Below are 68,512 nucleotides of genomic sequence, written 5' to 3' on the forward strand. Positions count from 1 at the left end.
GGAGAAAATGCAGTGGAGGGGTCCGGGGTAGGGGGGGACGACGTGGATTGCTCAACATTTTGCCACATCAGTCCTGTTCACTCACTGTTTGACTCCTTTCACCACAATATCACATTTTCTGCTTGAACACTTCATGGGATTTGGTTTTATTTATTTAATTTAGTTACAGCAACCCTCCCTGGCATGACCAGTGGATGCCCGGTTATTTCCCACACCGCCCGCTGCGCTGCTGCCCCGCTGTTCAGCCCCGAGCTGGACACCCAACTTTGGTGCTCCTGCCTTAGGGCACCAGGCTGGGAGGCGGTGGTACCCCCAGCTATACACCCAGCTGCTCGGGGAAGTCCACGGGTGATGTCCTCCCACGGCTGCCCGAGAAGGTAGGCAAAATCCTGCCACACGCCTTGATAGCCCAGTCAGGTGCTGGAGGCCTGAACTAGGAGCAGTAAAGCAAGAGATCTGAAAAAAAACACGTGTTTTCCTCTGAGTGTTTGTGTGTGTGTGTGTGTAATTTCCATAATAATTGTGTCTGTTGTCTGCAGACATGAATTCATTACAGCAGGAGGTAAGAGAACAGCCAGTGTCAATATACATTTCAAATTCCTTGCTACAACCTTGATTTATAAGGCACAACCTGAAACACTGACTAGCTGGTTGCCTTTCAGTGAACTGAATTTAGCATGACAGCTGAGAGGACTGAAAAACAAATGAACAGGTTTTTGGGTTTTTTTTTAAAGCACTCTGTCTCTGTATTTTTCATTTTTAAGAGTTGTTAGCTGTATTCTGGGTATCCCCCTGCTCCCCCTACTCCATCCCCCTCCTTCCTCCTGTGCATGCTCCATCGGCACTTGCACTAATCCAGGCCTGAAAGTACTAAATTGATTCACAGTAATGCAGGCACCCAGGGGCAGAATATTCAAGGAACAAATGAATTAATCATCTCGGAGCCTCCATGCCAACCAGCATAAAAGCCCATGGCTGAGGGCGGTGGCGATGACGGGCGCAGTCTGGCCCCTCGGCTGACCATAGGCACTGGGTCCCACAGCAAGCGCCCCAGCTGCCCTGGGTGTCGCGGGACACGTGCGTGGAGGCTGCCGGGTGCACACCCACGTGAGACAGCACGTGCACTCGCACGGGTGCCTTTGAAGAACTCCAGCATATAGAAATAGGTGTAATAGAAAGAGGGAGCCCTGCAGAAAGAAAGAAGTCTGCAGTCATTATAAATGGACCTTCACGACAACAACAACAAGGAGAAAAAAGCTTTCAGGGAGAAACAGAAAATAATGTTTTGCAATTACAGTCCACAGCTGCCACAGCTCCAGCGCGCGTGCTATACACAGGTGCAGCTATTATAGCAATGAATAGCGCACACTAAAGGTGCCATCCATATGCGTAATAATACAAGGGCTGAAAAGGTATTTTCATTTGCATCCTGATGCTGGGAAGGAAAAAAAAAAAAAAAAGTAAGCTATCTCTCAGCCACCCCGGTCTCAGCCTTATCTGAGGCTGTGGAGTACGAGGCGGGCAGGTGGGCACTGGCAGAGGAGCTCCTTTCACCATCTGACTGGGGAAAGCCTCCTGATGCACCAGGTAATGGCCGAGTCGAGACCATGAGGCTTTAGCTGGTAGGAAATCTGGCAGCTTTTTCTCTTTCATTGTTGTGAATAGAAAGTTTTTAGAAATTTCTTCCCTTTGTGTCATCTAAAACACCTGAACTGTGAAAGGTGCCTGGGAGTAGCGGAAAGGCAGGAGTCTTTCCTCTGGCCTCTTCCGCTCCAACACCCATGCTCTGGCAGCACCACTTTGCCGACCTGAGCAGCAGGGTCCCTCACTGGTGTGAACGAGGGAGAACCAGGTGCAGAAAGACGGCTATGGGACCCCTTCATCGATATTTTGCTCTTTCCTCCCACCTCCCTGTGTCAGCCCCACGCAGTGGCAGAGGGGGCCAGACCATCCGACCTCCAGAGATCCCCCCAACCTCAGTTATGTTGCTTCTGTGACTGCAAAGTGGCTGAGTGCTGTTTGGCTCCTTTGCGGCTTATGGCAGCTCACGGCCAGTCTCCACTGACATAGACCTGTGACCCCAGAGGCAAAGGACGGTTATTTCTTGCAGCCTGGTTTGTCTCCTCAAATCCTGTGGGACAGCTCTTGGAAAGTGAGATGGTGTCCCTTGGAACACAGACTTAGCAACCCGTGGCTACCCAGACAAATGCTCTCCAAACTGTTTTACCACACACATCCTTTCTTTCGTCAGAAAGGTTAAAGATACTTAGCAGAGAGCTAAGCCAAAAGCAGAAAAGGGGTTACCCAGTGCAATCTGGCATCTTGCCCCATGGTGAGCTTTTTTTTTCCGATCTGTAGGCCACTAAACATTTTTCCACTGGCAGTGAAGATGCCTAAATCACAAGTGTAAGTCTCTTGACATCAGGTTTGACTTTTCCTCACAGAGCTCTTAGCAGTCGTCCACAGACCCACGAGCATTCACAGGTGATAGACCCCCGGCTTTGCATGCAACGCGGAGAGCTTTCACGGGTACGAGGATGTCCTCATCCCCCCTCACCTCTGCCAGCTCTGAGCCCATGCCGAGGTCCATGTTGCCGCAGAGCCAGCTAGTTTAAAGCTAACGTAATTAAGTCTGTGTGAGCTGCTGTCACCATTTTGACTTGCAAGCCAGACACAGACCAAACCCTTCATTCAATTTTTTTTTTGACCTTGCGTAGGAAAAAACACAAACGCTGTGTTACTTGTCACTTCAGCCTCAGCGCTCCCCCTCGGCTTCGCCTGGGTTTTCGTGGAACAACCCCGGCTCCGACAAGCTGGCCGAGCATGGGGACATGGGCGTGAGGCTCAGGGCTGTCCTACTGGGATTGCCTGACCCAGCACAGCGTGGGGCAGGGGTGTGACATCTGAAGTGTAGCCTCATCCTCTGCCCCCCGGGGTGCTGGGGAAGGGTCCGGATATTTTCAGGCCGACAGTGCCAGGAACCCGCTGAATGCAGGCGGAGCAAACGGTTACCCCCGGCACCAAGGCAAGAGCATCCTCCAGATTCCTGAACAGGTCCCAGTTCACCAAGGTAGGCAGAACCAAGTTCTTTTTATAGGCCTTAAAATTGAGGAAGGCATTAAAATTAATTTGAAAACTTCACAGGAAGCTGGCATAATGAAAACAAAAGTGGACTGATGCACTGGCTGGCATCCCCTCGCCCTGGAAAAGAGCTCAGGCAGCCGCTTCCAGAAAAGCTGGAGCCTGCTGGAAGAGAGCACAAAACAGAAAACACTGCTCAAAGGAAGCTCGCGGACAAAGTGGCAATGTGGAAGAAATTATAATGATTAATACAGTGCCTGAAGTGTGCAGGGGACTACAGACGATTGAAAAAAGGTCCTGGATTTGATTTTCCGCTGCCCTTCATCATCAGCAGTCACTTTATACCAGCGCAAAGTGGGAGTGCAATCTTCATGGCCCCAGAACAAGTGCACTTTATGTTGCCCTTCTTTCTATTTTCCTGCTGCAAAGATCCCAGGGAAAGGGGCAATCAAGACCATTTGTCCCTGACCACTGGGGCTTGGAGCCTAAGTCAGGACATAGACCATAAACAACAGACAAAGGGAGAGGGAAGCCGCTGAGAAGGGCTGCTGGCTAGGATGGAAGCATCTCTGGCTAGGATGGAAGAGGGAATAAGAATAAACTGGGGGCAACATCCAGTGACCAGCTGCAGAAAAAAACAGAGTTACAGAAAAGAAAAACTTGTTTCTTCTCTCAATTTGATTGGACTCGAGAGTTTTGCCACAATCAATCTCTTCTAATATCAAAAGCAAACTCAATTAGAGCCTTAGATAATAAAATTTTAAGCCTGTAGTTCAGATTCAGCCACCTCCTTATATCCTTCGTAGCAAGTCACCAGCAATAGATTGATAGACAGACAGACAAAACAGGTACGAAATGCTACCAAGGCCCAAACAGCAGCTTTTTGCAGTGGCACCAGCTTTCAGCAGACCAAGAGTGCACCCTCAGGGCGTTCCGGGTTTGTCCTGTGAGGTGCCACTACGTTTCAGGTACTGTGGTTTCTCTAGAGTGAAGAGGGTTAAGATTTCAATTCTTGCTTTCTGCTCCCTGAAAAGCTGTGGTTTGAATTAAGAGGCTTCTCACTCAGATTTATTGTGAATGGGAATACATTTCTGCTGGGTCTGACTTCAGATCCTCAGCGCAGATGAGCACCAAACCAAACTGCTGATGAGATTTTCATTGCTAGTAAATTAAGCAACTTTAAAGAGGTCTAGATGACTTTTGGGGTTACAATAATGGGAAAAAGGGCACATAAGGCATATATTTCCCTCGGTGAATTAAAAATACATACTTTCACCTATGATTTATTTGCTGCATCAAGTCCAGAGCAGCTGAGGTTTGCATGTTGCACTTCACTGTACCACACGGTCGCAGCCTGCAGTTTTATCAGATACAATAAATAAATTGGAACCGGTCAATGCAGGGGTGAAAAAAATTCCAGACGTGCTTAAGGAAAGGAGTGACAGAGCCTGACCTCTTCCCAACATGCACAGGTATTCCTCAGTTCTGGTTTGCAGCCTGTACAGCAGCATTACTATGCAGCTTCGTGTCTCCCATGGGTTGTACCTCTGTGACAGGGGAAGTATGTTCTGTCTCTCTAAAGTCTGGCTTTATATAGCTTTATATAAATTGGGATGTATAGTAGTTGTATCTTAATGTGTATTTATGTTCTGTAATAATGTTTGGAATAAGCTTCTAGTAGAGAAAAAAAAAAGGGGGGCAGTGTTCAAAAGAATAGGCTACTTCCACCTAAAACAAAAAGCAAATAAACAACACCGGAAAAAACTTTATGGCCAGATCTTTTAATTTATTGTTTTTAAAATAGAATACCAGAAAAAACTTTATGGCCAAATCTTTTAATTTATTGTTTTTAAAATAGAAGAGAAACATCTTGTATCTGAATATCCAGAATATTCTTCCAGCTCAGAAAGATTTATCTCCTGACTTACACGCTCTTGTAGGGGCCTCTGAATTCCTTTGAGTCATTAAAGGATTTTGTCCTCAAGTCATTGCCATTAGGGGAATATTCAATTTAGAAACTTGCCTCCTGCTCAAAGTTCGCATGTGAAATTCATGGTTAAGATCCCTCCTCGCTGACTTTTAGGTCAGTGTCCTATCCACTGCAGAGACAGAGATATTTAACAATTAAATAGTCCTCTAGGCTACGTCTGTACGAGGCAGTCCAGGAGTGCTCCCCAGGCTGGGGATCTACATGCCCTGACTGTTTTCACTCAGGGAAGGTATGGTCTCACCCCGCCTCTCCCCACGCTCCCCTTCCCACGGGAAGGGAAATTCCCTGCAAGGGTCAGTCAGGAGGGACACGCGGTGCCCTCCTGGTCCCCAGGACAGGCAGCTGGGGTCTCTGGCCACAGAGCCAGCCCAGCAGCCTAGGGCAGCTGAACGCTGCTGAAGAGCTGGGAACGAGCCCCAGAATTACCTCACGGTGCCTAAGTACCTTGTGTAAATCTGTCCTCTACTTCAGACTAACATTAGCACCCAAGAAGTAGGAGCAACCTCAAAGGTGGGAAGAGGTAAGGGCATTTCTTTGCCTATTCAAAGATGACACAGTTCTGCTTGTAGGAAGCAAGCTATTTTTCCATTCTCAAGCTTTTGATATTAAGAATTAGCTATCCACTTTCCAGAAAACAGGGAATTAGTCTTTCCAGACTACATGTTTAACAGAGAAGAAATGAATCTTCATGAGCTCAAGACATATTCCCTCTTCTTCTCTTAGCCCCTCACCCCCTGCCTCATATCTCTTCTATGCAGTTTTTCAAATAGTTTAATAATATTCACAGGGACATTAGATTAATTGGATTTTAATTCCAAATGACTGTGAAAGCAGAGAAGTGAGTCACCAGTCCATGCTAATGAGAAGATCTATTAAGGACCCTTCTCTGATAGACACGTAGAGTAGGGTTATAAATATTTCATATTCAATTAATTGAATTTTGCCCCCTGTTATATGGTGCTGCCCTGGAATGTTAATCAACTGGGACCAGAGAGAGAGAGAGAGGAAGGAAGAGGGGAGAAAAAAAAAATTAAAAGAGAGGCTTTAAACAACATCAGAGCCCTTTCCATCCCCAAATCCTCCCAGTTCACACAGTGTCTGCACATCAGAGCGGAGGCTTTCATACAGACTGCATCTGGTTCCATACAGTGGATAAATTAATGTTAATTAATCAGACAGTCATTTTATGAAGAACTGCGCGCAAAAGGTTATTTGAGCCCTGCTGCAAATAGATTTATAGGCATAATTGCCATGTTGAATGACCCTCTGTACATAGGCTCATTAAACTGGCCATCAGTCAAGAAGTCTAATTGAGGCAGGCCAATAGCAGGCCGCTGGGACCGCGCGGCTGGCTGCAAACGAAACCGCTCCGCAGAAACCAGCTCTCTGAAAGCCGCTGATAACGCTGCTTCCCACCCTCCGGGCAGTTTCTGCCACCGTCCCTCCTGCCAGCCGAAACTCTGGGCAGGAAGGAGCCGGGAGAAAGGAGAGCTCCCGTGCCCATCGTGGCTCCCGTGCCCATCGCGTCTTTACACCATTTGCAAAACACGTCCCGGGGGGGACTGGGCGCAGCGTGGAAACCATCTTGCTGACACCCGCGGTTTCCAAAAGCCTTTCTGGCCTTCGCAGCTGGGAACAGCTTGAACGTGCAGGCTTTGAAGGCGCCGAGATCAGAAGGCAAATATAAAGACACTAAAGATTCTTGATGACATTTCGTATGTTAAGAGCATCTCTTGATTTCCTTGGGGTGGGGGGAAGCACGGGAAGGTCCAGTCCAGGATTGGAAATGCCCGGGACTGGCAATCAGGCACATGCACGTACCCAGACGGCGGGGCTGCTAACGAGGCTGCCGTCCCCTCCGGCAGTGCCACGCAGGTCCTGCGGTTACGCCGTGACAGACGGTCGTTCCCACAGCAGCTGCGTTTGGCCCCGCGGGTGCTGGGTCCAGCGCGGACTCCTCCAAAAGCAGCAGGCAAACCTTGCCGCCGTCTCCGGCAGCAGACATGTGAAGCCATAGGCTGGCACTTTGGAAACCCGCCTTTTGCTCCTGCTTGTGGCACAAGCTCCCTGCTTGCGGTCCCTTGTCTCAATCTCTCTGTACCTCCGGTCCCCACCTACGCAATTATCTCTGCCTTCTGCTGCCCAAAACGATCTGTCTTTCTGCTCACGATTTGTGCGAGGATCGTCTCTTATTTCACATACCCGAGGGGCCCTGCACCCAGGTTTGCAGATTGAGGGCTGAAGTTCCAAGCAGTCTCTCGCGCACATGCACGCCACAGATCGCACGCGCGTTCACAGGGCAGGAGAAGGAGGAAGCCCATGGCACCCCAAACTACCCCGAAGCGTCCTGGGCAGCCCCTCACCCAGCTGCTCTGGGGGAGCTGTGGGCTGGGCCAGCCCTGGGGGCTCGCAGGTGTCAGAAATGGGCTTTTTTCTCTGAGCTGCTTCCCAAGACATCTCCAGGGGAAACCTGCACCATCTGCTGTACACGGGAAGGTGTCATTTAAGAGTGCTGGGGCAAAAAAAACCCACATCAGAGTCTCAGAGAGGTAAATCAATTCATAGACTTAGAACGTGTTCACGTTACCTATTCCTATGCTCGCATTATTCACATCTTTTGAGGTTGCCTTTAGTTGTGTATCTCCCTGATCAGATATAAAATAGCCACATAACACCATCTTTCTCAAATACAATTAAAACAATTAAAGCAGAAACACTAATGTTCCCTAATACAGAAGCCACCAAGGCAAGAATAAATAGGCATCTCTATGAACAAAGAGAAACCCATGTGTCTCAGCGCAGTGACAATGTCACCATCTGAAGATGTTTCTGATGAAGAGGGGTACCGGTTTCCATCACTGGACAGGGCAAGGGTTGCTTAGCATGCCGGGGCCCTGGCAGTGTTTCCCTTCACCCTCTCCCACTGTGACTGGTTCGGCCTCGGTATGCTCCAAACTCTTTTCCCAGTGCTGCTGGGCACAGTATTTACCTGTACAGCATCTGACAGAGAGATTGGGAAAACCGACCGTGAGTGTGGCACGCTCCCGGATCTGCTGCCTGCCATTCACGCCAGGGCTTCTCGGGCAAGCTGCGCGGTCCCTCACCCAGGTGTGCAGGGAACCACCCTGCAGTAGAAAAGCCTCCAGGCAAGCCTGGGGTCACACTTTCAGAGGTGCTCTATGGACGGACAATAAATCAGGTCCTGAGGGCAGTCTCGGGGCACTTCTCAGAACTGATTTTCCCCCATCCTGTGCTTCCCTTCCACTGACCATATTTGAGCCAGGTGAACAAGAGCGTACCCCAAGTTCTTAAGGCATATAAACACTATCTTTTCTGCCAGCAAGGCAGCATTTCCTCCTGTAATAATACTTTTTTCCAATCTACCTAGGTCTTCAATTTCTCTCACTCTCCTGCCCTGAAGTAAAACGCATTTGTTACCGCACATGCGAAACCCACCAGCTGTCCTGCAGCTAGCACAGTTGCACTGCTGCAAAACCCCTCACCTTTGAAGCGTCCCCCACTCAGCACACTTGCATCTTCACTCAAGTGTGTGCCGAGGTCCAGCCGCCCACAGAGGGCACTACTTGTAAATGTAACCGAGCAAACGCGTTGTCACTTTATGTCACATCAGCCCTCGGAAGGCTGCAGTTTCCACCCAGAGCAAATCCAAATGCTTCATGCATATTATTACTGCTATCTCTAAGAAGAACGGGAGCAGCAGGCTGATGCCGCACAAAAGAATACCATGCATTCATACTTATGCTGAGTTGTCAGGTTTCGCATTTTGTATCGCAGTGGAACGCCTCTAGCCCCCTGAGAGCTGAACTACATCAGTTTAGTGACATAAGGAACGAGAATGGTACCTCAAAGTGTATTTGATAGTTCAGTATGCAACCATGCATGTCACTTTGTCTTGGGCAAGGATGAGGACAGACATGCTCTTCCTCTGTCCACAACATGCGAACTATAGACAATCCATGTTACACACTCTTAAATGTTTAAGCCAAGTTTCCGGTTACTCCCTTTACTACTCCAGCCAGTGGAATATTTTTCTAAAGTCCCCAGTTCCGGGATAGGGAGATAAAGGCTTTAAATATCAGAGACACACTGACCTCACTGATAGGAATTTTATTGCTAGACTTCCTTGGGTGTCGCGATTTCAACCTGTAATTTCTAACAAAGGACCCAGATCTAGTCTGCTGAGCCTGCTTTTATATGTACAGAGAGATAAGTGCAGGTTTAAGCAAACACCTACTAATAGGGGAAAAAATCTATGGCCTTCTCACCTGCTTACCTCATTTTAAGTGATGTAAAAATCCCAGCTATGTGCAATGTATGCATGCAGAACAGAGCAGCCAAAAAGGGAGGAAAAATATCTGCCTACCTTGTATCCCACTTCTGTGCCACCTCCATTGCTTGGCATGCTCCAAGGGGACATGCAGGAATGTGCTCAAGGAGAGGGACAGCTTACAGGACAGTAAAAGAAAGTACTTTGTGCTTCCAGTCCACTGAGGAAATTGCTGAGCTGTTGCTTCTTTAAATACCAGACCCACAGTTAAGCTGAAATGAAGTTTTAGTCTTCATTCAGTCCTCTCTCCTAAGTGCGCCTCAACTTCTAGTTTAGTTTTAATGCAGCCAAATGTGCTGAAAAATAGCAGCCAAAATTTGCGTTCAATCCAAGGGGATGATGGTGGTGGTGTCTTGTTGGTATTCCTATATTTAAAATACAACCTTTGTCAATCCAGTACAATCTACCTTTTTCATTTCTGTCTGATAGTCCCGTATTTCTCTCTTACAAACCATCAAGATTGTTTTTGTCTTCAGAATCTCTCTAGAAGCTTCAGCTCCTCAGCTTTTTGCAGCACAAGGAACCCAGAGAGGGATTAGAAACCCTGTAAAAAAACCCATGTAAAAACATGTTGGTAATCACAATCATGTATTTTAATCACTGAAGCACACTCTCAAATTACAATATTCGAAGTAGAGACCAAGTAATGCAAGGCCAGTACTCGAGTTCCCGACATCACACTTTTATAACCTGAATTTCTACTTTGGTTCTTAGAGTTACATACTCCTGTATAGATGCATGTTACTAGCACGAGTCTCCTCTAAACAGCAGTGGCTGTTTGCACTGTTTCTATAAAACCAAATTTTCACCTGCTGAGAAGAAAACGAGAGGAAGACTCCACACAATGGATTGAGAAAGGTAGTATGAAAGCTAACAGCCTTTTTTCAAAGGAATATTTTACATTTAAATCCACTCCGTGTTAGTTTTGCAGGACTGCCTTGTTTGTCTAGGTAAGCTGCCTAGTCCATAGTAACACAGTAGAGCAAAGATTTTAGATAATTTCCTTTTCCCCCCCCAAGTTTGAAGACTAATTCAACCAGCAAGTTTCCCTGCAAATGCAACGTTTCAAAAAGACCATTTCAATTTTAATTCATGTAACGTATCATATTAAATCCACACGAACAGTGCTCATTGAAGCCCAGGGGTCCTGTTTTCAGGGAGAGGTTCAGGCTGAGAGGACAATGTGACAATTCATCACATTATAGAAGCTGAAAGTACAACAGAAGTTGATGCCATTAGAGTTAGGCGACTTCCACTTATGTGAAACTAGAAAAGAAACCTCACTGATAATATCTGTCCGCTCTTGAACGTACAAGTTCGGGAAGGGCTGCAGACCAGGGCATGGGCTGTACAGGCAGATCTCAGGGCGCGAGAGCAGCAGATAAACCCGCAACCCCCTTCGAGTGCATTTATTTTCCAGAGCAGGTGCTAAAGCCAACCTGCTGGAAACATTTGCCTTCTGCAGGCTTGCCGAAGCCCAGAGTTGATGCATGTTCCACGCTGGCACTGCCAGCACTCATAGCGATTCATTCCAGTTTCTGGAAGATAAATGCAGGCTGGCTTCAGCCCACGGGACCCCACGGCCAGCAGCGCCCAAACCCCCGTCCTCCCCGGGGAGCGACAGGGCTGTCGTTTCCTCAAGGGAAACGTTAGATGCCCAAGATGCAACTGAGGCTGATGCCACAAGAACACACACACGAGGACAAATAAGGACCGGCCATGTTAGGGATAAAGCTGCCACAAAAATGAACAGGGTCATCTTGTCTCCAGCAGGATGTAAAGCCCAGCTAGTCTGTAAAATCCAGCAGACCTGAACATCTCCCCTCACAAGTGGGATCTCACACCCACTCACCCCTTTTCAGATTAGACATCTGTGATTAATGATGCCAGGCAGTGACACAAAGCAATTTGTTTATTCAGATCAACCTTTTAATCCCATCTTGCCTTCAGAATAAATTATCAAATAAACTCTTCCATGAACTATACTCTAAATCATGAGGTGGTCACAGGACAAAAACTTCCCACCAAAGAAGAAAAAAAAAAAAAAAAAATCAAATTTTTTTTGGAACTTGTTTTGTTTTCACTGATTTGTTTCTTCCCAAAACATCAGGATTCTGCAAAATTTTAATCTGACACAAAAATCAGAATGCAGTAAACAGCAGATTCTTTGCTCAATCACTTGTCAGTTATATGATCATAAAGCAATACTAATACTTTAACAAGGGAATTGCTTCTACAAAATCCTGATAAAAACATTCCTGGAAAACAGTCATTTAAAAAAATGTTTCAGTTGGTTTTGATATGTCATAGCAGCCTGTTTTATTGGGGTAAGTTGATTAAAAAAAAAAAGAAAAAAACCTGACACAGCATTTTGCAGCAGGTTATCTCAATGCACAACAAGCTCTTAGAAATTAAGCCTCAAAACATCCCTGTAAGCCAAGTGCTTTACAAGCAGGAAAACTTGCATCAACAGGCTGTCACATGTCAAGATCATACAAGGACTCGGTCTTGACTCTTGTGATGATCATATCACATCACAATATTTTGTAGAGAATGATTTATTATGACTATGATAATTACTGCTCAGGTTTCATATTAGTGTTATCCTGCTGGAAAGTAACCCCTCCATAAGATGGGATGTTTCTGAGTAGAACACACTGACCCATTACAAACCTTTTCCAGATTTAACCCATAACTGTGAGCTTTAAAACACTAAACCTGCACGGCTCCTCAGTTATTTTAATACAAAAATAGAAGTGCTGCATCATGCTAAAACTGCAGAGTAAGGCTGATGTAGCAGTGAGCACCAGCTGCGTCATTAGAGAAGCACAACCCTACAGATCACAGGCTGTATGCCCCTTCTTTTACTCTAAAGGGTTTTTTTTTTCTTGTTTTGCTTTGACTTGGCTTTAGATTTTGGCCTAGCCAGTTGCCAGTGCTCCCAGACACCTATTCCCAAGAGACTTGTCTTGCCCTCATTACCAGGAGGTGTCACATTGAAGGATGTGAAACACCCTTGCTGCCGACCTCGGGCTGCAGTCCCTGCTCTGGGATTGCCGGGGAAAGCCACGCGCCCCCTTCTCCCTGCTGGGGCAGGAGTCAGCGCTAGCACCTTGGGCAACCCCTTGTCCATAGTTTTCTACTTGCACCATCTCTCTCCATAGCCAAGAGATGAAAAGCTTCCCCTGCCAGCTGCCCGCAGCACCAGGCTATCAGGCAGCTGGTCTAACTCTTTACTAACTGCTTCTTGTCCCTCTAATCACAAGATTATTGATTAATAATTGTATATTTCTGTAAAAGAGCAAAAATGCCTCTCTGCGTGAAAAAGTTTAAATATATAAAAACACTTCATAAAAATATTTATTAAAAAAATCAAAATGCCCCATGAGCCTGTAAACGTTGCCTGTAAAATCCCTGTTAACTGGAATAATTTGAAATACAGTCAAATTCAGGCTCTTTTCTGCCCTGTCCAGTAAGGTAACCAATAGAAATGCCATTTCTGTTGTACTTTGACCCTCATCCCACCCACTTTTCTTGTTTATTTCCAATACGATAGTTCGATTTCCCGTCGGCAATTTTCTTTGGAGGTATCATTTGTCTTTGCTTTTAGCAGAGTTCTGCACAGCCTGATTCCGAGGCTTTCTTACGGAGTGGGCTTGAGGTCTGATCGGTAACATGAGCAACACCAGGATGCTTAGAATGTGCATGTGGAAATACATAGACCTGGGAAAAAAAGCAGAAAGAAAATATTGTATTTTTGTTGGTAATAACATGAATTGTGCAACCTCAGTAAGTCCATGCAGAATTTAGGGCTAAGCGATGAATGCAGAAAGTATGAACCTGACATAGAAAGCACAAAATACACCCTTGAATTTCACACAGCCTACACATGTGATATCCACTGGCATCGATGAAAATGTTGCCATGGATGTTAATGAGGCAAGGAATCAATCAACAAACTCCAGAATCCAAAGTCTGACAGCTCAGATAAACCCATGTAATTCAACCCTAGACTTATTCAGCCCATCTCTCTTTTAATGTTAGAGTACACAAGGCTACATTATGAAGAAACATCCTTCATGCTTAGGACAGAAAACCTGTACAAGTTTTAAAAAAATTTTAAAAAGTGACAGAAAGAAAAAAATTCATTCCAAGTGCTGAGATCTGAAATAAATCAGAACACTCAACTTTTAACTGGGGAAGGTCAGGTAATGATGTTTACAGAAGGGTTGTGTTTTTAAAGGTCACTACTCAGAGATATCTTTATTTGATATCTTATTAAATATCAAATATTTTTATTTCAAATAATTTGGTATACACAAGATTGAACAGAAATAAAAAATACTTAAACCAATTACATGAGGCTCTGGCAGCTTGGGGAGGACGACGTTTGGGAGCAGTATGGTCCAGCTCTTAACCACAGAGATGCGCCTTTCTATGGTCTCATTTAGGCTTCTTACCAGAGTTCTTAATATCCTTGTAAGGTGCTTAAGACAACTGCTAGGTGTGCAGTGCTCCAAAAATTCATGCCCTTGTCCAAAGGCCTACAATTTCCTTGCCTAACCGTCTCTAAGTTTAAGCGTTAACGATGTTCACAGTCACTAGGGCAAAAAATACTAAGGTGATGACCCAACTTGGGGCAAGTGTGGAAAATAATTTTCTTTGTTCAGAACTTTGGTAAAAGTAACATTTCTGCCTTCATGGATGCTGTCATAGTGCTAACAAGTTCTTTATACATATTTATTTCTGTAGTTTTGATGTTAGCAATGTAATCTCACAGAATGACATTAATATTTACTACACGAAATGGTCTTTTGTAGTACAAAGGGAATCAACTTCACTCATGGGGTAAATTTATAAACAAGTTTAATATTTTAGTAATTTCTCTCCTTTTTTGGTCTGATTGCTGTTTGCTACTTTTGTCTTGAAAGACAGAAAAATTAGATATTAACAAGGTACTTGGGAAAGCATCTTATCAAAAGTAAGAAAGATTTGGAGTCAATTTTATATGGTAAGTTTCTGTGGTGAAATCAAAAGTTTTAAGAAACAGGAATTCAACCCCTTTCAGACAGACTTACTGACAGCAGTTATCTTGACTACCAGTTTTATGTCTTTTATATTAGAGAAGGGAATTGTCTTTCTTTTTAACCAAAACCTGTTATTCTATGTTGACAGTTCACTGTGGAATGAAAGAACAGTAAAGCAACGTAGTCCAATCTCCCTTTTCAAATTATTTTCTCAATTTCTCTATTTCAAATTATTTTTATTAAAGTATATTCAATACACTTTGCAACACCAGTGTTTTCTTATTTTTAAGGAACCTAGGGAAGTATTCACTTCCTATGGAAGTATTCAAAAAGAAAAGCATACTCATTTCAAGAAGTAATGCTCTGCCAGGCACCCTCCTTATCTCCTGCTGACCAATCACCTCTCCTGTTCTACTCACTTGGCAGCTGGAAACCTGGTCTTTTCTCATCGAGTTCTTCCTACTGCCAACTCATGTCATTCTTAACCTCTCCAGCCTTGGCCACTGTTAATGGTGGAGACTTGACTGTTTTGAAAAAGGAATCTGAATACGTGAAAGGTCACATAAGGACACAGAAAGACTGAGAAGTGGAAGAGAAATGCTCTGCCTTGGCATTATGATTATCTCATTAAGTTATGGGAGTGCAAAAATCACCCCTTACACGTTATTAAGCATCCTGTTTGAACTCCTTTCAAATTTGATGAAATGCCAACTGCCTTTCAGTGTGGTTTGGGTTATTTAACAAAAGCCTGTGCCAGTCTGGAGAATAATAGTCAAGAGGAGAGAACTTACTTGTAAAACTTAATCGTGGGCTCAACAGCCAGCATAACAAAGGGCGCAACAGTATAGCACACGGCCAGTTGAGTGACAACCCAGGTAACAACGTCGTAGGCTATCTTGAGAGGCACTGACGAGAGGAAGTAGTGTCTGCAATTGTTTCTTATCTGCAGGTCAGGGAAAAGTAAACAGAAAATTATATAAATTCATTTCTTAGGCAAAGTCACGCGGACACATTGCAGTGTATGACTCTCCACTTATCGTCAGCATTAGTATTACAGAAAAATTTGTACGCCAGTTGGGAAGCACTGAGAGTAGGAAGGAAGACAGAAGTGTACTGACTGGCATATGCAAGATCCAACAGTTAACCAGTGGCAAAGAGAGAAGTGTCCCCCAATTTCCTCTGTCATAATCATGGGAGCTGGGTATCTGGCACAATATCTTTGGGGAGGGGAGTTGTTATGATTTGATCTTTCTCCCTCCTCGTTTTGATTTATTACTGGTTCTCAATGGTGAGACAAAGTTACTTTAAATGAACAAATACGTGTTTATACCTGCAAGCGTGTTCTGTTCTCTATAGATTTTGGTTTAGCGTCACATCTATGAAATCCTCATAAATGAGAGGCAAAGCACATGTTAAGACCACATGTTCAGCAACCTGCTCTAGCCATAGCAGTTAATACTGATCACTAGTTTAATTCACCTTTCAAACTGAGATGGTTGCTTATCCATAGTCAAACTCTGAAAGACAACCGTGGTGCTTCCCAGCCCTGCACAACTGGCTGGTTCAGCCCAAAAGATCAGTAGTGATAAATTTAACAACAGTGAGACCCAAAAAAACATCTGTCTTTGGTGACTCTACCCAAGATGAGGCCGATAAACACAGAGACTAGTTTACTGCATCACTTACATCCACATGGAAGAGTTCAAGTTTGGACTAATGCTCAACCCATAACAGCTTCTTATGAAAAACTGGACCCAGAGCCAATTACATGCCAGCACGTAAGCAACACGACGTAGCAGAAGTCTGGACTCCAACATGACCTAGCAGAGGTCTGAACCCAAGCTTAGCCTTGAATCGCAAGCTAATTTGACTGCATGGACATAGCCGGTGGCACTACCAACTGTACACCCACAAGTAACATTTTCTCCAACAGCCAGGGACAGCACTGCAGCACATGCAGAACTGGTGCTGGTTATAACTGCTGGGGGTACTTTGTAATTAGCATCAATACAGAACAAAGTTTCAGTGAACATCAAGCCCGCAAAGGCATGAAAGAGGGCTCACAGCAGGGACAAGCTGCTTGACTGTGTCAGGGTGATCCCTGCAGTTGGCAGCTGGATAGTATCTAGCATGGGCCCTAGAAGAGAACAATGAAAGGTACGTACTGCTCTGGCTGCGAGTGTGATAAGGATTCCAGTGAGAAATGTAAAATAATATCCAGGATAGATACCATGCCACAGAGCCGACAGGATAAACGTTAAAGCCGTAGGGTACCAGGGAGCTCTGTCATAGCAAACGCTGCAAAGATGAAAACAAAACAAGAAGACGCTGAATACAACTGAACAATCGACACCACTTCACACCCTTCTCCGTTTTTAAGGTCTTATTCTGTTTTCTTAATGGCCTTATCTTGCCTCCTTTACAGATGAGGGCATGAGGCACTCTCCCTTCATTTAGATGGAGGGTTAGATGGAAAGAGCAAGCATGCTTTTATGCACTGAGTATCCAAAGAGTGCCTGCACAAATATTTCCAGTGCTCACAGCATTTAAATAAGTAACAGGGCAAATGGCAGGCAAAACTTCTCTTTCATCTTTATACCTCTATCTGAAATCACACACTATCCTTCAAAACTCTGATGGCAGATCAAGAGCCAGTCGAAGGACAAAGAGACATGACCCCACCCTTCACTGGTGAACAGAGGTATTTTTAGGCGCTGTTATCTGGCAGATGCTGGGAACAACAGGGAATGTTGTAAGCTATTGCAAAGCAGGGGATTTCTGCTAACGTTAGCAGCCCAAAATCTTACTCCAAAGATGCAAGCGAATTACATCAGTTCAAGAACACACTAACTGGTCTATTTGGCTATCTGAGCTTTAACTGAAATGCTGTGTTCCGAAGAAACGAGTCAAGATAATGCACTTCTTACCAGGAACATCATTTGAGTCATGAAAAAAAGTACACATTGACTTTTAAAAATATCATGATAACTACAATAAATCTGTGCCTGCATTTCAGACACCGCATTGACTGTACGCTGAGCCAAAAAGTGTAATTAGTAACGGGAGACAGTCCAATCTACAAAATTTGGACTTATGCTAGTATTTATATGTGCCTTAACAGGCATGTGTTAAAATCAGATCCTGTCAGTGCTTTAAGTCTCTTCTCCGTATCCTAAATAGGGAGTCCCTAGCAAGCATCTTCTGGTAACTCCAAACTGGACTACACTGGGGCTCTGAAGATTGTGACTTCTCTCCAGTTCTAGCTGAACTGGATCCCAGTGACACAAGGCTCGCCTCCAGTAGTAGTACGCATGGAAACATAACATAGCAAAGTGAGAAGTACAGCAAGAATAATGGAGGCAAACAACAGCCTAAAAGATGCCATCAAAATGCTATGACTTTTTATTATGAAAGATCTGAACAGTTCGTTGATGGTTTTGCTGATCCTGTACAAAATGTGGGCCTTTTACATTTGCAGCAATAAAAATTTACAGCACCAAATACCCTTGTATACCACCAACTGTTACAGACACAGGAAATAAAGACAGACAAGAGGCTATACATTTATGAGATTCACCAGTCAGTGTTTTTCCAGGCCATCTAGAATTTTGGGGTCTCAAAAGCACATTACTGTTTCATTACTCTTACCGTTTTAGCCAGGCAGCTGTCTGAATATTCCAGTTTTCAATGTATATTTTAAAACTCGTTGCAGTCTAAGAAAGAAGTTCACATGAAATGTTAGCACTGAAACCTGTAAAATAATACTTGCATTTTAAATTAGAGAGGTGATACATGGAAAATATTAATTCTAGTAGCTAACTGTTGTGAAGACTGTGCCACAGTCCATTATTATACTAATATGTTTTGGGAGGGACATTAACTAGGCTGATTGCTCACCATTAACACTTGGCACTTGCTGTAAAATCTCACTTTGTTTTGTAAAATTAAATACAATGCTTGGTTCTTTTTCAAATTATGGGAAATCTGAAAAGCTTTCTTGTTTTAAATGCTTGGCCTTCCTTTCAGCTCATAAACAGCTTCATTTTTGGAAGAGATATCTTGCCACCCATTACGCAGTCTGGACTTCCGTAGAGTGTTATTAAAACAAAGTGTTATAAAAACTAGAAGAAATGCATTATTATTTGGAGAAGGAAGGGGGAAGATTGAAAAACATGAACAAAAAAATTTAGGACTAAATTTAGAAGCCAATTCTTAGCCCGCTGCCCAGCTTGAGAAACCAGAGTGGACTCTGGGGTCCTGGAAGAACCACCTGTACCTCCTTACAGCACCAGTTCTCCCAGCTTTAGGGGACTGCTGGACTCCGTTCAGCATCAGTTCCCCTAATCCTGGTCAATTTCACCTCTGGTGGTTCCCCATCCCTGCTCCCCCTTTTTCCTCGCCTGCTGACAGAAACCTCCGAGGACTTCCTCACTAAGCAGGGACATGATTCAGTGACACCACATTATTTTCCCATATCAGCTGAACAGAAGGACACACTGAAAAGATGGATTAAAGGCAAAGGTTTCCAAGAGGAATATGCAGATATTTTTGCACTTCTGCGCAGAATCCTGAAGGCTAGCACTTCATCTTCTGTGTTTAAAGAGTTAAAATGATTAGCAATTCCCAATGCAGTACTACCACATTTTAACTGCATTACTGCACCAAGAGAAGCCAAGAAAAGTATAATTTCTCTTCCAACTAATATTGTCACTCTCTTTTCGCATCCTTTAAGTTTACCTGTTACATTACCAAGAGAGAAAGTAGTCATTGGCTGACAAAATATGCATGCTATCAATTTAGTCCCCGTCACATTTTAATGCCCTCACAACTCCTGCCACGTGCTTATCTTTACTACAGATCAGGTCATTTCCTAGCCACATTTAGCACTCAGGTTCCCAACTCTAAAGCAATTTTACATATGCAGGTGGCTATACCTGCTGAAAACGCACTGTACAATCACACTTGAACTTCAACTCCCAGAACAGTTGTTGGTGCATAAAGCGACAGTTCAAGGCTGACCCAAAGTAATGGTCTCTGTAGCCTCCCTTTTTCTCATTGCACATGATCAAATCAATGGAGAACACTGTGTTTTATGCTCCTGGAAATAATTTCTCCACCCTGATCTCTATTGCCCATGTGACCAGTAAAGGAAAAAAGTTTTGAGGGGTCTACAGTTCAATGGGTAGAGAGGAGCAAAGGCTCCTGTTTCTTTAATTTTGTTTGACTAAAGAGCATTGCCTGCACTTCACTTTCCTCATTCAAGCAGAAACTGCCTCATCCCATCAAGGTAGGAATCATCTCCTGCCCCAAAACTGAATCAGATATTGATTCAAGATCTCAGAGTGGTATCTAGGGTGCTGCTGTCATTGAGGAGTACAAAGCATTCCTGGGCTGTGTATTCTGTACCGCTCAAGGAGAGATGTACACTGAGGATTAATTAAGGTAAAAAAGAAAAAAAAAAGACAAACGATGTTGAGAAACAGAGAATGTATAATGATACTTCCATTTTTGGCATCTTTCAATGAAGAATTACAGGGGCTCTTTCATTTTGGAGAAGAGCTATTAAAGCACATTCACTTAGTTCCAGATCATTCAGCAATAAAGCAGTCAACTTATTTTCATCTGCTTTTCCTTTTAAAATCATAACTATAGAATTACAGGGGGAAGCTCCTCCTATTTCTAAAGAAAAGAAGCCTTTAGAAAGCAGTGTCAGACACAAACATTTTCACATCCCACTGGCATTCACAAAATATTCTTCAGGGCAAACAAATTACATTGGCCATCTTTTGCATTAGACAAACAGACATAAATAGCTTACAAAAGACTAATGGATGTTAAAAGCATACTGCAGTCACAAGAAACATGTGACTTGTTTTGAGAAACAGTGCAGTTTGCTGGATGGAACTCCAGATCAGCAGCCATCTAAGCTCTATGTGGCCCTGCCAGTTCCCATTCTGGTTGCTCAGTTTGTACCTGTTATCTCTCCGACCCTTGCTTGTCTCCATTTACAAGAGGCACTCCAGGCATGTGCAGGGACCCAGCCCTTGCAAGTGTCTGTGCAACGCCTACTTGCGGCGGCCTCTTTCACTGCCACCACCCATCTCAACTGGGTTACAAAAGTGGAAGACTGTTAGAAGTAAATAAACAGAATACACCACAGATGGTGGAGAATCATAGCTGCGAGCAATTTATTGACCCACTGAACTCAGCCACAATCTACAGTAATTGACTGCTCATTTATTAAACATCTGATTAATCATTTATTAGCCTTCTATAAACTATTTAGAAACGCAACCTGAATACACAGCATGACGAAGGCTGTGTGACAGATGCTTTTTATCTCCCCAGGAGATAAAATACAAAACCTCTCCATGTTAAAGAGAGGCAGCATGGTGGCATGGACTTATTTTCCTTCCAGCAAAGCTTCTCCCCATTATCACGCCCATTTCTCTATAATTATGCCAATCCAGCCACTCCTTTAACTCACCTCAATGTTCCAGATATTTAAATTGGACAACAGGTCCCAGCGGAAAGTGCCCCTCTCATCAACTCCACTGAATCCATAACCAGCTGCGTTGTTGACTGCATCTGCTGCAATGTCAAAGCAAACTGGGTCAAATCAGACTGCTGGAGGAGCTGTGTTTTCTTACAAGTCAGTATGACACTAAACACACATTTGGGCAAGCTTTATAGCAATTAGCATCCTCTCTTTCAAAGAGAAGCTTCCTCTGGGCAAAGGGTCATTACTATAAGACGACACAAGAGTCATTTCCGCAAGAGGAAAGACTAGCTACTCCTTGGCCAGAAGAAATAAAATAATAAAATAAAAATAAAATAACAATGGATAGAAATCACTTTTCCCATTATTTTGCCTTTATTATCAATCTGAGATAGATATACAAGAGTTGCCATAAAGTGAATTAGCATTTTCCTCAAAAGGGTACCTGGTTGTCACAGCATTTTCCAGAATTCAGAAAAACTGTAGTATCTCAAAGACATGCTTACCATTTCTACTGAGTTCCAACATGGTTGTTTTAATTAAGACTTTCATTCAGACTTCTGCAGACAAAGCCTTTTGCTAATCCTGTTGCTCAGTGCCTCCCTAAGTACCTCACCATCTCTACAAATCAAATACTGAGTAACTTCAACTACAGACGTAAATACTTTTAAGTGCAAATAAAAGCTTGGGTAACAGTAGGCATTTCACATGCTGCACTCTTGCTCTTTCCCAGGGCACCGGTCAACTACCTCCTCTCTCAGCCTTGCCTGGGAGCCATCTCATCACTGGGTCTCCAGATCCTGCTTTTAACGCATCCCTGCCAGAAATCCTCTCTCAGAGTACTAAGAAAACAGAAGGGATTCATTATCTCTGGGCCATGAGATGCAGCCAACACTGAGCATTATTGGAGGATAAAGGAAAGTGAAAATACAGGTAAGGCTTTTCCTTCTAGATCATCTAGAAAATACAAGCCTGGTTAAGTTATGCTTTAAAAAGATCAGCATTTCTTTTCCAAGAATGAAAACTGATTTTCCTTTGTAAGTGCTATGAGTAGAGGCACAAGCTTATGGAGGAATCCCAAAGCACAAAACCAGGGAGAGAACCTAATTAAAAGCAACAAGACTGACAATAAATAAATAAATAAACAACCTTCTCTAACCTGAAACTTTCCATTTTTTTTTCCACTTTACTAAAGGAGCTAGATTTTACTGGTGGAAGGAAAGGTCTGCAAGTTTTTAATTCTCTCCCTGATTTAAAAAAACAAAAAAAACCCAAAAAAACAACCAAACAACAACCCTGCCTGAAATTGGCCCATAGGACCCTGCCCAATCGCAGAGACTGGAGCTGCGAGTCACCCCAGAGCAGGGGGACTCCTGGATTTGCTCCCCCTTGCTCTAAGGACCGCTTAGCATTTCTTTGCCAAACACAAGAAACCAGAAATCCAGGGACATAATAATACAGCAGACCCATCAGCCTTTTGCTTCCTGAGCTGCTGTCTGCAGAGCAAGGTGTGAAGTGCGGAAGAATCGCAATTGCCCACGCTTGAATTGCTCACAAAACCCCAACCTCCGCAAAGCCCAGCAGAGGTTTCCCTGCTGACTTGAACAGCTCTGGCATATCGCTTTCACAGCTCCTTGGATGCAGGCACTCAGTCCCGAATTGGTTTCATCGACTGCCCCGAGTTAAGTTTGCAACCACATTCCTATGACTATCGCTAATGCAGCGAGAAGCCTAATTTTCTGTCTTTCCATGGATCTGGAGGAATTCAGCAGCACAGCTCTCACACAATAGTGTGACTGTCCTTTTCTGAGAACAGGAAGCGCTTATCAGCCATTTTTGCAGGCACTTTCACAACGCCCTGGGCCACGCCGCCAGGAGCTAAACTGCGAAAGGATAAAGGGTCTGCTGTTCTGCTGCCTGGATTTGTAATGTGAATTATAGAGGCCTCATCCTCCAGTATGCAATGCATGCCTTTCCCAAAACCCCTTATTTGTAAGATACTTCTACTACCTCTACGGCTTAGTCATGTCATAAATCCAAGTTCAGTTTCTCTCTCTGATAACAGACTTCTAGTTAACTATAATGTCGGAAAAAAATGGTAGCAACAATTTAACATTGGATCCCACAAAAATAAGTTTCTGAACAAGCAATTCTTTATCCCAAAGCCTTTCCCATCCTACACATGCCAGTCCTGGCTGTCTTTCTTTGATCTGTCAGTTTTATTCCCAGCAGTTTAATCACAGCCTCACAATGAATTTCCCTGGGTCTTTCCATTCCATCCCAATGACACTCATCTCAGTTTCAGGTGTATGCATTGCTGGCTGTGCTTTCAGGATCTCCCCTACAGACAAAGTCTTGTAACACCAGCAAAAAAACTGAGTCTCTCAATTTTCAGCCTGGCCTAGAAGGATTTGACTCCTCACACATAGATGGGAAAGGTGACTTCTAAAAGGAAGAAGGTAAAATGCAAAAAGATTATTTTGACCACCAGTCTAGCTGGCTCCCAATAAAAGAAATTTGCTTCTCTCTCTAATGAGCCCTCTTCCTTCTCTTCTCCTTTTCCTTGCAGAGATTCTTGGGTCCTTCCCATCACCTCCTCCGTTCCCCACCTTCCCCAGGGTTCTCCAATCCTTTCTCTTGACGGCTCAAAGCTAACATGTGTACAGGACCACACAGTGCCTTAGAGGCAAAGCCTAATTTCAGCCCTCCAACAAGCACTACAGCTTTCTAATACAGAGCTATGTGCTAAAGATGCCCCACAGGAGGAGAGACGTCTGTTTGCATTATAACATATTTGTAAAGCCTGAGCCAGTGTGACCAATTTTAACCTCCAAACCCCACTGATATAAATGGCAAATTATGAATAAAACATAAAATCAAGGTTTAGAGGAGGCAAACTTTTTTTCCCCCCTAAGAATTCCTGTAAAAATTATTTTGGTACAATTACGAAGTTTTAAGTAAGGGGAAATTGTTACATTGACTTTACTGGCAAGAAGCTGAAAAGCAGATTTGGTTCCAGAGGCAGGGGATGTCAGACAAGCTAGAAGAGATTTTATGCACGTTTTTGAAAACTTTTGACATCTCCCCACTTCAGTGGGGTCCAGTGCCTACAGGAACACGGGTACATCTCCCATGGGAACTACAGGTCTAGGGACTAATTTATTTCCCCCCCCCCACAATGTTTCAGACCCCCTCTCCCATTTATGAACTTATTTGCTACCTACAAAAATAAGTGATGTAGCCAGACTTACCTAACGTCCATGCAAAGTAATACTTTGGTTTTGCTGCCTGTGTTACAACATACAGGTAACCAAGTCTTGACAAGAAGGGTGTTTTATCAAGAAATTCATTATCAATAATATATGCCATAGGAAAGTTCTTGGTAAGTGTCAAGAATAAAATGAGAGATACTAGTGTGATACACAGCTTGTACATCACTGCTCCCTAAAAAGCACAAACAACAATGAAACATTCATTAGAAACGTTTGCTTAAGGGAAAAAAAAGGCAGTACTCATGACATACAAAACCAATGCGCTTCAAGAACCAATAAAGTTAGCAGTGACAAAGTTGATAATAATTAATTTAGAAGAGGTAACAAAGAAAAGGCCACAGTCAAAGCTTTGGTTTAATTTGTTTTACTGAACTATCTATAGATAGGTACAAATGACAATTAGAAGTCAAAATTGGTGATGAACTTCACAAGAGTCTCGTACATCAGTTAGTGAAGGTCCTAAAATGAGAAAGAAAACAAACAAAAACCCAAACTCTACCATGTAAAGGAGAAATCTTCCCTATATGGACTGTCATCTCCTGAAACTAAAGACTGGATTCCTCCTGGAAGCCAAAACCATCAGTATCCAATACAATAGTAGGTCTTATTGCCCAGCTACCATCCAGAGGTCTTGCTAAAAATCACTTGTCCAAAAACCGTTTGTCTTATACAGCATGCATACCTTCCCATGATATAGGGTATCTGCTATGCCGTACTGTTTTCTATTACTGCTCCCTAGCTTTCTGTATACTAACACTATTGACAATCATGTCAGTAGTTAGACGCCCGATTTCAAACACACATCAGGAGTAAACTCTCCTTGATACAGTCATAATTAAAAAGTTAAATCTGGCTCTTGGGTACCATGTAAAAATTGACTCACATTCTCAAAAGACTAATAGAAGTGCAATATATTATTGAAACAACAATGCATTTTTTGATCCCAAGTACTCTTTTTATGTACTCTCTATATTCAGGAATAAATTAACGTGCAATTATCTTTAAATAGTTACAATGCAAATTTTAATATTCTCTGCTGACTTCCATCTAACACAATACAGGCCTTATTCTGACCTCAGTCAGACTAATGTAAATCAGAAGTAACACCACTGAAGTCAGTAGAAATACAACCATACACAACAGGAATCAGGAACGTATAGGCACATACTCAATTCCAGAGGAGACATTCTGCACACACTCACAAAGCTACACATTCAGTCTTGCCTTAAGGTAAGAGAGAGGAATCTGGTTCTCATGCTATGTTATCCTGCCTTACAAGAAAGTCATTTTATAAGGTCTTAAGTAATATTAAAAAAAAATAAAATAAAATCAGTGTTAATTGTATGTGAAAAATGATCTCCAAGTCATCTTAAAGTGTGAGATTCTCTTGCAATGCACCTGGACAAGCTACAGTTTCTGATTAGCCATGATTCATGTTCTTCTACCATCCCCTGCACTACTGGTGAGATTTGACTTTTTTTTTTCCCTGACCTTTCCTCTTCTGCCTGGAGCTGAGCTGCAACTCATCATTGTCAGAACCTGCAGACCGTTCCCATCGCTGCACAAAGGACACCCATTAACCAATGACCCATTTTGCAAGCCAAACGCATTTGGGGAATTCAAGAGGAAGACACTAGCCCCTTCACCCCTGACCCTGTGATAAAAACAGCAGCCTCTTCACAGAAGAAAACCACTGTAACGTTTACTGGGAAGATAATCCAAAAATGGTTTTTCTTCTTAGTTTCTAATTATAAGAATCATGTACAAAGCTGTACTCTCCTGCCCTTTGCAATAAATCTTTGTCATTTTAAAACTTACAGTTGGCGAAGGATCAGGAAGTCTGTCATAACCCTTCTGCTTCCAGTTCACTTCTAATAGTTTCATGTGCACATGCCTCCCTTCAATGAAGGCTATATAATCCTTATAATTGCTGCAAGGCCCAGCTATGATGCTCATAAAATTGAGGAGATAGCTTAAATACTCCAGTAAAGAAGGTCTTGTCCTGTGAAAATCATCCACACACAACAAAACAAAAACAAACAAAAAAAAACCCCAACAAAACAAGGTAAAACACAGCAAAGGCTTTCACGAATGCTTTTTGTTGTACGGTCTGCCTCAATCCCCAACTCTCTCCTACCACCGTTCCCCCAGCTGAAAGCTCACTATATCTGTTTTGGAGAAGATGAAGCACAGCCTCTCTTATATCCCAGTGATGTCTGTGTCGTCGGTGATGTCTGGCAGATGGCAGTCAGAACAAGGGTAACGTGGAAGTGCTTAAGCTACAGGTGAACGAATGCTACTGATATGAAAAGTTGTAATCTTATTACTAGACACATTTTAGTTAAAAACAGTCATAAATTTAAATACCCACTCTCAAATTGACTTGTGCATTTTAAACAGGCCAGCAGTACCAGGAGTGAGAAGCTGGTAATTGTTTCTGGACATCTGTCCAGCATATCAGGGACCAGTAAGAGCTGGCAGACCACAAGCTGAGTAACGCAAGTCTCACCGAGCAGTGCAATGCAGTACCTTGCCTTGTTATGCAAACCACTGGGCAGGGAGCATTTAAGACCAGGACTCTCAGCCTGAGAGGAGCTCTCACCCACCCTTCAGTTCAGTCTTCTGAAAAATGGGAAGTGTGATGTGAGACACAGAGGAAGAGAATGAAGAGGCACTCTGTCCTACTGTGCAAATAAAGGAAGTAATTGCCTGTATTGCATCATGAACAGGAAAAGGAACTAAGGGGAAAAAACACATAAATCAAAAGACAGTTGAAGATGGAAGTCAAAGAGAGTCCATCGTGTTTGTTATTTCCATTTTGCAAGTGCATATCCCACAAGTTCCTTGGGGGGTTTTACATTAGATGTAAAACAAAGAAGATCCACTGTCCTTGCTACAGATCAGTAGGATGGAAAAGAAAGATGCACAGGCCTCCCACCGCTAGTGTAATTTGTAAATCGTTGGGCTTGCTTTATTTATGTGGCTGAAAACACCAACATCTAAATTCTGCACTGAGATACACAAATGTCCTAACAGTCGCCATCCAAGTAAACGGGGAGTCCCCGGATGAGAACAGAAACTAGGGCACCGTGTGTGAAGGCTTTCCTGTCCAAGACACAGATGGACATGCATAAGCCAAAAACCACTTAATATTCCTTCAGACCAAAGCATAAATTTCTAGCAGAAAAACTAAGCAACAGTTAAACATTTGCTGTTGCCTACTTTTATTCTGAAGTGGAATTAGTTTGAATAAACAGTTAGCTTAGCCAGGATTTTCTGCATTCCCCCCGCTGGTTATTGTAGATGTTAATGCCTGAATGATACGTTCTCTGGTGAAAGCATTTCACAGAAAGATGCAGCAAACAATTTGGGGTAAGGTTCATCTTTCTGTTCTGCAAAATCGAGTCCGTGATTTGGGCTTCTGAGCTCTACAGTAAGATTAAAAATAAAGTCATTAGTTTCAACTTCGATTCTGCATATGGGTGGGTGGGGAGACATGAGTAATGCACGAAGGAATGTACAGAGGATGAGTGAGAAACAAAAACAGACCAAGAACAGGAGGGAAGACAAAAGGCTGTATTACCAAAGGGGATTTAAAACTCTTCAGTTATGACTTGTCTACAATGACACTTGAGCTATTGGCATGTACTTTTCTATTATGAGCTCATCTACTGTACAAGGAAAAAAAAGCCTGTTTGGTGAGAATTTGACTAAAATTAATCATATGGTCACAAGGGCCCAGTGCAGTTAAACATTATGTTGTGAGCTTTAAAAATAGACACAAAGCTATGGGTCACAGCAAAAGTTATATGAGTCTCCCTACAGGATTTTTGCTTTTCAAGAAATTACTCCCTTCTTACTTTTAGAAGCTCATGGGCAGATTTTCTGATGGTTGAATCTTCTGCCTTGGAAATGAAGGAAATAATTTCCCTGGCCTTAAGCAAATGCTTCATGGTGAAAAGTAGTTATGGTTCTAAGACTAATTCTGTAACACTAATTCTTCTTAAGCGGGGGGGGAAATCACCTGCATCCTGCACTTGTATTGAGAGACAAAATAGAAAAAAAAGGCACTCAAACATATGATCAACATGCTGTCTCCCTCTGAAAAATGAGAAGACTAGTCACATAATGTGAAGGACTAGGAGTACTAACATTATGGAGGGAGATAGGAAAAATAAAATTTCAGTGTCCAAAAGTTATGGCAAAGAAAAGTAGTGCTTGAAATATCAGAGTCAAACCAAAATGGATTTTTACTATGCAGTGGTTTGCTGACAGAGGAGGAGTATCCTACTTGGAAAAATAACATATCACAGATAGGACAAAGACATAGCCAAAAAGTCCATATAGTACAGTCTTAGCCTGAATATAAAAGAGTTGATTCAATGAAGACTAGTTTTTTTGCATGTGGAGTATACATTTAAGTCAATGAGATGTTGCCAAGTACTTTCGTGCTTTACTGACCAGCACAGGGTGATAAAGGCAGAAGTCCTGGATTGAAGAAATAAGGAATATAGCAGAGAATCTATGTTTGTGTAAGGAGGGCACTGACATCAGCATTACAAAAACAAAACTGCTCAAGCAAATTGAAAAACAGGTAGGACTTTTGGCTTATCACGGACTAGAAAGAAGCAGGGAACATTTTCATGGCCAGGCCACTAAGTTGGTTCTGACGTTGCAGAGGAAAAAAAACAGAACAAAAAACCCCCAAACCCTAAACTTGTTTTGATGAAATTAAACACAAATCACTAGGGGAATTAAATTCTTACTTTACAGCAAGCCGATTTTGCTCAGCAGTGAGTTCCTCAGCTTGTCGCCCTATTCCTAGAGAGAAAGAAAAGTCACATTAGATCTTTCCAAAAGCCAAACAGTGAAAGCTATCCCCAAAGCCTTACGTTTGCATCCCACAGATAACTTTCTAAAGCCACAAGCTTCAAGATTTCTTTGTCACAGGCAGTTGTAATACAGCTCAATTCCTAAATTTTAGGTCAAGTACATTCATGTTCTACCCTACCTCTTTACCCAGTTTCTTACCTCTTTCCCCCTTTCTCACCCTTGCTACACTTTCAGAAGAGCAGCCATAGTATTCCCACACACAATGCAACTCGCAATGCCACTAACTGGCAGCGACCCCCCGCAGCCCCTACTAACAGTCCTGGGTTGGAAAAACCTCTGTTCCCAGAAGCTGCTGGCTCATTCAAGCACAAGCCTCCCGCTGGCTCCTTGGTGAGAAATGGAGCATTTCACAGCAGGAGGAGTGGGCAGTGGAAGAGAAACAGGCTCTCAGAAAACAGAAGCTCCACTGGTGTGAACGAGCAGCTTGGCTGCCTTGCTGGAGCAAGCCTAAGCACACACATCAGTAATAATCTGGAATTGTACAAGGTCCAGACTGGAAGGGTGATCTCCTGTTGAGTGCATGAGACCTTGGGGGCCAGAGGTAGAGCACCGACTTGCTGTCCCAGGAAAACTATGGAAAAATCTTGTATGATGGCCAGTGCACAAACAGATGTTGCTCATCGCAAATATCTCAAAATCTTCACTCTGAAGCTTTAGCTGCACATACTCCGAGGAATCCCACTGGCTTCAGCAGAACAACTCACGATGGGATGAGTCGCAGCGCTTGATGCTGAGCACGCATATATACATCTTCACAAGATCAGGGGCTTGGCATCAATTAACACTACTGTTCTAAACCTACTGGCCATAATTACTGATACACAAACAAGACCCATTTCCTAAAAAGACTGTTGATAAGCTGTTCATTTCCATTCTCTCTCCACTATTTCAGTTTGTAAATACTGGGAGGGCATGAGTTTCAGGGAAACAATTAAGCACGTAATTACTTAAGGGCTGGGTATTTTGTTTGTCTGTTTCCATTTATGGGCAGCTGCGTTAAATTTTTACAAATAGAGATTTGTCACTAACGCTTGAACTGCAAGCTGCCTCCATTTGATCAACTGCTCCATATATGGATGTTCACAGTGTAATGAGCCTTTTCCACCATCATTAATCTGTAGGATTCCTGTTTTGCTGAAAATGTTCCTGCCTCTGCTGTTATCTTTTCCTTTCTGTCTGTTCATTTACCTTCAATATTCTAGATGCGCACCTAGGCTGCACACCGCGGCACGCAGCGATATCTGAGCTGGCTAGCTTAAGTAACAGAAGCATAGAAGCCTCAGCAACATGAATGTCAATGACGAGGTCAATTAGCCGAGCTTCAAGCTGCACCCATTATAGCCAGCTAAAAGCATTAGACCCACTTGTGTAAACTTGGCTTGCGAACAATGCCAGACCCTGCAGTCTGTGGTGTGGCCATCACCTAAATCCTAGATCATAACAACTTTATAGCAGGCTACTTATTTAGTCACCCACAGCTTAGAATGCAATGGGCCTCAGACCATCAGAAATTCACACTGCAACATCAGTAGACAAGCAATAACAGTACTGATAACAACTGACATTTCTAGTCTTTGCACTGTACTAGACAGGCATTTTATTAGGAAATAATAGTGCTCTTTGTCACAGCACAGCACAAGACTGAAGACAACGTTATCTTGCTTGCAACTGCGCTTCTCCCTGCACTGGGAAAAAGCTATTGAATTCCATCTCTCGCAACTCATGGAGTATATTATCACTGAATATATCAGTGATAGCACATTTTTGCTACATTAACATGTATCAAACCTATGTATCAAACACAACTCTTGATTTTTGAGAATCAAGAACAGCTTCAGAGAGCTTAATGGAGATGCACTGTAGCATCTAAACAGCAGACACTAGTACTAAGTAAAATCCAAATTGGGCCCCAAGGAAGCAGAGCCCCCAAGGGGGAAAACAGTTGTCTTCGTTACTGCAAAGACAGTTTGATCCTAGAGAACTGATCAAAACTTGAAGTTTCTCGTTTTCCTCCACAAAGCATTTTTCTTCTTCATTTGGAGCAACTTGCTGAACTACATTCATCCACTCCGTAACTCAATCACAGATTGTGCTGGAATAAAAAGGCTGTCTTCAGGCCATGGGAAAAGATTCCTTTTCTTACCATCATGTAACTGGCATGCAAGAGTTGTGATCTTCTGTGTAATTATCATCAGTGGACTATAACAAAGACAGAAACAACAGTTAGATGTCTTGTAATACAAATTATTTTCAACTTTCTTACTGAATGCCTTTATGCCTTTAAAAGGCATAACTGTATTAGCAACAAGTGGAAAACATCCAATTAAAACTGAAGGAGGAACTCAGGCATAAGAAAATTGCCTGGGTTCAAAACAACCCCACAGTAACTTGCACTGGAATTTTTAATTGCTAAGTGCGCGCAAAGCCTTATTTTATGTCTCCCCATCCTGCAGCAGTGCAAACTGTAATTCAGAAGAAATCGCACCACTAGGAAATACCAGCTTCTGCAGTCCACTGGGCTTCCTTTCAGGCAAAGACCAAATTCAAGCTCTGTACGATGCAACACTAGAATACAACAATGCTGCTGTAACATAACTCTGGCTCTTCTTACTGCTACTCTCCTATTGTCTGTCTCTTCAGTGCCCTAAAAAAGTGTTGACTCTGCAGATACAGATGCTTATTTCCCCACATGAATAGTGGGGACTACAATTAGGACTACATGCTAATACCAGAATAGCTGTTAGCACAGCAGTTTCCCACTTGCTTCTTGGCCATGCGACTGCCTTGTGGACAGCCTGTCCAAGATGTACTATCCAACTGGGAGTGTTTGGGCATGCGAGATCTGGAGCCTCCCAAAAACATGAGCTAGCTGTACCTGAGCCACACTTATAGGCTACAACAACCCAGCAGCTTTGGGGCCAACCAAACAAGCAGCGCAGGAATAGCCACTACATTCAATGGGGCTGCTTATACTTCCCGTACCCAGCTTTACAGAGCTTCTCAGCACTGTAGGCACATGTGAGCTGCTGAAGCTAAGGAACAGAAAAAAGGCAAAACTCATCTTGGTGGCATCAGGAGCTGGTCCCCATGAAGGTAAAGGACAAAGCCAGGAGCATTCAGAGGTATGTAAGAAGAAAGATGGGAGGACAACCAACCAGTCCCTCATAGGCAGAGGCTCTAGGGCTAACTGTGATCCATATACAGCTTCTAAGGGCTGTGGAGCCCTAAACAAAAAACCCGGCATGAACACCTGTAATCTGGAAGGACCCATGGCAGGCAAAGCGAGGGACGAGGACCTGCTACCACTGCCTCTTCCCATCTCTCTGCCACTGGGGACACCAGCACAGGGTGCCCGGATCTCACACCATCCACGAGACCTTCACAACCGCAATAGGCAGGAGGTTGCAATGGGTGATGAGGACACATCATTATTTCAAAAGCATTAATTGTGATGATTATATGTAAAAACAGTTCCACCGAAGAGGTTTGTCTTCGCTGAGGATTAATACAATGGATTGTTTCTCGATTTGGTGATAAATTATCAACGTAAACTGTACAGAGGTTTCTGCTTGAACACAAATGATGTCTTCAACACGGAAATTAAAACCTGAGTTTGTGTACATGCTATTTACAGAGTTTGACTGGTATATGGAACTTTTTAAAGAGACATAGATGATTACTCCAAATATTATGGCCATTCATTTTAAATATTGTAATGTATTTTCTGGAATTCAATGAAAGCAAAAAAGCTGAGGGCTTTTTTTTAGTTCGAGCATTGTATTTTCCCCAACGATTTCTCAAGGTAAGAAAAAAAAAGTGAAAGTTACATTCAATGATATCTTTGTCTAAAACAACAGTCAAATATTCACGTTCTGCAGAGATTTTCAAGAGATTCTGAATCATCCTCGACTAAACTGACCTACTGGTTACAATCAAATATAAACCCAATGGCTAAGATAAACTGTTTGCAATCTGATTATCACACTATGATAAATCAAACTGATTTTCAATATAATTAATATGCTGAGCATGGTAAACACAAGAATACCGGAAAAAGACATTCTTTCATTGTAAGTGGTCTTTTTTTTTTCTTAATACTAAATATGGCTGATCTTTTTCAGGAGTCCACATGTAATTCTGCGTTGGTAGAGTAATTTGCATTTTCTACCCAAAAACAGAGAACATGCAGTATCAGCCAATTTCTTAATCAGAAACTATTTTCATCATTTCAGCAGTCTCTACTTGAAATGTCAGTAAAAAAGCTTGCACATAAAATCCAGAACAAGCTTAAATATACACAGATCTGGAATACAACCGTAACACAAGGGTTTGTACAGCAGCTTTCCTTGGGTCACCTAGACCACTGATTGCAGCTAAGGAATGGACGAATTCAGCAATGACTTCTCACCTTCCAGACAACTCCAATATTGTGAAATAGTCATTCTAATTTTTATTCCCATTCATCTTTCAAGAAAATTTTTTTATAAGCTGTTTTCACCATTATCTTCAACATCCTATTTCTCAAAGTAGATTTTTCCATTTACAAAATTTAACTTTGCTTTCAAAGATACATAAATCCCAATCCTTTAAGTATAGAAAAAGATTTTTTTAATCCTTAAGAGAGACAGAGGCTGTCAGTGAACCAGCAGTTCTACTGCAATAAACACAGATTTTTATTTTGTCAGTGCTTGACCTTTTAGCTTTATGGGTGAACACTAACACTTGTTTCAAATTGGTTCAATTCGTTGCATATGTTTCTTATGGCAAGCCCTTTATGCCAGTATTGAAGCGGGTAACTTTAAACCTCAGGCTCAGAGCCAAAACCGTATGCCTTTAAGTGCCTAAATTTAGACACTTGTCTTAGAAAATTGGGCCCCCACCATAAGCCACAGAGAACCAAAATGCAAACAATCCTGATGTGCTGATAACCGAGGGAAGCAGAAGTGCAGTCTGCGCTGAAGTCATACAATGTATAAACACAGAGAAGAGAGAGGTTGTCTTCATCTATATTAGGAATTCACCGCCTCATTGTAACCCTGCAGAACAAGTCAGCCTGCACTTAAATCAGAAAAGATAGACAGTCTACCTCCCTCAAATCCCAGCTCCAGAGGAGACAAGCGAGCACAAAAGTGATGCTGCTGACACCTTGGGTGGGAGGGAGACCCACAAAGTGCATCTGAGATACCTCCACTTCTCTCTCCTGCCATCATCGTATTACATGTCTACATACCTGTTCTATACCCCACTTGGGAAGGTGCAAACTGTCTCTACAGTGGCAATAGGATGACACCCTCTAAATCTTTCACAAGATCAGTATCAGATATCATTAAATGCTTCACACAAAGGGTAAGCAAGGTTTCAGGTGAACAGGGAGCATCTTCCTCCTCCCTCACCCATCTACCATTCCCCCACTGACTTGATCTCACTAGGGGACCAGGCTTTCACTGCAGGAAAGGGCAGAGCACAAAAAAGCAATAGCAGTGCTGGAGCTCTGTCATCTTCTGGCACCCCTTTGGGGTGTGGGGGCCCCCCACCTTCTGCACACTCATACCTGTCCCACTCCTCCCTGGGGACTCACCGATCTCTCCTCATCACAAACACACACATAGAGCAAGTCTAAGACTGGTTTTGTTTCTTCAGAATGAAAAACAGTCCTTTCCCCCATATTTCCAGAACAATGCATGTGGACACAAGTCCTGAATCAATATTAAAAACTAGATAAGAAAAATACATTTAATTTAGGGGAAAAAATATAATCATTTCCTAAACACACATGTGAGTTTTGATTATTAAAACTTGGCAATACCAGAGTATTGAATTGTCATTTCTGTTCAGCCTTTCACGTAACCTCTAATTTTAAACAGCAATAAAACACTGAGCAAGTTAATATGTAAAATACAGCATCATATCACATATAGTCAACTGTTTCTGACATGATAATATTTTAAACTTTAGACTCTTCTGGAAAAAGCCAGAAGTGCTACAAACAAGAAGGGGAGTTAACAAAGCTGTAAAACTTCCAACAATCTTTCTTTCTCCCAAATTTTGAGAGATGCACAGGTCGTTGCGAGTGGGGCAAATTATTAGGTTGAATTTAAAAAGAAAATCTACCTACTATACTTGCATTTACAGATGAAGCATGAAGATCTACCCCTAGAAACAGGACATTGGAAATAAAACACATATTTAAGAAGCCTAAATGACTTGAACTCAATCATATTTGAACACCTTCCAATTGCTTTGCAGCTACACGCTAAGTGCTATGATTCTATATCCTCTACATCCACTACAGTTACAAACTAGCACAGAAGTACAGAACTAGATTTACCTGTGGTGTGATTTCCCGACCCCCCCTATGTTTTATATATTAGCTAAGAGTTTAATCTCAGGTTGTAGCTGCATTGTACCTCCTACACACAAACCATAGTGGCCAACTTTTAACTAAAAAAAAAAAAAAAAAAAATCAAGAAATTACCCCAGGGAGTCAGTATGAAATAGGAAATTTCAACAAATTAAAAAAAAAAACACCAAAACTGTCTTTACCTTACGTTAGATGCCTTGAAAAAATAACACAAGACCTTTAAGCATGTAATGGTTTACAGAGAATGCTCAACAGAGGGTTTTACCCCCCTAATTAAACTTTCCAAATAAAAACATACCAGTTAATGTCATTTTTAAACATGGCTTGCCCCCACATAATAACTTTGCCCAGAAGCACAGGCCAGTGGAACTAAAGATGTTAGCATCGGTTGTAGCCTGCTGTGGGGATCCCCCCCGTATCACAGGCTGGCTTCTGCACTGAGCAAGCTTCGATGCTGATGAGAGAAAAGACGTTTATCAAGCAGAGTCTGCCTGACCTTAGGTAATCCCATGCAGGAATCTGGCACACGCTCACTAGAAATAGTTTCCACTGACCTGATTTCACTAGAAGAGGAGGTGGAGTCAAAAGGCTCACTGTAGACAAGGCTCCAAAACAGCAAACATTTATTTCAGGTTTATCTCTTTAGCCCTGAAGCCATGACGAGAAGTTCACACAGTCACACCCTGCTACGACATTAAGCGTGCTGCCGAGGGGATCGCCGAGCCAGAGACGCCACAACGGCTTCACTGGCAACGGGCTCTTACTTCTGCTTTCGGCACATAGAGGAAAAATATTTCACTAAACACGCTCACGCACTCAAAGCAACTTCCAATTTGCTTCATGTGTTTTTCTGGTGCAAGCTCCCAAAGAATGTTTCTTACGCCTTCATGATAGAAGCATTTCACTTAAAAGAGTATTTACGTCTGGAGAAGTGTCGCAGGATGCACTAGGTATGTGGAGCTCTCTAGTACTGACTGCCTGCTTGAATTTTGGCTAATTCCCGTATTGCAGCTCTTGCAGGGCTTCTGTGTAACCAACGGTAAGTGATCTCAGTCATTTTCAAGCGGACAAATGCCCAGCAGAACAGCCAAGCAGCGAGCGGCCACGGAAAACCGACTGACCTCCCCTTGCTCCCCCTGCACGTGCGCTGCAGCACTGCCTCGGGGGACTTGCTGCCGACCCGAGCTACCCAGAGCAGCTGGAACAGGCAGGCAACACATTGCACTCCATACATTTAAAAAACAAGAAAAGAAAAATAACCAACTGAACTCGCAGGACCAGTTAGTATTTCTGCATTGTGTTTCAACATGGTAACAGAGTATATCTATGTTTGTTTCCATCAGCAAATGTATTTCCTTTGTAAAAAGCGGCTGTTGTACCTTTGTTCCTTTCTTTCGTGGTTGACACTAAGCCACTGAGAGAGGAAAAAACAGCAACAAAGCACTAACCACCCGACAAAAATTCACTGCCTGTAGTGACACTTGTTACTAAAGTATCTGCTTACATGGCTTTTCGAGAGGGCTCTTTCAATGACCACCCCTTTCTAAGCAGTTTGCTGAGAATGCTGCTGCTGTTCTGCATTTGGGATAGAGCAAACACGTAAAGATGTCCATTCCTTCTGGAGAGTGACATCCACCAAAACACTCACGTAAGAGATACAGATTTGACATCTGTAAGGAGGAAAACTACTCGAGTCTCCCTGATAATTCAGCTCTGGTCTCTCCAATACCAACAGAAGATTGAAAGCAATCCCAGTGTGTGTGGTAACTGTCACAAACTGACTTTCTTTTCTGTAAGGAATGGCACCAAGAAACTCACATGTGCACATTGTTCCCTGACATTCACCAAATGAGATGCAATATTAGGAAATTTTGCTCAGACACTGCAAGAATTCAAAGAGGAAACCAAAAAGCGCTAGGGTCAAGCAAAGGATTAAAGCAGAAACAACTTCGTATGGTTGAGGAGCTCCTCTGAATTCTGTCCAAATGATCATATGCATATGGCATTTGTTCATGTAGCTTGCTAGATTGAAACCATATCTATTACTAGTTTCCAAAAATCCCAATCAAGATCCCTTGATTTATTTTAAACTAATTTCTCTCTAAAGCCATAATATTACTATACTCGGTCTGAGCCTGTGATACAAAGAAAAAAACCCAAACTGTATGTTAGTATTACCATTTTTATAAAGTTGTATAGAAACCAGGCAACTTACCAGCATAATCCTCTTAGCATAAAGAAGAAATAAGAGAGAGAAAAAGAGAGAGAAAGAGTTAGGATTTAGTATTCCTAGGTACAATGTATAAACACCATGGCAAACCAAGCAAAATAAAATATGCATGTTTCTCTCAAAGACTGATTTGAATTAAGAGGGGAGCACAGCATTCAGTTATTCTACAATTAGTGTTCAAAAATGAATAGTTTTCTTTGAGAAAGCAGTCAGCAGAAAATTCCTAAATTATGTCACCACATCTTTGTGAAATAATATAAGTGAAAGAACCTGGATAAAATATATATGTATTTTTTAAAAAGTAATTAAAATTAAAGTGTAGCAAACTGGAACTGGTTTTCATTAAAATCTGGCACATAGTTTAAAAAAAAATGCACTTTTCACCTAAGTACTATGCAATACATGAAACACACTTAAATCAAGAAATTGCTGCAAGCAGCTTGAGTACCGTTTTGATTGTGGGAGTCAGTGACCAAACCTACCCTTTGCATGAGTTAGAAGAATTAACTAGTCATCAGTAGAGAACAAGTTTCCTTACTTCTTAACCTTGAAGTGGTGAGTCATAGTTTGATTTTCCAGTTTACTTAAGACATGACTCAATAGTTACCTTGTTCTCCGTTCATCCCTACCTGCATTTTACAAGCTGTGTTCTCAAAATGGGGGGGGACTCCAAAGAAATAGCACAACCAACTACTACTAAAGAACCAAAAAAATACATTTGCAAGCACACATCAAAAGGGTTATGCATGCAAATAGTTAAGTGCACAAAGCAGGTCAAGAGAGCAAATGAGGTACGCCAGCTTTCAGCACCGACATTGGGAAACACTCGTTTAACATCTGGCTTGTCACTTTAGGGAACTGACATTGGAAAGCTGATGGCACTAGAACTGGCTACGTGCCTATTTGATGTGGATTAAAACTTCCTCCTTGCAATCAGATATCACCAGAGACTTACGAGATACTGAGACCTCACATACAAGTCAGCAGATGACAAGGTTTTTGTTCCCTCTTAAAAATTCCCTTAAATCCAGTGTTTTGCCTTCTCAGTGTATGTCACCAGCCACATTCGTCCAAAAGGGTGGGAGGCTGGAGGGAGATGGGCATCGCTCCACGGATTCTGTCTCTGTTGTTTCTGAAGTCCTGAGGGAGAACTTTAAGGCCATCCTTCCAGCCAGGAGCCTGTTTGAATGCTTCCCTATTACCAAATGCAACAGATGTGGAACCATCAAACATGGGAGAACAAGCAAGAGAAGGTTCAGTTGCTGCTCATACATGGTAAAACGGTGGTCAGGGGGTATATTTTGTCTCTCTGGGTCATCACATCTGTTTAGGTATGTGCATAAAGCCTCAGTGGGCACATATTAATTTACAGCTGAGGAAAACAGGTTTTAAGACAGATTTATGAGGCTGACCTGGGTTTGAGCACTTTGGATTGCAAATTTTTATTAATACCGCTACAATATTTTTGTTTATTCTTAGTTTTTAAAATATACCATGAAGATATAGTTCGTATCTATACTACATTTTCCAGTTGTTTATCACTTTGCAGTTTTATGTTTGACTGAAGTTTAGGAATTGGTTTATACCTTGAAGCATCAGGACAAAATCAAATAACAGAGTAAGTTCAGGTATTATTCTTTCAGTACCATTATTATCCTCAAGCTCATCATTAGATAAAAGTAGCTCCCTTTTCATCACGAGAGAAGAAAATGTTACCTAGTCTATAGTATAAACAACCACCATTCCTCCTCTTCCACCCCCACTCTCAACTGGATCTTTATTAAATTTCTTCAGAGGAGGACAGCTAATACGCCTCACAGTGCATTTCTGAACGCACTATTCAGAAAAACATGCTCTCTTGTATTTCTCTGTCTCATACACACACAGAGCTATAGCATTCCAATCCCATTTATAGGCTTCTTGGTATGTCATGCTCTTTCAGGACATGCTTTTGTGTATTAAAAGAACCGCAGAAAAAATTATAGAACTAAATTTCTCTAAATGTATAAGTTATCATTTCTGTCTCCTCCTCTAATAAAAAAAACTCCAAAATCTCAGAAGTTCCCCCCCACAATTTAATTAAATGCTTCAACCCACTACCACCTCACACAGACACACATGCACACAGACAGCAAAAAACTCCAGTTGCCCGTAAGAAGACAGAGGCTTGGAAGAGGCATCTGTAACTTACTGTGCCAGTTTACAGAGGTTTTTCATAGTACGTTACTAATTACTCTGTATTCAAGACATTCAATTAAACAAGTGGAATACGGATTAGCACACTTTTAAAATCATGCAAAAGTATACTTTCCTCTCATAAACAAAATGTATAGGGTTAGCTGTCTATATTTTTGCAAAGCATCCTCTACTGCTTCAGTGAAATCAAACAGAGACTACAGTGTATATGAACACTGTTCCACAGAAATGCATGGCATATAAAAAGTTGTGCTATTTAAACAGCAGCCACAACCTGCCCCCATGAGAGCACCCGTCTAAGACAGGCGCCGAGAGCGAAAGCTGATCTCGTGTCTCTCTGTCCGGGTTACGCACCTGCCCACCCACCTCCCAGCTCCCCCCACCACTCGCCCTCTGCCAAAGCCCTCCCCTCCCGCCTGCTGGAGTGCCTGGGGTGGGAAACACCTTCCCAGTTGGGGCATCAAGATAAATCAGAATGGGGAAGACCCGGAGCCGACAGCTGTGCCTAGGAAAGTGGGAGGAGAGCAGCCCACCCCACCTCTCAGGGCAGACCACCAGGGACCAGGGCACCAGCCGTGCTGCTTGCCAGGGCTATAAGCGCTCCTCCAGCTCCAGCGAGCGACTGTGCAGACTTATCCTCCCAGGCTGCTCTAGGTGGAAGTCTAGCTAACCAAGCTCTACCTTCCTAACTAGATAGTGCCTAGCAAGAAAACAGGAGAAACAATGAAGCAATGCAAAAATCACAGTGTTTATTCCTTCCTTAAAAAAAAAAAAAAAGTCTTAGAAAAAGCTTAAGGGAAACAAAATTGCAGGCACTCCCCAGATAACATTAAAATTATTCTTAAAATGTATTAAATTTAACTAATACTAATTGACACAGGACCCAGCTTGCAGACTCACTCACCCGGAAAAATCTGTAGTAAGAATACCATAATGAAATATGTATATTCGGCTTATGTGGCACAACGTGAGGTATCCCATAGCTACGACAAAGGAGTACCTAAAAACATAACATACAGAACACGTAGTTACCAACACAAATATCAATAAGAACTAGAATCACTCAAATTGGGTTTGGGCTTGTTTAGGAGTAGAGTTTGATTTTGCAAATTAGGTTGTTAACAAGTCTGAAGCTATGTTACAAGATCTGGCAGAAATTTTCAAAGAGGACTAATGGTTTTGTGTACCCAGCTAAAACATTACAGAGGTGTCTCCTCACACTGGGGGTGGGAAAAAAGAAAAGAAAAAATAGAATCACTTCAAGTTGGGAATTTAGTTTCCCACCCTCACACATTATTTTGAAAATTTCTGTCTGACTCAAGTATTTGAAACCAGATGATACTGTCGCTGAAGTTATCCATTGCCTCTTCTATCTGTAAATGTTCTTTATTTACATGTACAACTCCCCAGATCTACCAGAAACTAACATATTTCAACTTTAAGATACTTTCTCTCTTCTGATTTTGTACAAAGGCAGATAATTACACATAGTCTAATGTTTTCAGTTCTAAATACTGAAAGATGCCCCTTTCCAGAAGAAGCATTCCTTAAGCAGAGCTTGACAAATTCACTCTCTGTTTTTCAAGATGACCACAAAATTATGTTACGCAGGACAGTAGCATGACTCCTTCTATCTTAAGAGTTGAACGGTCTGAGGACTGGAGGCGTTGCAGCATCTAGGTGGGGCAGATGCAGCCTTTCCTACAACTAACTTCTCCCTGTATTTACCCAAGCAAGAAAGAGGCTACTGGGGAGGTAAGAAGCAGATGGATATTTGGAAACAATACTGACAAATTAAGCAAACTAGACAGTGCAACAGAGAGCTGGGACACCAGAATGAAACGCATCACATGGACAGGCCAGGACCAGGTCTACTGGTGTCCCCTGCATCAGGAGAAGACAGTCACGTGGAGGAGAAGATGCAAAGATCTACAGAGGAACGAGACTGCACACCCAGCAGAGCTAAGCCATGGGAGGTCAGGCAGGCTGGTAGCACACACTGCCAAGTGGGGTCCCCCCAGACCTATGGGAGGATTGATTATGGTGGGGATCTAAAGGTGAAATCAAACAAGCGGAACAGTCACCAGATGACTGAAAACGAGCCAGGCCTTTGTCAAATCATGGCTGGCTTTAAAAGAAATGAGTTTTTCCTCCCTGGGGACTAATAAACTGCAGTGCAAATGACAGTGATGGATTGTAAGGCAACCTGCAGATCACATGGCCCACAGCAAACAGCTGGATGAAAGGCAGGCTGAAGGAACATGACAGCTTCTTCAGGAGAGTCAGAGCAGAATTAATCTTATTTTATCTCAGTCAGGCATCCAGTCCAGCCTTAGTGAGATCTTTGGGCTCCCTCTCATCCAGGGAGAACGGCAAGCATCCCTCCAAAGGCAAGTCACCCAGCTCAGACATGTAACTGTGACAGATGGGATGAAGCATCTAAAATAAGCCTCAATGCTTAAGCGTAAAGCACCTAGATTGAAAGGGGGGTGAGCAGGGAGAGATATACTGAATCGCTGCTGCAGCTGGGAGCATTTCTGATGCTGGATTAGTTTGTCCATTTATAGGCCTTGAAGGCTGGTAGCCTCACCAGAGAGCAAACTAGCAGAAAATAACCATGGAAAGGAGCATGCAAGTTAAACTATGTAATTTCTTTATTTCATTTGTTCACTTCCACTTGCGTTTTGGGGGGAAAAAAGCCAAGTCTTGGAGCCCCACTATGAAGGATCCAGTGCTCTTACAGGCCCTCTGTATGAACAGGTCCAGCCCTTGAACTGGCATTTTTCAAGCTTACTCTCAAGCAGTTTGTTATTCTGCCCAGATTAATAATGTGGATATACCTTGAATCACACTGCTATGGCTAGTGAAATACACTAGAAAAGTCCCAACCCAATCCTCCCAGCTCTCCTAAGGTCTATCAGCATTTTGGATTGCTATTTCACATTGACTCTAATCAACACATAACTATCTTGCAGCAGTGGGCGACATTATATGAACTGGCTTAATTTGTGTTGCAGTATACAGCTATTTTTCCCATTGTGAGTAATTGGCTAATCAGTAAGAGTGAGGGGGTTTCCTGTTGAAACTGTACCCATTTCCCTACCACCACCTCAACTTGTCCAGGAAAACATAATAAAGTATTGGATGATTCCCTCTGTAGACTTGGTTCCTCTGATCTACGACCAGTAACTCCTGCATTTCCCCCAAATGATGGGCAGGGACAATGACCTGGAGACAAGTAATACACATTTTTAGCACCTTTTCCTTCTTGTCTCTGGATGGCATTTCTTTCATAAACATTGTCCAATTACTTTTTTTTTTTTTAACTTATTACCTCTGGATTTCTGGGCTTTGCACTCTGTGAAGGGGTGGAAAAAACCTCCTTGATTAATACCTATATTGCTGGTGCAAAATGCTAGTGACTGCTATAGACAGGCCTGTTGTTTATGGTTCACATCTCTAAACAATCCTAGAGAAACCATAAATGATGGTTCCCATTTGGACATTAGAGAGGGGTTGCCTCAGGAAGAGCTAAAGAAGATGGGGAGATGATTATCCGAGCATCAGATCCTCAGACAGCCCTGGCCCTGAAGACAAGCCAAGAAAGGGTTTCCATTCCCCAGCCCAGACTGATGCGCATGTGAGCATTCAGCAGCAGCTACAGAAACAGCCACATAGTGTAGAGACAGAAATCACCTGCAACACACCCAAACCAAACCACAGTATTAACCACATGCTCTTACGGAGGCCAACACAAAAGTAAAGAAGTGGGAAGAACTACCAGCTCGTCCTTCTAGCCTCCTATAAAGTAGCAGTTTTACAACTAAAAATTCCTATTTGAGCAGATTGATGGGAAGCAAACAACTCCACCTGCACAATTTTAAAAACTCCCACGCACCGAACCCTAACAGAGAGTATGGTATCCACATGAGAAGGCTCAGTGACTGAGCAGAGTAGTTCTTCCACATGAACTTCCTCTTATTCAGTGAAAGAAGCAGATATAACTACCATGTAGTTTTCATTTTCATATGAAAGTGCTTTTTGTCTTTTGGCCAGGAAGGCACTTGTTTGATAAAGCACATTAGGAGTCTTAGGTGTCTTCCTTCCTCTGAGACTTTTGTATAGGGAAAAGAAAGATCCAATGGTCAAGAACTCCTCATGATGATGCCGTAAGCATCTGCTTCAAAGCAATGACATTTCTGGTACTTTCTACTTTTTCAAGCTCAAAGCCAAGTACCAAATGCAAGACTTCATTTTGTGGATCACTAAGTTAAGCTGCCACAGTGACCTTATTTGAACTACTTAACTCAAGAATAAGTGGAAAATACCTAAAGGCCAAACAGCAAGGGGGAAAACACATTAAAAAGGATTATCAAAAGCGATCCTCAAGGACCGAAGACCAAGGAGAATATGACTTCATTATGCTTAAGAAACCAGAGGTTTGGGCATAAATTATTAAGCCTACAAAAGCCAACTTTTGAGGCCAGCAATTTTGTAGGGACCACAAATGGAGATTACAGCTGCTTCTGTAACTGAACGAACAAAGCTCCTGCAAGTAACTGGGAGAGAAAGGCAGGAAAGAAGAGAAGGTAGTCCTAAAAAACCGTCATGCTTCTTTATGAAAGGAGAGAAGTAGTCAGAGGGGCAGCTCCAGACTTGCAGCCACATCAGCTCACCTGTGGACGTTGGGAATACTTGCCATATTCATAATACCATAGTTCATCATCACCAGGACAAAAAGATGAATGGAATACCTTAAAGACAATAAAGTGAGTATTTAGATAATTTCTATGTGACCTGCAAGGGCTGGCAGTTCAGAGTGAGGGAATATTTTTCCATGCAAATGACATAAATGCGATGTCATATCAGGGTTTCAGTAAACATGGATTAGCACAATAACATCTTTGTAGCCTGAATATCCTACATAGTTTAATACTTACTGACAAGGTATTGTCAATGAGTTTCATTCAGAGAAAGAGCAGCCTAGCTCAAAGTGCACGTTCAAACTAGATGCATCTTTTCCAAAAGAGGTATCTTCACAGCAGACTGGTGTGGCTTTAACTTCCAGAACAAACATCACAGATTAAATACTTCACTTACAAATACTCTCATGGTTCATTTTACTTTGAGGGTTTGGGATGGTTATGCTAGTTAGGAATTCTTTTTTTTTTTTTTTTTTAGGATAACATAGGAAGTGCCTTCAGACTAAAAAGATGTAATCCAGAAAAGCTGATATGAAGTTTAAAAATATTTTTACCCAAGCCTTGTCTACATGGTGACTAAATACTCACCACCCAAAGCAGAAGACAGCGAAGTATATTCCAAAGAGGGTGGCAAATGCATGGCGAACAGCAGAGCTGGCATGACTGGGACCCAAGTAAATACGAAACCAAAACGCAGCCAAAAGTGCAAACAGTTGACAGGCTACAAAATTGATCTGGAAAAGACAAACAAAACAAAAAATGGTTGTGATTCTTGCAGGAGGGGGGAAGGAATCTCTCCATTCTCAGAACAATAAAGAGTGGAGTCAGGAAAAGGGGAGGGGGAAGTGAGAGCAATGTATCTTTTGTTTCTCAGCATTCTCACTTGCGAGCCCAAGCAGTAACTTTCCTTGGCCAACAACAGAAGGGATTAAAAAAGCATGTAGCCACCCAAAAGCTCAGACAGAAGGAAGAGCAGGCTCCAGCTACTCGAGGTACAGGTGGGCTCTGGCTCTCCCCAGGACAGGGCTCTGCTCGGCTGCCAGCAGTGCTGGCACACCAGCCCAGCCCAGGTGCAGGGAACGTCACCCCCAATTCCGTCCTGCTGGTGGGAGCAGAGGCCGAGATGCAGACTGGGACTCTGAAGCATTGCCCCGGTGCCTGACTTTCTCCACAAACCCCAAAAGAAGGGCAAAATCAACAATCCTGATGTGACACTGTTTCACAGGCAATAACTGGACAGCCTTCCTTCTTAGTTGAAATCCTCTACTCCACAGCATCCTCCAAGCAGGCCTTTCCACTTACCAATTTTTTGCAGTTCAAGACTGCAAACCACTTTGCTCTACCACCACTCAGACAGCTAAAGGAAAACTCTTCTCTATTGTTCTTTGGCTACTGCATGTCTCTATAGAGCACAGGATGCCATCTGGCCCCATGGTAAGGCAGCAGCAATGGCAGTGGGAGCACAAGACAGGTATATGCGGAGGGCAAGTAGTCCATGACTAGAGGCTACTCCTGTCAGACACAAGGACAAGCAAAAGCTTCAGTGTCCTCAGAACAAAACTGACACTGCCTTCTTCAAGTCACCTTCTCTTTGACAGCCTCAGCAAAAATCCCAGAAGTCAGAGGAACAACAGCGCTCAGGAGCCGTCTCTAACAGCATTAGGTTACGACATCCGTAAGTCCAGCCTGGACCCTAGACAGCTGGAGTTAAATTCATTTATTCAGCTGCAGTTCTTTTTTTATTCAAAAAAAAATTCACCCTGAGCTCTCCAGCAGCAAGTCATCCTGGACTGAGCAAAACTAAATAGGCTGCAACATTTAAGCAATCACTTGGATTAGAGGATTATCCAAAGCTATCAGTCCAGGACAGGATGATACATCTCACTTGGAAATGCTCTGACATGCCGGCTGTCCAGAAGTGGTTGGATTCAACCAGGCTTCTTGTCAAAACCATTTACAATGTGTTTAACAAGACACTACAGCCCCAAACTGCTTTTATTCTGGTGGACTAGATCCAACATGGTGCTGTTCAATCAAATGCTTTTATTAAAGGTTGGTTGGCTACATTGCTCGTGTTCCTTTATTTCAGTGATGCAGGCAGCCATGCAATAGAATAATGCAATAATTTAAATATTTAGATATGCTGAATTTTAGTTCTTTGGAGCAGAGACAATATCTATTTATTTCTTGTTCATGTAAGCAACCAGCATTTACAACAGACAGTATCATAGAACTACACCCAAAAGCAAGTAATTAGCAGTGTCTTATTATGACAATACTTTACGCTTTATTTAAATAAGACAATTCTTATTTTCCGTACAAGATTTCAAAAGTGAGAGAAAAAAAATTGCACTGGTCTCACAAAACCCAGATGTTGTAGTACAAATCCCAAACTCCCACCTGGTTTATTACAATACAGTGACACTCAAAACACTAACTCCTCCCCTCCCCTCCTTCCACAGCCAGAGGTACCGCAGAAATGGCTGAAGAGAGTACATACCCTACAGGGCTGCTCTGATCACATCCTTTCTAAGCAAGTTTCCAAGACTGATGGATGCCAATTCATCAGTGACAATCCAGCGAACCTTAATCCCACCTCGGCCTGCTCCCACTTAGCGTCATACTAGTACATCCAGCGGAGCTCAACTTTGTGGCATGCAGAGCCCCTCTGATTCAGTATAAAGAAGGAAAGTGCAGAGACTCCAAGAAACCTGATGTGGCTGATTGTTTAAAAGACAATACCCCTTCTGTGCAGCGTGAATCATGGAAGCTTTACACCAGTAAAAACCATCAAGATAAGGAAGCGTTTGCTTTTTACTTTCACCCAGTTCTTGTATGTTCAGTCTGAGATGTTAAAGATGCTGCAACTTCAGAGGTTCACACATACAGCAAAATGAAAGTGCAAGATCCCATGGCAGACACACCTAAGGCAGGTAACCACAGCAGCAGCAGAAAGCAAGAGATTTCATCACAAGCTAACATACAGTACACAACAGCACAGCACCCTTGCGTACATACACTGTTGCTCGCCTAAACTATCAACTCCTCTGACCATGTGTTACCTGTGCTTGGATTAAAGTTAGCACGAGTACACCAACCGTGCCACTATCACATCTTCATTTTGTTGTGCAAATTAACCAAGACAATTTCTTCTCTGTGCTGCTTTTGCAGGAGTTAGGGTAAATCCTTGTACCAGGATAAAAGCAAAAGTACACACTAGCCTTGTGTTTCAATCAGCTTTCAATTTATAAGGGTTGTTTCTGTAGAGCAGCCAAACACCACAGACCCAATGTACTGAGCAAGCAATAATTGCAGAATACTAGTTTTCATTTACACTTTTTGTACTGAATTAAGCTAGAAAGTACCTTGCAGAGGAATGGCTACAACACACCATTAAAAATTACAGATATGATTCAAAAACCTAAAGATTAACCTTACTTTTCAGGATCCGTAAATGACAGTGATGGTGTTGAAGAGGCACAAACACACATCAGGATTTCTGAGCGTCATTTGAACACTATGTGACCTACCACAATAGCATAAGGGAAGTGAGAAGGCTGCACCCAATGCCTTGCTTGGGAGATTGACTCCCAGATACAAAAAAAATACAGTCTGAAATGCAGAAAGAGAAGATTTTCGCTCACTGGCTGGGAACATTAATACCTTTGCCTTTGCCCTCCCTTCTGAACTGCAACCACCACAGCTCTTCGGCAGCTTTCCAGGTTCCTTTCCCCCATGGCCATGTTTTTCTAACAGAGAGCACTGCCCCTAAACACAACAGGCTGCATTTGTTTTTCTTTGTCTACCATTAAGGCTTTCAAGGGTTTTTGTGTGTATTTACAGTAACACATACACATTACAAACAACATGATTGGTTTTAAAGGATTCATCAGCAGAGGGGTTGGGAGAGGGATACCAATGAACAAGAAAGCCAGGTAAATACAACAATTACTGATAAAACCTTTCTGTCATCCATGAGGTATTTGGTACCTGTTGGACTAAAACGTTGTGGAATAGTACTGGAGAATACTTCTTGTATCTGTCCACCTATAAGCCTGCACTTGAAATCTGAATGCACTGAGATGACCTCTGATTTCTGTGGGGTTCAGTCTGAAGATCCAACTTAGCTGTGCAGAGCTCACTGCAAGGTCTAGCACATAGCTTACTGCAAGACTGGCTTTCACAGGTGCTAAGGAATTGCAGAATACTTCTGCAGATCAATCCCTTCTGAGTTTACCTGAGCCAAACTGAAAGTGTGGATAAACCAGGACAAATCTTTTCTTAACTATAACCTGTCACAAAGAGAGGGAGGGAAGTTGTTTATTTCTTGAGTTTGGGGAACGTAAGACAAATACCAAGACACCAGTAAAACTGGGGAGCTCCTTTCCAAGTGCTGAAAAATTTGTTCTGCCTGGCAGGCTGAACTCTCTATTTAAAACTGAGCACTAACTTGGTACCAGACCAGATCCAGTCTGTTCTCCACAGAGTAATAGGGGGATACGGTAGCTTGTCATATGACTACCACCTCTATTTAGTTATTTATATGTAACATTTTAAACACATGCAGCATTCACATGAATACACACGAAGTTCATCTGACAGTGACTTTGCTGCACTCCATTTAACATAAATTTATTCTTCACTCTACATATTTAAGGTACCTAAGTAAACAGATCCCTAAGATTTTAAGAAACAAGTGAAGTAACAATCACACTTTCCTCCCTTTCCTTTCTCAAAGAGGAAAGGGTTCGTATTATTCCCTTTTATTTCCACTGTTGCTAAAAACATTTTGTAAACAGTAAATTGAGGGCTTCTGAACATTGATGAATGGTGTCCACACAAAAACAACATGGAAATAGAAAAGAAATTATACAAGAACTAACCCTTCTTATTCCGACCCACTATTATAAGTCATTTGACCCATGTTTTTAGCTAGTCACATCTGTTCAGTGTTGCCATCAAATTTTTTTCACATCTGGTTTCAACTTTGCTAGCGGAAAAGAAACACCTTTGCTTTTTACAGTAATTTTCTTCCATGCTTTAGCGAGTAAGATGTAATAAAATCAGGAATCAGAGCACATGATATGTTGCCAAAACAAGACACTATCTTCCTTTCATTTTCCATGATTAAACATTGGAAGACAGAAAGGCAGTCTCATCTCAGTATCCTGCACCAACATCTGGAAGACTTGTATCTGAGTCACAACCAGCTGAAGACAGCCTTGCAATGCGGAAACAAGGTATCTGCACTTTTGGAGAGAGAAAATCTGGAACAGCTCCAGATGGATCCAGAGCATGTAAACACCAGGTATGAACAACGAGGCGGGGGGGGAACCAAACCACAACATGTAGTTCCTCCCTTTATCCATTCAAATTCTGTAGCAGCAATAACTCAAAGTGATGTTTAGACTGCAAAACTGAGTTTTATACAAAGCTAGCAATCAGGTCAAACCAACCGACCAAGCACCTATGATGTTTACACAAGAATAACGAAACATAGATCCCCTTATACTATCATGCTAAAATCAAAGCCCTCAAAGTACACAAAAGGTTAGTTCCATCTGCCTCAAGCCTTTGCACCTTCTCCCATTTTTAATAGGGTGAAACCACCTTGGCAAATGTTGGACTGGTACTGTAGGAAGGGGAAACACAAACTCCGCGGGATATGGAGTAACCTTTTCAGTCACCTCCAACAGGCAGGGCATATTGCACGGGAAAGTCAACTCTTCAACTTGCTAACCATTCTCAGAGGAAAACCATAAAACTTTTTTGCCCTATCTTTTACTGGGTCCCATTAACCATCTGCACTTTTGTGGGCACTTTTAAGGGCAACAGCCAGTTGGCAAGTCACAAAATAAAAGTTCCAAATACCTGGCATTAAATATGAGTGTCTCAAAATCTCAGCGTTTGGAGGACATGAGCCCATTGCCGTTAACACTGAGTGGGAACAATTATCACCTTTTGTTCTGGAGGCAAACTGGCTCCATGATGGAGGTTAAAAAAAAAAAAAAAAGTAGCAATTTGTCAAATTCCTCTAACAGGAAAGTTATGGAGCCATAGTGCATTTCCAAAAGGAGACAGGTAAATGCATTGTTTGGTGCACTGGAAAATGACCGAAAAAACCCACAAAAATCTTACAAGGAGAAAAAGGAAAGTGCTTTTGCTTTTCCTAGCTATAAGTTCTTGAGATGGGAAACAGAAGATACAAGAGGAGGCAAAACCTGGCTTTATACATTTCCACCAAATCATCACTAGTAGTCTTGGTCACCGCTCACCATAGTTCAGGGTAGGCTACTAATCACCCACTTCAGAAAGTTTCAATTCCCCTCATCCCACAAGCCTTGCATCTGCCAATCTCCCTATTGAAAGAAGTGGTAATAGACATTTGAGGGTTACTAGATCATACTCTAGGAAGAGATAATAAATAAGATTAAGCATGTAGTCTGTTATTTTAGTGCTTTTAACATTTTCCTTATAGTTAAATATCAGGAAGAAAAATCCTGCATTCCGTTTTCACCACAAAAATACTTTGCTCTTCCTTTACTAGTTTTTTCCTCCCAGAAAAATTGATCTCGCTTTCCAAAAATCTAGGAGGATGTAACAAATTGACCACACAGTTCTCTCCGAACTCCAAATGGCAATTAAGTCCATTACCCAAACCGGACAGTCCTCTGTAAGCAAAATTCCTATTAATGCTATATTCATTCACTATGAAAATCACTATGAGAAATCACACTGCTAACTTGTCACTTGTTGGATGACAAGGTGCTGATGTGTCCTCCACAGCATACAACCTTTGGACAAAAAACAGGCATGTTGCACATTCATACACATTCACAGACAGAGGTTCAAATGTGTTACAGCACACTTGTCAGGATACTCCCAGCTAGCATCCAGTTCCATGTCCACTTCAACGTGCAGCAGATGATGCAGACTGTCCTCAGATTATAGATATTGCAGAAGATACCTCTACTTTTAATCCAGGCCTTGTGCTTACCAGCCAAATGGAGAATAAGGCTTTATATCTGCATTTTACCTGCGGAACAAAAGAAAGTGTCCAAACAGAGGCCTCCCATGGTGGCTCAGTATAAAGATGACGTTGTAGCCCATGGTCAAGATATTCTGTATTTGCTGCTATCTACTAATGAGCTACTGAGCATTACTTTAGGAGGCTGCTACAAGGTTTTTATCTGGTAAATTAGAATTTCTCCTCTATTCACTAACTTACCACAGACCACGAAACAGCTCTTTTCAGTATTTGGAAAAGCATAAGGAACCATGTTAATAGAAACTACGGACAGCAACAGTAACTCCTTCTCAAGTCAAACCACTGTCTGTGGAGTCCAACAGTGCTTGGGCAGTATTTCGGAAAGGGGATGCCATAATAAAGCATTCTACTTTGCCAGAGATCAGCCCCATCTTCCAGGATGGTGTCTTTCTTGCAAAGAATAAAGCAATAAAGCTGTAACTTGTTTTCTCTGTTTAAAAGATAATTTTGCACATATAACCAAAGACACCTGGCAAACAACATGTTTAAGTTCACTTTGCTGGAGACATTTCTACTTTGATGTTGAAAAATAGACTGCTGTTATGATAGCATTTCGTAACATCCAAATTGTGATATTTAAAATGGGTGTGTTAAGAATGAGATGGAATATTCTTTAATCAGATCATCTCAAAGATATCTGATACTTACTGAAATTTTTCAAAATATTTTGATCTTCCAGACTATTTTTATGAACCATAAGGACAAATATTCTCTGCAGAGATGACTTAACTCTAAGCAGGGAGGGGACAAACACCCCCAAAAAGGAGGGCGATATCACAGAAATCATGTCAATTTTCCCACTGTAGAATTTTGACTTTAGGCTTCCACGAAGGAAAAGGATTTGTGTAACATCATCTGTACAGCTCCCCTTATTGCCCACAGTGGTATCGCTTTGCACAGAACTCAATGCACCAAGAGCCAGCACAAACAGGCATTTGTGAAGAAATCAGAATTGACTGTTACTTGCAAGATGCTGTATTTTCTGTCTACAGCCAGGTACTGGGAATTGCAAATAGCATGGATCAGAGAGGAGACAAATTCATTTACATTGGGGAAATAGTGATACCACTACTGAAAAGTCACGTCTCCAATATTATACTGAAACAACTCATTTCTTTCTCTTTGTAGGAGTCCTGTGGAAGATTTTGAGAGGGCAGAAGCAAAGGTTTGAAAATAGAATTTCTCTCATGGGAGAGAGGGAGACAGAAGTGTATATGCATGCCTAATTTAAGATTATTGTCCTCTTCAGAAGCAGCACTAAGTGTTCATAGCCCTGGCTTTTTTGTTGCTGTTGCATGCGGAATATGGAGTTGGTAAAGTAGAATATGCCAAATTGACGGTATTTTGGCCTGTTGTGCTGTTTTCCTGGGTAAATTCTGCTGTTTCTCTACTTAAAGCGTCAAATATCCTTCCATGATTTAGACTATAAACTTGAAACAGATGTTCTTTCTGGATTACCTCTATGAAGCCACTAACAGAATAATCACTAGCAGGACACACAAATATAGCTACAGAACAGATTAAACCCTGAGTCATCAGAAATGGTAAAAGAAAAACACTTAAGTCAAAAGTAAGCTTGAGAAGTCAAATCTACATCATAATGCTAAGTCACACCCCCATACATTTACCTCTGATGGCTGACAAATTTAACGTGTGGACCTGATCCAAATACAGCTTTAGCTTGCTGTCAACAGCTCTTACATTGAACTGTAATGACTCTGTATGTTGAACAGATGTTTAAGTAGTGATCATTTATGTGCAGCAATGTTCTGCCACTACCTGTAACTCAGTAATTACTGTTCTCTCAGTGAGTAATGCCACAACATAGCACGATGAAATTCCCTTGTACCTGAGATAACCAGTACTAATTCCTACCTGTAATAGAAGCAGCAGTAAAATCAAACAAGCTGGAGCCTTTAGTCATTCGGGTGTTCTTTTTAAGCCAGAATGCCTTTAGGTTGTTAGGAGAGCTGCCTCTTTTCTACAGACTACTCAACAGTGAGCTAGCACACTAATTACAGTATCTTTAACCCAAAAAGAGTACTTTAAAAAGAATAATTTGACATACCTCTGTGCAGGTATAGTATTGCATGGTATAACATGGCAGATGTCTAAAAGCAGAACTACAGCCAGCAGGTCAGAGTATAGAAGATATTTTAATGAGAAAAGGAAAAAGAGGAGTGAAATGTCACTATCCAAATGGGAACTTTGACAGAAAAAAACCCCAATCAAACAAAAACCAAACCAAAAACAACAAAACACCAGGACTACCAGCCTTGCTTTTCCAAAGGCTTCTGCAGGAAGTAGGAAGTCACTGGGATCTTGTACTTCTCTTAGGAAAGATGGCATTTTGTACCGCCTACCCTCCTTGCTTATGCGTAGATTCATACTGATGCAGAGGGAACAGACTGACCTTATCATCACATTGCTCCATCACTTTTCTCACAGGATTCACTCAGAAGACCCGATTTAAGCATATGTAAAGTTAGGAGACAGATGCTGAAGTGAAAATGAACAGAAACAAGAAAAGCAACAACTCCAGGAGAGTAAAACACAACAAAGCAAAGACTTGAGTGCCTGCAAAGCCTCCTCTGAAAGTCCCTAGAGCTCTAGTAACCTCCCGTGGCAGGGACACCACAGCACTGTTTCCCCGCTTTCTTCACCACCTGTACGGCTCAGGCAGCTAAGTGGAGCTTGGATCCTTAGTTTTCATAATCATTAAAAACACCAGTTACTCATCTTTTTCTCAGAAATGAATTCTTGGATAATAGATATTGTTCCCAACTGGTCTTTTCAGACCTGATGAGTGCTCCCAAAGCCCAAACAATTATTTTCACACAGTCTCTCAGAGCACTGCCTACCCCCTACTTACCCACACCGACACCACATCCACCGCAGAGAGTGGGTCCGCAACAAAAAAGAAGCAGGACCAAGACAGGTTTCATCAGGCATGATCCAGCTCAAGTTCAACAACCTCAAGTACTAAATGCTCCAGAGATTTCAGTCCTGTTTCTACTTTTGTATTCTTCAGTAAATAACTTCAAAGTAGCAGTGCTAGGAGTAGCATCAACATAGATCTGCATTTTTCCTCCAGATTTAAAGGTTTAGTTTTTAAAAACTTAGGACACAGCACAGCAAGTCAAGCACCTTTTCACTTTGTACATAAGTACACAGTTGATTTATTCAAAATGCAAAGAAGGAAGACAATACACACATATGTGTGTATACCCAGCCACCCTGCTGGCACGTCTTTCTGTGGCTTCAATGCAAATTATATTCCCCAAATACCAACGGGAGTTGCATGAACATAGGAATGTCAGGATCCTTATAGCAATGTTTCTGAAGTCCCAATTCAGAAACACGCTTAACTTTCAGGCCAGATGAAAGCCTTGCGCCTGCACATATTCATCAATTTAAAAATAAAACAGTAGGCTTAAAGTGCAATCCTTCACTAGAATGGGAACTGGCACATCTAAAATAACTTGCCCCATTATTGCTGTTGCAATGTCTGTGCAATTCTATTTTCAGTTCCTTTTCTATAGAAAAATGTGTCAGTGGTCTTTAAAAATACACACCAATACAAACAGAGCAGTTTTGTTCACATTATCCCAGTGATGTCCCAGTAAGCGTATGCAACAGAAAGAAACAAACATCAGTAGGGGAAAAAGTGCCAACTTCACAAGTTATTCCAAACCAAAAGAAAGTTGGGCTTTTTTTCCCCACTGTAGAAACTGTCAGCACTGTGTTAAATTTAGGCACATTATCCTTGGTATTAAGTGGCTTGATCAAAGACTAAATCCTTCAGACATCGCAATGGTATTGTATAAGAATTTATTAGGCCCTTACACATCAAAAATCTGGAACATCCTGTATTTAAACACTCCATCATGCTCATAGTAACTTAAAACAAGGGCACTGTAAAAACTAACGTATTAGGACATGCTTTAAAAATTTATGCAAGGACTTTGCTAGAGGAAGGGGTAGAATTTATCTGTCCTAACACCAATGTCGATATCTGAGCTAGTCCATCTAAATTTCTTTTATTGTCAATGGGGAAAAACGGCAGTTCTAGGCAGCAATTCATCTAATCCTAAAACACAAGTCTAAAACAGGTACTTCTACTGTAAAATCTAGAGGAGTAAGTTTAGATGTAGAAATGTACACTGCAGACTTACAAAAATGAACAGTAGCCATACTAAGCCATACTACACGCATTAACTTTAACAGAAGCAAAAAGAAATCTCTGGACTGTGAAACTGGACTTCCGTTTAGTTGTAAGAGATGAAATTTTCATAAATGACCCACAGTTTCTGGTGCTCCACTTTTTGGTTTACCACTTAAAGACACCGTAAAATGGCACCATATTCCAGAAGCCAGTATTCTGCAATAAACTAAGCCCACTTCAAGCACCTGAAATAGAGCTGGGAGGCAGGGCGAAAGAAAGTAGAGCCAATCAGGAGGCACTTCTGGAAAAAAAAAAAAATTGCTAGTATATCTACTGCCAGATATGTGTGGAAGTTTCAGGGTAGCAATGCTCCTACGCAATGGCTATAGCCAAACACACCCCGTTTCCTGCTTCTGCAAGCAGGTGCTGCAAACCTCAGTTCTTCCTGTCTTCTTCCTTGTCTAAGCAGTTTTGCATCTCTGAAACACCCAGCAACAGCACTTGCAGAAGAAGGGAAGGAAAACCTTTGTGAACAACAAAGAAAATGCTTTCGGTTGAGCTTAAAAACATCACTTCAGGGTACATCAACACAGACAGGTGAAGATCTATGTTTTTCTGCCCATGCTCCAACCTAGCAAAATGTGGGGCACAGATCTCAGGGTGCCACCATATGCTTTCCAACACTGCAGAGCCACTGAATTTGCTAGAAGAGGCACAGAAAATATTCCCAACCACCTTTCAACACGGAACCCTTTCACAGGCAGAAGAGGATAGGCAAAGATTTTGGGATGCCACCAGTAAGGGCCAGGGAAAATCTGCAGTGAATCTGCTCAGATTTTTTTTCTTTTTTGGTAGAGTTAATTTTCAGTCAGCTCAACCTGTCCAGATGCACAACTGAGTTTTTTCACAAGAGAAGAAAAAGAAGCATGGCACAAGGGGAGGAAATATACACAGAACCACCTTTTTTAGTAGTAATCTTTAATCAGAGCCACTTATTTGACTGGGAAAATCACATTTTCAGTTTATATTTTGGCAATTATCTTTGCAAATATAACATAGTAACTCACTCTCTTTGTTTCCGTAAACAATGAAAACTTTATATTCTGCAGTTGCTTGCAGAATCCCCCATTTCCACTGTGGCCCTTGATTCTGCTGGCAAGCAAATGTTCTAGATAGGCTAAAAAATGAAGAAAAAAGCTATTTCCAAAGAGCTGTGTATGTTTTTTTTTTTTTCTCAATTCAAGCACAATTATCTTTGTTTCATTCCTTTGCTATAACAGTGACTGTGTAGAATTAGCAAGCCTCCATAATTGCCAACTTCAGATACTCACTTTCACAATCATGAGATTTCACAGTCATAAACTACTGCTCTTCCCTATTGTTCTGCAGTTTAAAAGTAAAATTATTGTTCTATGCTGTTTAATATAAGATATGTTTATCTAACCTTCATTCATGTGGGCTGCAGGCTTATTTTTAATCTCTTCAGAACCGTGGCAGGAAGAGAAGCCACCAATAAAACATGTACAGCGACAATATCCTGTTGTGGCTGGTTTTTCCCTCCTTATTTCTGCTCAGAATTTGCAGCACGCTCACTTCATGCTCATTTATTTTGGATCTTGAACCATGCAAAAAGACAAGAACGTAGCCCCAGCTGTTTAGTTATGCCTGTGTTACAAGCACCTGACATCTACAGCAAATATTTCTGGAAGCTGAACTTTGGAGCATGTCTAATTTTAAGCACTCAACTTCAGACACTATTGAAAACAAGTAACTTGGAGATGACAAGCTCTCAGAACTCGGTGCAAGTCAAACATCTCAACCATCACTAAATGAAAATATCTGGAAATCATTAGTACCTTTCCAAAAAGTCATGCTCTGAATGAATTCCAGGGGTTACCCCCTCAAATAGAAAAAAAAAAAAAAAAAAAAAAAGAGAAAACATTTCCTAGTTTTCAAACTTAGCAACCAAATCAAAACAAAAACTAACAGGAAAACACACAACATGAGCAAGTGTAAGTTGGTGAATAAGCATAAAGAAATGCAAAGTAAACAATAAGGAAAAAAAAAAGATACTTGGATTTCGCTAAAATTTGATAAATTAATTTCATTTGCACTACACTATATTTGAGGAAAAAAAGATTTAATTTCCTTGCTTCATTAAAAGTATGCTGCCTTCTTTATATATCCCCACCAGAGTTCCATACTTCTATTCGCATACAGTACAGCAGAGCTTTGGGTTATAACAGTGATATTTTCCAAAGATAGCTGCCATATCAGGAGGAAAAAAACCCACCCACATTTGTATTACTTAACCACAGTATTATATTTCCCCCCAGGCATATTCTTGCCATGCTTAGGAGTCAGCAATAGCAGAAACTTAACTTGCTTTCCTTTACAAAGGACAGCAATCATTAGGCAACAGCAATATGTCTCATTTTTTCCCCTTTAACAGTTTGGAAAAAAAGAAAAGAATGCTCTTACATTTTAGAATGATTACAGTGATGCTCCTACTATGCAGTGACAAGCAACTTATTGTCCAAGAAACAAAGTACAGCAACAAAATTCCAGAAACTCCAAGTAAGTGCTTCTTGAAATACCCTATGAGCTTGAACATCGCCAGGGAAAAGAAATTCAACAATCCTTTAAGTTGCATAAATAATTGTAACTTCCCTTTCAAACAAGCCCTTTACACATAAAGCTGAAAAAAACATGCTTTAAAAGAACTAGGACATTGCATGATCTGCACAGCTGGCTGCAAAATTTATTTCCATCTCTCTATCGCAAGGTTTTATACCGTTAGCACCTGGCTATCTCAGAAGCACTTTGAGAAACCAGTTCAGGTTTGATTTTTAGCAAACTTAAGATATCTCAAAACGCACATGGAGTTTTTCCCACTGCTACTGTAGCACTAAAGTGCAGAGTGTGGTAGCATTTCAGCTTCCCTGATGCTGGAAGGCACCCGAGCAATGAGCAGCACATACTTTATGCAGGATGAGGGAGAGGAGACTGGGAAGGGGATGACCAGGGACCTGGGTCCCCACTGACTGCTCAAAGCTTCTCCAGGGCACAAGCCAGTAGTTCCACCTGCCAGCAAATAAAGGAGGCCACCGTCTCATAGGCAGAAATAGTCCAAGCAATTGCAAAGACCTGATCCTAGACGCAGGAAACAGAGGCACACCTCCCATTTAGGGTCTTCTCAACTGGTCTGGTACCTTGCCCTTATTAGTGACTATGCTCGAAAACTGAAGTGTCAGAGAAAAAGGAAAAAGAGGAGGCAGATACAGAATCAATTTTCTCCTAATAATCATTTAAACCCTGACTCAACTCTATCCAGGCCAAAAAAACAGGAAGCCTGACTGAGATAGTGGCGCACATAAAATGTATGATTGATAAACAGTTCGATAACAGACTACTGATCAGGATGTCAGAACCCTATCAAAAGATGAAGGCAGACTACACCAGACACCTGCTGATGTAGTCTCTTCAAAGAGAATATGCAGATCACGAAACACCTAAATACAGCGTTAAAGATATGCAGCATGAACTGAACAGAGAGGAAATGCTCAGCATATGGACAAAAAAAAACCCCAACAGTTAAAAATCAGAACAGACAAGAAAGAGGATAACCAAGAGGGAAATACATTGCGAAGCATATAAAAGGGTCCAGTTACTTTCTACACGAACTAATAGAAGGACAGCTGTAGCTTGGGCTCCTTTAAAGTGGGATGTTGGAGAAGTGACCTCTCTTGGGCGTTGGCTGATCCTCCCTACAGAGATCTGCTGCTTCCTGCTGTATCACCACGTGAAGAAACTCAAGTAATAAATCCAGTGTCCAGTCAAGCCCTGGGAGACGATGATGACTCTAGCAGACCCACTTACCCATAATGGGAGCAGCCGCATTTGGGACTGCCAGCAGCGACTCGGGATCCCAAAAGCATCAGCAACACCAGAGGCAGAGCTGCCAGAAACCAGTGCCTGCAGAGGGGACAGGCCCGGAAAGGAGCCGGCAAAACAATACGTACTTCCAAAAGGTTTCCCTTTTAAGCTATTAAGTATCTTACTCTAGATACTTATGTTTTTCATATAAACACCCAAGTCCACACTGGCTCTAGCCAAGTTCTTGGCCTTAGCAGCCTCCTGTTGAAATGGGGCTCACAGTCCAGTTCTGGACTGCATGAAAAAGACCTTCATTTTAATCACTGTTGAATCTGCAGCCTTCCAATGTTATCACATTTTTCTCTTCACATGGAGAAACACTGGGAGACAGAAGGGAAGAAGTCCTAGATCTATTTCATTTATGCTGCTCACGTATACCTTCACCATGATCCCTCTGAACATTTCTAAAGCAAACAACCCAGTTCCTTCACTTTGCTTTTGCATGTTTAAGAAAAGAAGTCTACCCTGTAATTTCTTCTCTTTTATCTCGTTCATATTTTCATTCTGGTTTCATGGCAAAGAACAGCTATAGTCATCTTTCAATTGACAAGACCAACTACAGTGGGACAGAAATATCATTATGTCACCCATTTACCTCTGCCCTGGACCATTCTTTGTTCTAATCCTCATTTTACTTACTGGTTAGCATCAGCAGAACATCTCAAACTTTCTTTTTCCAAACTGCTGAGCCCATTTTCCTCTCTGCAATGTTACGTTTGCAGTTGAGAACTAAGCACCCTGGCAGAGAAGTAGCAATAAAGGTAACACAAAATTAAAGTGACATTCTCTGAATAAAAAACAAACAAATGTTTCCTCTCTCAAGAGTCTATCATATTTCACAATGTACCACAGCAATATGCCTACACTTTCAACATACTTGTATAAAATAGGCAAAACCCACCCATACACTGAGTGCAGTGTTATTGTTGCTGTGGCAACTACAGACCACAATTTTTTGCCTCAAGAGAATTAGCATGAACACAAACATACACACAAAGGCATAAACAGCTGTGGGTGTTAACAGTGCCTACAACTCACTGTGGATGTGTCACACTGCCATCGAAAACCAGATTTAATTAAAAAAGTAAGGCCTTTAACCTCCCAGTCACTGTTTCCAAACCATTTGTCTACACTTGCTTTTTACCTCCAATACAGCATAGTTGGCAAAACATCCTGAGAAACCCTGCCGCATAAGAAGTATGAATGTAAGACAACTTAAACTCTGCTTGTGAGTGAACAAAGTAATTCTAAAACTCTCTCTCAAATAGATAAATCATTGATCTATCAGCTGGAATTTGCTGGTATAAATACTTACTGCAAACCGCAGGAGTCAGTGATTTGAACCTGCCCTCTGTGTGCACACATGAGATAAACAAAGTCAATTCCGTACTACTCTTTAACACTGCCTTGCACTGATAACAGGAAAAAACCTACTTTCACCAGTTTATAATGTCATTTAAGCTGGGTGTAAGAGTTAATAATTAAATCTTTTCTACTCAGCAATCCTTTAAAAAAAAAGTTGAAAATAAAACCGATACATGAGCATGAAAACAAGCATGGAAGTTATTTGAGAAATGTTGGGAGCAGAGGGTCCTCAAACATCTCGGGTTTTGCCTTGTCACTTTGCCTTCCCCATAACCAGTACCAAATTGCACTTGAACAAGAAACCACAAACGAAGAAACTGCTCAAGTTCAATTAGAGCTTTTGTCACAAGACCAGGGCCTGTAGAAGAAGCAAACACTCACCCTGTGCATGACAGCCAGCAGCTGAAGTTTCTTTCTTGACCTGAAATTGTTATTTAGTTTTTCAGTATTCTGCATGCAATGCAAAAGACTGATCCAAACGAGTATTTTCTTTCTGAAATTTTCTTATCATGAGGGAAGCCCAAAGCACAGTAGAAAAATTATTTCCCACCCAACTCCATTAAGGACGCAACATACTGTAAGTAGCCCCCCCAAAAAAAGTTCTAAAAAAACCATTTATGTCAGAAGCTATTGCTTGTGCTTTTGTTTTTGCGTCAGTGCTCACCTATGATTTTACAAAAGCCATTTAAAATGCCTTAAGCCAGGGAAAAAAGGACTGGTGAAAACAAACATTTCCAATCAAGATCATAAGAAGGAAGAATGATCAAATCCCACCTTGCTCTGGGGAAGGCCCACCCAAAGGATTTCCCCTTGGCCATTTTTCTCCACATGCTGTTCTCCCCGTTGGCAGAGGCAGGACAGGCTGACCCAGCTGAGCCCCGTGCAGAACAGACTGGATTCCACATTGTCAGAAGTGACCAAACAAGCCTGACCAGTGCTATACTCTGAAGAAATCACCAAATGAAGGTCAGAGATTTCCACTATGCCTATCTCAGCAAGTGCTGTGGTGCAGCAGAAGTAGGTCTGAAGAGCAAAACAGCTGAGAATGAGGACTCCGCATTCACGTGACTTATTGTCTGGAGGGTCTCATTTCAGAGGAGCTGAACTCTGGTGCTGCGGGCTGCGGGCCCTTTAGCAGCTGAAGCACTGCAGGCTCCTCGGGCGCATCCTTCAGCTTCACAGCCTCACAAAGTAACCCTATGTAGATGCCTCGGGGCCACTTCACATACAAAGTGTGCTAAGTGGGGAGAGTCAAGAGATTCATTCCCAAAGCGCACTCCTGATCCAACTACATGTTAACATAAACACTCCCACTATTAGTAAAGCACAGTAGAAATTTATGCATCAGGCTGTACTTTTAAGAGCAAGCCTGAGTTTCTGGAAGCTCTCCTTTAGCCCTCACCAGACTACCTGAGCAGCCAGGAGATGAGGTTTGGTACTCTCAAGGTTACCTGTAACTACTAGGTCACATACAGAGGGATTTTTTTCACTCCAGAGAGAAACACAGCCCATCGACATCAGACTTCTTACTTGGTTTTGGACAAGTACAAAAGGTTGGATTCCCCTCTGCACTGATGCCAAGCCCAGCGCTGCAGCCTCCCCGGCCCAGGGATTACCAGCACCACTTGCAGTTTGGCAAGTCTACCTCGAGCGCTGCCCATTCTCATGAACTGCAACAGGAGCCAAGCAGCGGCCAGGACATTAAATACCGTGCCAGGCTGGCCAACGCGCAGTAAATCCTAAGCATCAGGGGTTCCCCTGAAAGCACAGAGCCAGCTCTGTGCTCGGTGCCTAGACCCCTAGGCCGGAGCCCAAGAGTCTTCGTCACTACTTTATATTGTCTCAAAATAGCTGCAGAGCACCACTAAATCAGTGCTGGTGTGATTAATGTGCAGAGAACGTTTCAGGAAACTTTATGCAGCACTTCAACGTTTATTTTTCCAGATTTCGTTTAACACAAATGAGAAGGAAAGTGCTTAAAAGGGGGAAAATTGCAAGCGGCTGATTCCAGTTGCACTTTTGTCCCTTGCCAAATGAAAAACTTAATAGGACAGACTTTGTTTTCAAGGCATGAGGGATGTGGAAATATTTACACCCATAGTATCAAGACATCAGCCATGAGGTTCAAGACTGCAGTGCCAAACTGAGTGAGAACACGTTGAAAAAGGCAGCACATGTTTCCAAGGCAGAAGAAAATGTGTATTACTGCTATTGTTAGTAATAGGTGACCTGAACAGAAAGAAATGCTTTGGAGACAGCCTTAATCTTTGGAAAGTACTATACCTCTGTCTCAGGAACATACAGAACGTTGGGCCCTGCACAAGCGGGTGCAACAAGTCAGAGAGTGGATTTGTTCTGAATGCACAGAAAAGCCGTGCAGCCCACGAGCACTATGAACTGCCCTGATTGCAGACACCTGTTTAACTGGAGACCCAAAACAGGGTCAGCAAGACTATGCCTCTGTTCTTTAAGTCAAGCGCTTTGTCCTTCATGGCATTACAGTAAAAAGCTAATGATTTCTTCTAAGGACAAGAGTTTTACGAAATCTGGGTACGCAAAAGTCAGAATATATCAAAATTAAAGTTGGTTTTGGCAACCTAAGTAATATCTCTCTATAAATGTGTTTTAAGATGTTGATTTCAAATTTCATTTTTGCTTACTGTTTTTCTCAAATAACTAAAAGTCACACAGCTTTATTTTTTGCAGTTGAGGGTGTCAGGCAGGGAGGCATTAAATCTGTCAAGTACTGCTGCAATTCAAAATGAAAATATAGAATTTTCAATTGCAAAATGACTGGATTTAGGAAATTAAAATGTAGCATAGTTCGTACCAAACATGGACAGTTGATGCTGTTGCCTTAGAGTAGTTTTTTTCAGGTAAAAATCAGATACTAACCGCACTTATATCTTCAATGAACTTCCACCTTAAGTTATCTCACTTCAATCTGTAACAAATTACCTTTTTTCCTCAGCATTACATCTTCTAATGCCTCTATTGACAACCGTTAAAGGAACCTCAAAGTTCCCAGCCTAAGGCTATTGAGTTCCTAGAAACGTAATTTTTTATTTGGCTTTTCACCGCCCAAAAAGTGGATTAAAAAGTCATGCAGAGAGGTTTGGGACTAACACATCTGCTGACTAGCTAAACCAGAAAGCGTAAAAGTAAAACTGAAGTCAGACAGCAAAAGAGCTGAAAAATGTGAAATTTAAAAAAAATTCTGATTTTGGGATCAGAATTCATGTCAATTTTTGTAAGAGGAAAAAATATACATATACTTTTTTCTTCTTTTTCCTTTTTAAACCAATTCATCAGCATGCTTTGGGCAGAGAACTATTCAAACTCAAGGAATGGTGGGAAGACATCTCTAATACTTCAACTATCCTAAGATAGTTGAAGTATCGTCCCACAGAGTGGCATGTCCCACAGTCTCCCCACAGAGTTAGTGTTTTATTTAAACTGCTGCCAAAATGTAAATATGCAGACCAGCTCCAATGAAAGGATTAAAATGAAAAATAAGGTGTACAACTAGCAGCCAAAGCATTCAAAATTAACTTTAAATGCACATTTTTCCCCCTTTGGGGAAACACGGACGGCCTCATTAATGAAAACACTGACGTTAAAAGCCCTCTGATATAAACATGAGAAGATGCTCATACATTTTTTTGAGAGAGTCTCATTGAACACAGAAACATAGTTCCCTGAAAGTCAAAAAACTTGGTCCTCTCTGACATAGGTCAGGGTAAGGCCTGTTAAAATGTAAGGTTTGTTGTACGGCAATTGGGGATTTGCATTTGAGCTGCTACTTTTAAGGCAATAGGTAACCTGGGATATCAAGGGTACTGCAAAATAACCTTGAGAAGTGAAACTTTTTAATCGTATGTCTTAACCCTTCGAATCTGAATTCCTTCTAGAGATGTCTAGAGCTTAGGAAGGCATGGTAAAACTACATATGGATAAACAATGCCATTAAACTTACTTTTAATATACCTTTAAATAGTATATTCATTTCTTCACTGTATTTATACACACATGCACTTTGTTTACAGATATTACACTATTAAAAGTTTAATGTTTGAATTCCCATATCTCACTGATTTATGGTAGAGGACGATGTCCTAAAATTGATGATTTAGGGCATATATGACAAAAAAAGTATATACTTTGCCGAAAGTTATTGTATAAGCATACTGGAGAGATGATGTTCCAGAATCAGTGATTTGGGGCATATGTGATAAGGAAAAAAAAAAACCCCAAAGTCTTTTCCAAATGCTGCTGGAGGTACGTCGTTGACCTAGCCAGATATTTTTAGAACACAAGTCAGCTAAACTTCAAAGTCTGCTTTCCTGGGATACAAGGATGAATTGAATACAGAGTCTTTTCATCCTCTTTCAAGCTCATTAATCTTGTTACTGAATATAGCACTTCTTAAAAAATAATATTTCAATGCTAAATTCAAAGATAAATCATCCATTAAAGAGACATGCAAATACACACTGAGACGTCAGGATTATTTAGCATCTAAAGCAGAAAACATCGCTATGTTCTCATGCAGTACACCGTCTGCTAAATAAAATGTGAACAGTCTGCCAGGTACACAGCACAGCTAGAAATTGCACTCTCTGTAATTCTGCACTGCTTTTAAACCTAAGTTGTAATTTTTTAAAATGAAGAAAACAACCAATGTGAAAAATGACATTTTCATATTCATCCATGCTTCCCATAGTGAGTGATACAATAGCTGCTTATTAGATGACAAAACATTTTCCACCTACCATTACTACAGCTTTTCTGCCCCTGCTATGAAAGGGTAACAATTATGACTTTCATTTTTCGGACCTTCAGCTCAACTTTTTTTCTGGTCTTTCTTGTAGACTGAAATCTCTCTCACGGCACAGACCTCATGGAAAACCACCTCTATAAAAGAAGGGACAAGTCCTTTCTGCACTTAACGTAGAGGCAGACACACGCAGCTTTCACATACCGCAGTGACTTGGAGGGTCTAAGCTCCACCTGTGGGCCCTTGTCTCTCGCTCTCTGGGCACTTCTCGGCATTTTTGAAGGCTCGGGGCCAGCCATGGGGAACCGCCAGCTGCACGGACCAGAGGGAGATTTAGGCTGTGACCATCCAGCAGGCCAAGCACGGTGATGCTGACATACAGTGACAAACCAGAGATTACCTCCCCTGTTGCAGCCTAGCCACGGAGTGGAAGGCATAGAGAGCCTGTTAGCATTGCAATAAGCGACTCGTATAAAACCAGTCCCCGCTACACATGGGATTCATATCTAGCAAAATAGTCTTTCATACGCAAAGCTCCATTCTGGGCAGAGGACCGAGTAAACTTTTCTTTTCCCCCTCAGCAAAAGCCCTCTCTCATTCCAGTGAGGAAGGTAACCAACCCATCTGGCAAAAGAGCTCTGTGGAAGTGTTGAAAGTGCTTTTATTTTGTTTCTGAGGGCATTAGTACTGCAGGTCAGAGTTGAAACTCACGTCAGCTGAGGGGACAGTGGTGGCACAACGCTTCCATGCAGCGATCTGGGTATTTCCTACTTCAGGGCAGCAGAAATCCCTGATGCTTGGCATGGTCCAGCACATTGCAGCGGGACAAGAGGGGTGGGGGAGACTTTTTAAAGTGATTGATAGCATAATCTCACAGGGACAATTAAGCAGGGTCAGGGGACTGGGGGGAAGGCGATTTTCAGGTGAGGAAAGCTGCACTGCAGCTGTGCTGCAGTTCTGCAATGAACCCCAGCACGGGGGTTTCCTCCTGGCCCATCACTGCTCCGTGCCACTGGAGCCAGCGGGGTCATTCGCAGGGACGGCACCTACGCCTGCACGCGCGGTCGCACAGCCCAGCCACACTGCTAACCCTGGAGCATGTGCCCCCCGCTACTGGTGTGGGCTCAAGATGCAAACCACCAGACACACAGGTGCCCACCATCAGCACCCACGAGACCGGGGCCCTGGGACAAACACAGCATGTAACCAGATGCAGCGAAGTATCCTCAGGCCTGGAAGAGCATGGGGAGAATTTTCTCCACGGATGACATCGTCTTCGTATCACCTTGGCTGAATGGAAGGACAAGTTTTTGAAAGCTTAGAAAGAAAAACTGTAGTCAAGACTTCATTGTCCAGTGACCCAGTCAGACTAACACTGTACGTACACACGCCATGCTGTCGCAAACAAGCTGGAACAGTAAATGTCTGCTACTCCTGGTTCCTTTGGTGTTCCCGTATTCATCAATCATGGCATGGAATACCTTAAAAAGGAAGCTATTGCTATTCATGCGCCTTCTCCTAAATTAATAGCTTATAATTAATTATAGGCCTTTATTGTTTGACTGTCTTAGTGTTGAGCAACAGATCTCTTTTTTGCATCAAAACCTGTTTTCTGTTAAAAAGGAAAAACTGGCATCGTCAGATGTAGTGGTTTAATCTATAAAATGATATATTTCTTACTCAACTTCAAAAACAAACAGTAGTAAAAAATGACACATAGCACCAGCCACTCTGCAAACAGAAGAAAGTAAATAAATCTCAATCTTCTGTTGATTTTTACCAGCACGTCTCTGCTGCCTTGGTTTCTTCGAGCGCTGCTCAGCCTCCTAATAGTTTGGTGGAGACTTTTTATGGTCAGCACAAACTTCCAGACCTAACTTCCTCATTGCTGAAAGAATGCAGGAAGGCAGCAGGTGCACGCAGGTTTGAGAGACAATAAAAGGTGGCGGCGGGGGAGCAACGTTTTCTGCCTGTCAGGTGTCAGTTTATCTAGGAGCCCATAAACAACCAGACAACACCACTGCCAAAAATATATTACGCTGTTAAGCACTTTGTACAAACTTGCGTGCCCGCAAGACCGCTTTCTTGTACGCGTGCCTGTGCGTTTCATAGATCTCCATACATGCGCTTTGCGATTCCACCAGGCACTTGTACTGGGCTGAAAGAGACTTCTGCCCCTCCTTCCTACAGCTCCGTAGCCACAAAAGCAGTGCCTTAACGCAATGATTTCTTACGAGGCCCGTTGCACCCACTGTCCCGCACAGCGCCCGTTCCCAAACAGCTCACCGGAGGTGGGCAAGCATCTGAACTGTTTAAGCGCTTCAAACTTTGCCGCAGTTGGCTCAACACCGCGACTTACAGCATCCAGCAGCGGCAGCGACTTCTTGCAAGAGCACGAAAAGCGCCAGGCATTGCCGGGAAAAATAAACGGCTTTCACCGCAACGACACCCAGCCAGCCCGGCAAAGCCGCACGCCGCCACCCGACCCAACCTTGCTCCGCCGTGCGCCTTCTCCTCCCCGAAACCCGTTTCTACCCAAGCTCTTCTGCGGGGGACGGTATCTCCGCGCTACCCCCGAGGCCCTTGGGCAGATGCAAGGCGTGACAGCGAGGGGCTTCTCG

At 42.2% G+C, this 68,512-nt stretch overlaps 1 protein-coding gene across 1 annotated transcript; it reads right to left on the reverse strand.

Moving 5' to 3' along the window:
* Positions 1–13,009: 13,009 nt before the first annotated feature.
* MBOAT1 (membrane bound O-acyltransferase domain containing 1) lies at positions 13,010–45,747 on the reverse strand. The gene is made up of 13 exons (XM_009585582.1): positions 45,548–45,747; positions 45,189–45,350; positions 44,574–44,651; positions 40,802–40,897; positions 31,254–31,309; positions 28,984–29,038; positions 26,036–26,219; positions 24,197–24,389; positions 20,934–21,037; positions 18,095–18,159; positions 16,612–16,744; positions 15,238–15,389; positions 13,010–13,142 (listed from the first exon to the last, which is right to left on the reverse strand). The coding sequence occupies exons 1-13, from the start codon at positions 45,745–45,747 to the stop codon at positions 13,010–13,012; spliced, it is 1,611 nt and encodes a 536-aa protein (XP_009583877.1).
* Positions 45,748–68,512: the final 22,765 nt, after the last annotated feature.

Source organism: Fulmarus glacialis, unplaced genomic scaffold (assembly GCF_000690835.1).
Source record: "Fulmarus glacialis isolate BGI_N327 unplaced genomic scaffold, ASM69083v1 scaffold21469, whole genome shotgun sequence".
Classification (NCBI taxonomy): Eukaryota; Metazoa; Chordata; class Aves; order Procellariiformes; family Procellariidae; genus Fulmarus; species Fulmarus glacialis.

What these genes read in the sequence shown, in the direction of transcription:
- MBOAT1 (XM_009585582.1), bottom strand. Translation starts at nt 45,747, where the DNA reads ATGCTTCAGAGTCCCAGTCTGCATCTCGGCCTCTGCTCCCACCAGCAG. An exon ending in GCTGTCTTCTGCTTTGGGTG is followed by an intron (nt 44,652 to 45,188) that starts GTGAGTATTTAG and finishes ATTGTCTTTAAG; the next exon opens with GTATTCCATTCATCTTTTTG. An exon ending in TTACTTTGCATGGACGTTAG is followed by an intron (nt 21,038 to 24,196) that starts GTAAGTCTGGCT and finishes TTGACATTGCAG; the next exon opens with CAGATGCAGTCAACAACGCA.